The 72,089-nt window shown below is 45.7% G+C and overlaps 1 protein-coding gene across 2 annotated transcripts; it reads left to right on the top strand.

Moving 5' to 3' along the window:
- The first annotated feature begins 20,882 nt into the window (after nt 1–20,882).
- LOC134533257 (charged multivesicular body protein 2b-B) lies at nt 20,883–39,242 on the top strand. 2 transcript variants are annotated; one of them, XM_063370689.1, is made up of 5 exons: nt 20,883–21,010; nt 27,329–27,420; nt 29,276–29,392; nt 35,972–36,152; nt 37,140–39,242. In XM_063370689.1, the coding sequence occupies exons 1-5, from the start codon at nt 20,971–20,973 to the stop codon at nt 37,352–37,354; spliced, it is 645 nt and encodes a 214-aa protein (XP_063226759.1). In that variant the 5' UTR covers nt 20,883–20,970; the 3' UTR covers nt 37,355–39,242. The 2 variants fall into 2 exon arrangements, with proteins under 2 accessions (XP_063226759.1, XP_063226760.1); XM_063370690.1 differs by having other exon boundaries at nt 20,908–21,010; nt 27,334–27,420.
- Nucleotides 39,243–72,089: the final 32,847 nt, after the last annotated feature.

Here is a 72,089-nt window from a genome sequence, read left to right as displayed (position 1 = left end):
TATTGAAGGGTTATGTATTTCGTGTAAGTTTTAATTGTTCACCGGGCGCCAAGGCCGTGGCTTCCGCCTGTGACCAATCAGCGTGTTCCGCGGGCTCGCAGAGAGGGGAGAGGCGTGGGCGCTCGAGCGCGCCAGGGGAGTGGAAGTCAGTCGTGGACCCGGCACGAGAGACAACAGATGTGTTGGTGACGTCGCTCCGGGACAGTGAGGCTGAACGGGCGCGGTATTTGCAGGAGCTCTAGACTTTTCTATGCTGAAGCGTTTTCAGCTTTGCAGTCGAGTTTGTTACTTTGTCATTCAGTCGCATGCTCGCATCTTATCATTTTTGCTCACGTGTGTCCTCATAATTTTTGCGAGTCGCTGTTTATTTTTGCAAACTGGACATTCGCTGTCGTATGTTCTGTGCTTTTACATTTCTTCCCGGTCATTGTGGAGTACAGTCAGACTGACATCCTATTGTGCGCTGGTCTTGAAGAATTCTATTCCTTACAGTGTGAGTAATACTCGTCACGGGCGGGATGTCCCGTATTTTCATTACCATATTAGTGCGCGGAACCGGGCTTCGCCCAATAAAGAAATAGTCACAGGCAGAAACATGGCTGCCCCATGTAAAGTGTTCATCTTCTTGAGGATAAAGAACCAGGATACTTTATTCGAGTTGTTCTCATTTCAATTCTGGAGACTAAGTCCCTCGGCTACGCAGCCCGGAGCCCCCTCTACCGAACCCTGAGTAGCCGGTAGGATGGAAGCAAGTCAGGGACTAGTCGACCAGCCTACGTCAGTACAGGAACCATTTCTAACAATAAATTAATGAAAACATATTGTAATAAACTCACAAACAAACGTAAAGGAAGAATGCTCCGTTGCAAACGTGACCTAATTTCTGAAAGGAAATACCCGACTGCAGCAATCCTAGCGGCATAGCCTGAAGAACGCCCGCAAAATTCAAATTCCTTTTTATTACAATGGGCGGTCTTGGTACAGATTTTCTCTCGTCGTCTGAAATCTTGTTATTGTAGATTTATTAATTTACACTACATATATTTGTATGAAAACGGTTTATTTATAATCGAAACAGGTTTTTGTAATCTACAAAAATATATTGATTTAATGATCATGAAAATGAATTAGGAGCTGTGTTACTTCAAGAGGATGTGAAGGGACTTCAGCCGGTCATGTTCGCCAGTAGGACACTTAATTAACATGATAGTGCTTATAGCAGTAATTAAAAAGAGGACCTAGCCTACATTTTTGCAGTAGAGCACAAAAACAATTTCCAAGAACATGCATCTGTCGAACTATGGACCGATAACCAAGCTCACAGCTGGTTATTCTCGCACCCTCATCAACAAGGGAAGATCAAAAGGTAGTTAGTTGATGCTGCTCATGAGGTTTAAGTTTACTATCGAAAACATCAAAGGTAGTGAATATGTAGTTGCTGATGCCCTATCCCATGTGTTTCAACCAGAAGAGTGTAGTGGGGAGGAAGCCAGCGAGGATGGAGTTTTTAGATCCATGACAGAGGACAAGAAAATGTCAGAATCTGAAATGTGTAATGTTTTAATGGAATTTCCGGAATGGGTTAAAAGTAAACAAGAGTGGCAAGAAAGAACTCTGGTAATGGTGGCATTAAGGGTTAGTTACAGGATTGAGAATTACAAGTTGTTGAGAGGGTTTTTATAAATTTCTTAAAGATGGAGTAAAGAAGGAGAGAAAGATATGCAAATAAGATATTTCATGACTCTTAGGGACTATGGATGGGTGGAAAAATCCATGACAAAGTTGCATACAATTTTTTTTGGCCCCCAATACAGCCAGAAATTATGGTTTATGTAAAACAATGCCATGTAGGTTAATTGGCGAAGTAACCTGAAAACAGCAAACTAGGGATGAAGTTTGTAGAAAAGATTAATCATCCATGGGAACGAATATACTTCGATATTTTTGGTCCCCTGTCCCATTTTAGGAAAGGAAACTATTATTTTTTGTGTAAATTTACCGCCATCTCGTGTTCGAGACCGGGCGTGTATCCTAGCGGAAAACTGGTTCTTATTGAAATTGTGTTCCGGGAGGGTGCCAGGCTAGCTCGGCGTCTAACCAAATTTGGGTTTCGTGGGTGCGTTGCCCCTGCGAAGCCCGCTAGGACCGTCGGCGTAGCTCGTGGTTGGAGATGTCCCTAGCTGGTATCACATCACAGGCCCTGTGCATCATAATACGCTGGTTCCTAGCTGGGATGGGAGACTCAATAATATAACAAACAGGAACTCAAGATTTATACTGTCGATGAAACATCGCGCATGGAGTGTGCGGAGTGGACGTTTAATCAGGTGGACAGTTACAGTCGCAATTACACTTACATTACACTTGCACGGTGCACAAGGAATTACCCTACAAAAATACATTTTGTTAAAAAATAGTGCTCTGACGCACTGTCCCTAGTTTAAGCCCTCACGCCAGTCGTGGTGAAGTGGTCGGTGCGCTGCGTTTGAACTTCGCGCCGCGCAGCAGGCACTGGCACTCCTTCCCTTCCTCCTTTTCCCCCTCCCTGCGTCTAGTGCTGTTCTTGACTTCCCCTCCTGAGGTGTCCGCGCATGCGCATTGCGCCTTCTGTTTTACTTAAAACTGCGTGTATTGCCTTGTTGGCCCTTCATGTTGGTTAGCAAATCATGTAGTTAGGTTGTTATAGCCAGTCGGTGCTGGTTTTTACTGAATTCAGTATGTAGGTCAGTTAGTTTGCAATGTACTGAGTAATCTGCCAGTACGCCACAGACTTTACTGCTGACACACACACATGTGAAACAGCAGTTTATCAAAAAATTCGTAAATGGCCTGTGCTTTAACAGGCTCGGAGCCTGGCTTATTGTGTTGTCAACAGAAACAAAATTTATATCACATTTATTTATTAACATAAATAGCTCTCTTATTTTCTGGAAAATTATATAGGTTGAACAATATAAGAACACACTGAAAATATAACTGTTACAAGAATAGTACTGTTAGGTTTACAATTATGCGCCCGACTATACGAGAAATACGAAAAGAATAAATATGAAACAGTGTCACGTGCTAAGTAGCACCAATGGTTATAAAGTGCTACACTAAATAATTAATGTTACCTTGATGGAGCAATGTCAAAGACAATCAAAATAAATAGATAACATTAGCATACAAAATCGAAAAATTCTCTCTCGAATACGTGAACTTATCTACATGTGTTTATCGGGCGGAATACGCCGGGACTGGCCAATGTCCCATGTAAGAGACATAGTGAACACACAAAAATGTTAAATACATTACAAAAATTACAATTAGCAAGGAAGATATATGAGTACAATAACTTCTCTCAAGAGGTTATTAATAAACAGTAATTTACAAGGATGCTCAAAGTTTACTTACATTACTACTTTCAACAAATACAAATTACGTGCATGCCATGCCTTTCAATACTAGCATTACACAAACTATGTGTGACATGCAAGCCCTTAATCTTTACCAAGCGCCTCCTCGACAAAATGCTGAATTAACGAGCCCAATTCTCACGCAGTGAAGCGGGACAAAAATCAGTAGCGGTGTGCGAATTTGCACACGCACGTTTCCTTAAGATTTGAGTGAACACATAAAACAATGTCAAACCATGCGAATCTGGCCCAGGTGGACGAAACATGGCAACGTCAATGGAGCTACGCTCCCAAAGGCGGATTCACCACAGCGAGCTAACTGCACAAAAATAACAAGTCAACCCGAAACTTAAATTTTCATAAGGTGGCAGCCGAAAGATGAATTTAGAAGTACTTTAGATTTATATTCTAATGCATGGTTACGCAGAGCCACCGTCTGCCACAAACACCAGAATAATTAAATACTTGCCATGTTCGTTTCCTATCGCCACGCCGCTCTTTGCCTATGTCTCATGGACTCCTACACGCTAGTTTCAGTTTTACTCAATCTCAAAGGTATTGAACTTCCAAAAAAATTACGACGAATAAGGATGAGTCTGAGCTCTCCTGGGCTTAAATAGTATAGCGTCAGGCCTAGCGCGACTGCGCAGAGCTCAGCCGGGAGGGGATGCGTGAAAGGAGAGAGAGACGACGAGGCCCTGAAAGAAAGAGAGAGAGTAGACGGAGGGATGGAGCCGGTGGCCGCGCCAAGACGTCATCGGCGATGTGGCTGAAGTACCCTTCAACTTAAATGTAGTGAGTGTGACAGCGGGGAGACTTCATGTAAGTGCTTGTAAGGTGGGTGACCCTTACATTTGTGTGACTTGTAACAGCTAAACTCTAAGGTATTCTAATTTGTTTATTCGACCGTCACCTTTGAAATTACATTTGGCATTATTTCTCTTTACGTTTATTTATTAATAGTTGCCATTGCTACTCGTGTTTTGTCTCACGTTTCTCCCCGTCATGTCGTTACTTGTGTTTAGGGCAATTTGTGTGCAAATTGTCAGTTCGCTTTTGCGTAATGCATGTAATCATGTATTGTTAAATTTTTATATCTTATGCATTTGCCGTCCGCCGCGGTCTCGTGTTCGAGATCGGGCGCAGGTCCTAGCGGGGTGGCTGGCTTTCTTAGAGATTTCTGTTCCGGGAGGGCGCCAGGCCAGCTCGGTGTCTAACCGTGTGATGGTTGTGGGTTCGTTGCCCCAGCGTGGTCCGCTAGAACCATCGGCGGTGATGGAATTTGTTTCCTGATTAGGTTGGGTTGTTTAGGTTAAGTTACATACACTGTTCTGGTTGTTCTACGGGTCGCACGTCGCGCACGGGGGGTGCGGGTTGGACTTTTTATTGTTCACGATTGACACTGGTTCATTACATTGGGCGCGAGGTTTACTCGGCGGTACATGACTGCCAATGAGGCGTCGGAACACGTAGAAGTTCTGATTACACTATTATTATAATTACACTTGATAAAACGGCACTCGGTGGTGCTTTTACATACACGATTACACTGCACACGTTATCTGAGAGGGACACCTGCGTGCCTCTACGTGCGTTTACTTAAGTCCTCACGCCAGTTGCAGTCGAGGGAGAGCGTTCGATTAGCATCGGCTAATCTCGTAATCTGTAACTTGCGACGCGCGGGCCCACCTGTGCGGACCGCGGCTCGCTACTAAATTAAAAACATGTTTGAGTTTGAATGTAGCCTGTGCCTGTGCACTGGGCGATTAAATAAAGTTCTGGGGTGGCGGGAGACGGCCCGTACCGTATACTGCACGGCCCCACGTAATGCTTTGTGTGGGGCGTGTTAAATTGATGCGGCTGGGTTAGGCCCTACACCGGAAAAGGACCGGGCGCACACGGGGAGTATTAAAGAAAAGGTTTTGGTTGTGACTATAATTACCAGATGGACGTTCGGTGAAACAAAGAGATGCTGGCTCCCCGTGGGACGTGCGTCCGTCCCGGTCCGCGAGTCGCGCTGTACTGGCGTGCAGCCCTGGCGCGAGGGGAGGGGTGAGCTCCCTGTCGCGCCAGAGTTTCTAAAGTTCCGTTATTCGTAAAAATCTATATAATTAACTAAATTTAAGTGGCTCTAAATTCACATAATAAAACATAATGATTAATTTAATATCTATATATGTTATAGAATTAACATTTAATAAGTTTGTCTAAAATAAGTTTGAATATTAGAGTTTAGCTGGAGACTGTCTGTTTCTTGATAACTACTCCAGTGGCGAATGATAATGCTAATTTGGGGCGGTTTGCGTTACGTCACACGTTTCACTACTGAATTTAGGCTGAAGGCAGCAAGGGTTGCACATACTGCTGTTTTAGTAGAAAACTACACGTGAGTGACCCGGTCACTCCTACGTCGCACTTTATTATTTAGGGGCTTTTGTTTGTTTTTGATAACATTATTATTGTGTGGGGAATTTTGTAGGCACGGGGAGTGCATTGCATGCGTAATTAAAATGGTCCGCTATTCTCTACCTTGGGCTGCGGTCCGCTCACTTGACTCGGGTGGGCCATGGCTAGGGGTGCTTTCCGTTAGCGGAGCCGAGTACTGGCGGGTGCAGGTCGTGCTTTGGGGTGGCCTTCGGCCGTACGATGTCAAACGCCCCCCCCCTCGAGAAGCCCGACCTTGCGCCGCAAGTGGCTCCGCCACGTGAGGGTGCCCCTAGCTTCAGCAGCAGCACTGCTTCAGCGGTGTCCGTGATGGCCGCAGCTGGTAGGCTCTGCGTCCTGGGTGCTGGCCTGTTGACGTTGTCCCTCAGCATCTGGTACGGCATGGATGGGTACAGCCTCCTCTCCCGTTCCGGTGTACCGGGCGGGTTTGGAGTAGAGGCCTCCTCGTCCTCGTCGTCCAGTTCCGTCACCATGGGGTGGTGTCGGCGTGGTCGTTCTGCGGTTGTGCCCTAAGCACCTCCCCGGACTCGTTCTCGGGGGGTGACAGTTGTTCCGAGTGTGGCTGCGGTGTCTCGCAGCGTGCGGCGGTGCGGTGGTGGCCAGGGTGCCGTTCGGCAGGGGCGGCGGCGACCAAGGTCAGGTGGCTCTCGGCAGGCGGGCAGCAAGCTCGGGCGGCGCTCGGCACGGCCCGGCTCAGCCTTGCCGACATGCGGGCGTTTCGCGGCCCGTCGTGCCAGCCGGATGACAGGTGTCATCGTCTGAGTGACGGTCACGTGCTGTGGTGGGGCGGTTGGGCGTCCAGGTACCGTGGCGTCGACCTGCATTGTGCCAGGCAGATGCAGGGAGCTCAGGCGACCCGGTAATCGCGGTGACGTCACGGTGTTGTGGCGCGGTGGCTTTGGGCTCCAGAGTGCTCGTCGCCTCGGCGGCGGCTGTGGCAGGCCGGCCGAGGGGTGGCGTCGTGGTGCCTGTGGCAGCTTGAGTGCGCATCGCCTCGGCAGCTGCTGTGGCAGGCTGGCCGAGGGGTGGCGTTGTGGCGCCTGTGGCGGCTTGAGTGCGCGTCGCCTCGGCGTCTGCTGTGGCAGGCTGTCCGAGGGGTGGCGTCGTGGCGCCTGTGGCGGCTTGAGTGCGCATCGCCTCGGCGGCTGTTGTGGCAGGCTGGCCGAGGGGTGGCGTCGTGGCGCCTGTGGCGTTCCTGATGTCGCCTCAGGTGGTGACGAAGACGGCGTCAGCGTCGTGCACGTCTGTTTCGTTCTGGCGGGTTGTTTCGACTGAGCCTCGAAGCCAGGCAGGCACCGCGGGGCGAATCCAGGCGGCGGGGCCTCGCACAGGCGTCTCGGCGTCGTGGCCCTGGGCGTTGCGTTGTCCAGCGTCCCTTTTGAGACCACGTACTTGTGTGGCAGTGAGGACGGCTGCATGACGTTGAAGCTAGGCGGTGGCGATGGTGTGGCGCGACGTGTCGGTGTCGAGTCTGGTGGCGTCCCGGATGAGGCGTGTGTCGGAGACGATGCGGGTTGCGTCGGAATGGTCCTTCGCGGCACGGTGACGGTGGTCAGGTGCGGTGGCGAGGCCATCCCGGCGTCGTGAGGTGTCTCCGACACGAGGCGGGTTCGGGACGTCGTGACAGACTGCGGTGGGACGGTCGGCGTCGTGCGTCGTTCTGTCGGCTTCGGTGGGTCAAGCGTCGTCACAGTTATGTTGCGTAGCATCTGGTCTGCGGGGGGTGTTGAGGCTGGTGGCTTTGGGCCCGGAGGTGGAGGGAGCAGGATTGGTGGCGAGAGGTTGACAAGCGTCGGCGTCGGGACGGAAGGCGTCCTTGGTGAGGCGTAGTGCGTCGGCGTGAGTGGCGTCAGGTTGATGATACGTGGTCTCGCTGGTGACGGTGTTTCCGGAGTTGGGTCGGGAGGCGTCAGGTCTACGAGGGATGCCGAAGTTGGTGGCTCCGGGACAGGAAGCGACGGGAGCGGGAATTGTTGGCGGCAGGAATAAGGTCGTCGGCGTTGGGACGGTTGTACGTGACAGTGCGGATGTCGTCGGGGCGTGCGTTCGTGATACGTCATGCGTCTGCGTGAGTGGCGTCTCGATGTCGTGAATCGTCGCGGCGTATCATAGGGGAGGAATTATTAGCGTTTCTTCCGAATACTGCACTTGGGTGGCTCGTTCTGTGGTACATCGCGCGCACGTGTATGTGAAGGACTCGTGCCTCAAAGTCCCTTCACGCTCGTTGGTGCAGCTACGATGCCATAGGCCGGCACACTCGTCGCAGTGGTAGCCCATGCTACTTCCTCCAGGACACGACAGGTTTCCACACATCGTCACCCCATATAGGCGGTATTCTTGACAATAGCCACACTCGTACTCCGCGGCGGTCCTGCCATATGGGTACCAACTCGGGCAGGGATGGTAACACCCGATGCATTCGTCTGCATACATCTCTTGTTCTCGTGCGTGTTCAGCTTTGTCGATTCGTGTTTTTCACTCGTGTCTCTGTGCGCGCCGTGCACGTCTGCGCGCGGGGTCGCGCTCGCCGGCTGGGTAGGTGCCCGGACAGCGGCACAAAACGGAGGCCGAGAATGTCCGCGGCGCAGGCGGGGGTGCGAATGGGCGTGCGAGGCGATGGCCGCGAGCGCCCGGACAGCCGCACAAAGCGGAGGTCGACACTGTCTGCGGCGGAGGAGGGGGTGCGAATGGGTATGTGAGGCGACGGCCGAGAGCGCCCGGACAGCCGCACCAAGCGGACGGGGGGAGGATTGAAGGGGGGGGGGAAGGGTGTTCGGCCCTTCACGCGAAAGAGAAAGCGGGATGGTGCGGAAGTGAAGAGGGGTTGGGGGTGGCCGCTGGGCTGTGACGTCGCTCGCCTGCGTCGCGCGTTCTGCTGGAATGTCGTGCGCTGGGGAAGGGGGAGAGGGATCCTTTGTCCGCTGCTCCTGGCGCGTCAGCCTGTCTGACCCTCGTGCGTCCAAAATGGCCGTTTTCTTGCAGTTTGTTCGGTTTTCACGTATTTTGTTCAAAATTTAGCCACACGCAGGGGCGCCATTTGCCGTCCGCCGCGGTCTCGTGTTCGAGATCGGGCGCAGGTCCTAGCGGGGTGGCTGGCTTTCTTAGAGATTTCTGTTCCGGGAGGGCGCCAGGCCTGCTCGGTGTCTAACCGTGTGATGGTCATGGGTTCGTTGCCCCAGCGTGGTCCGCTAGAACCGTCGGCGGTGATGGAATTTGTTTCCTGATTAGGTTGGGTTGTTTAGGTTAATTTACATACACTGTTCTGGTTGTTCTACGGGTCGCACGTCGCTCACGGGGGGTGCGGGGTGGACTTTTTATTGTTCACGATTGACATTGGTTCATTACATTGGGCGCGAGGTTTACTCGGCGGTACATGACTGCCAATGAGGCGTCGGAACACGTAGAAGTTTTGTTTACACTATTATTATAATTACACTTGATAAAACGGCACTCGGTGGTGATTTTACGTACACGATTACACTGCACACGTTATCTGAGAGGGACACCTGCGTGCCTCTATGTGCCTTTACTTAAGTCCTCACGCCAGTTGCAGTCGAGGGAGAGCGTTCGATTAGCATCGGCTAATCTCATAATCTGTAACTTGCGATGCGCGGGCCCACCTGTGCGGTCCGCGGCTCGCTACTAAATTAAAAACATGTTTGAGTTTGAAGAAAAGGTTTTGGTTGTGACTATAATTACCAGATGGACGTTCGGTGAAACAAAGAGATGCTGGCTCCCCGTGGGACGTGCGTCCGTCCCGGTCCGCGAGTCGCGCTGTACTGGCGTGCAGCCCTGGCGCGAGGGGAGGGGTGAGCTCCCTGTCGCGCCAGAGTTTCTAAAGTTCCGTTATTCGTAAAAATCTATATAATTAACTAAATTTAAGTGGCTCTAAATTCACATAATAAAACATAATGATTAATTTAATATCTATATATGTTATAGAATTAACATTTAATAAGTTTGTCTAAAATAAGTTTGAATATTAGAGTTTAGCTGGAGACTGTCTGTTTCTTGATAACTACTCCAGTGGCGAATGATAATGCTAATTTGGGGCGGTTTGCGTTACGTCACACGTTTCACTACTGAATTTAGGCTGAAGGCAGCAAGGGTTGCACTCACAGCTGTTTTAGTAGAAAACTACACGTGAGTGACCCGGTCACTCCTACGTCGCACTTTATTATTTAGGGGCTTTTGTTTGTTTTTGATAACATTATTATTGTGTGGGGAATTTTGTAGGCACGGGGAGTGCATTGCATGCGTAATTAAAATGGTCCGCTATTCTCTACCTTGGGCTGCGGTCCGCTCACTTGACTCGGGTGGGCCATGGCTAGGGGTGCTTTCCGTTAGCGGAGCCGAGTACTGGCGGGTGCAGGTCGTGCTTTGGGGTGGCCTTCGGCCGTACGATATCACATTTGAATCTAGTTCTATTTTGCCTAGTGTAGGTTAGGCCGGGGACCCCCGCGTTAACATTTACGGGTCTTGTAATGTCTAGTGAGGGATTTCTCTGTATTAACGTAATTCTCGGTCGCTGCGATGATTGAGGGTTGTCTCTCTTTTGCACTTGTTGACGTTTATTTAACGAGAGATTATTCTTTACTATCCAGTTTATATCGTGGTGTCAATATTGTATTTGTCATATTGAAAATATGTTCACGTATTTACCTTCACATTAATTGTCACACACCGTGATAATTGTACTAGTTTTATTGTTCTATGGGATACTTACTTAATTTTATATAATTGTCTCTGTATCCCTTTGGTAATTAATCTGCATTAATTTCAATGTAAAAGGTTTGTGTAATTGTATGAGGATCTAACAGGAGGCTTTTGCCCACGATTAAAAAACGAAATGTGTTAATTTAAATACTTGCTGATTTAACCTTTGTATCTTGACTATCCTTGGCTATTATTAGTTGGATCACAACTTTGAACTCTGTTTACTCAGCTCATAGTGTTATATTATTTTTTAAGGATTGTGTTACACGCGGTTGAAGGTTATCGTGAAATTACTTCACCTGCTGACACTTTCCTATGAAACTCATGGAAGCCTTCATTGGTTAGGGGGGGAGTTGATTGGATACGGCCAATCCCGAAAGTTGCTAATTTGGCGGCATCCGTGCTCACCTGTGTGAGCCACGGCCCGCAGTTGAATTAGATAAAAAGTTTTTTACATGTTGCTGTCGTCAGCGCCTGTGAACTCGACATTAAGTAAAAGTTCGTTGGTAGCGGTAGTCGGCCCGTGCCGTAAGGTGAACTACCCCGCGTGATGGCTCGTGCGGGGAGTTTAAAGTTGACGCCACTCCCGCTGCCTGGTTTTAGCTTTTTAATTAATTATTAGTATTGTAAAAGATCTCAGGGTTTTAACGGGGGTTCGGCCTCGTGGCTGCAGGCAGGAGTGCGTCTCGGAGTTTGAAGATTACGTGCAGAAATTACCTGGGCTGTTTAGGCCACCCAGGACGCCTTGAAAATAATTAATAAACAGATTATCAGAACACTGCACTTTATTCAACGTCGATACACTGGATGGTCCTTTTACTGGCCGCGTCCGTTGTCGTACCGCTGTGACACACGTAAACGCCGGCGAATAATACGCGCGACCAGGATAGATTGCAAAGTGGATCAACGGGTTGAAGCTGTGGCTACGTGTCTCTGAGCCAGGTTTAGCATACAGTCACGGAGTTGTGGACGCGACAAATTATACAGAAAAGTTAACTAATAGCGGAGTCCCCGTGATTAGGGTGGTTTGCAGTCTAGCTTGCGACAAAATTACAGACTCGAAAAGTTATGCAATTACGTCAGTGAGCGACGTACGCGTAAAGTCTCAATGCGTGGCAAGATGGTCACTTAAAACACATGTTACTAATTACACTAAAACATGATGAAAGTTACAATATGAAAGTTATTCAGTCTTTCACAAGATTCTCGACGATAACAATTAATTGGCTACTGGAGCCGAAAACTGCGTGCCAATATTACGCGGTCCTTAAACTGGACATGGCCTTACGTATTACGTTAAAAATCCCTAAAGGGAATTAAATATTAAGTTAAGTGTCGCACGAAGTATCGTGCGACTTAAGTGGGGTCGGCGCCGAGCTAATTGAAAGGTTTGTAGAAACTTACACTATTGCTGAAATGTTGATGAGAAACTAGAAGTGCTGGCCCGACGTTCGCGAAGCGTCCGACCCCTATGAGCCCCCGATCCAGACTGAGCGCGAGACCGCCCGGCGGCCTCGCGCCTAAACGCGTGGAACGCGGGAAAACCGACCCGACCAGTTTTGGACTTAGAAACAAATTACACAACATATGCTTATAAGACAATTAGACATAATTACCCTTACATGAACCCTTCTTTTAAATTGTTATTAATTTGGTTGTTCTAATTAACAAAATAATCAAGAGTTTAATTAGGCGCATTGCCACACCCGGCCAGGCGCTGTCGTCGTCGCGGCGTTCGTTGCGGTGCACTTTCTTACACTTTGTGAAGATCACGCTCGGGCGTGTTCATCGCACTTCGGAGCCAGTGTTGTTGTGGCATCACGACCTTTGCGGACCAGAGGGAGCACCGGCGGTTGTGGTTGTGAGCAGCACGTGCGGGTCATCAAATGCCGCCGCCTCTGCGGATACCGTCTCTGCACAGTCTCACCCTCCCCCTCTGACGTAGGCTCCTCAATGGACATATTAAACGCGGACTCGCTCAAGCTGACGTCCAGCGGCCACCAGGGTTCGTCGACCTCGCCCTCCACCTCGGGCGCGTCTACATCGTCCGGCTGCCAGACCAGGGGAGTCGTCTCCTCCCCCTCCAGAGAGATCGGGTTGAGGTTGGTATTGTCTGTCGCAAGAGGAAGGAGGCTGGGTGGGAGGCCGTTGGGGACCGTGGAGTCCATGATGTTGATGGACTCGGCTGGAATCCTTGGTATGGAACTTCCTGCAAGAGGAAGGAGGTTGGGTGCAGTGGAGGTTGTATGGCCGTCGTGGTGTCGGTGTGGGTTAGTTACGTCCGGTTCGGGCGAGCCCGGAATCGGGCCCGGAGGTGTGCCTGGTGGCCTATCATCCGGGGTTCCCGCCCCTGTTGGGGCCGGGTGGAGTGCTGCGAGACGCAGGTCGTCTCGGTGCACTTTGGCCGGTCGTCCGCTGGGGGTGCGCACGGTGTATGTTGACGGCCCGGTTCGCCACAGAATTTGACGGGGTTCTGACCACTTGGGGGCCAGCCCCGCGCAGAAGTTATTTTTTCCGGAAGACAAATGGTGTTGCCGCACGTACACCCACTGACCGGGCTCAAGCTGAGTCGGAGGGCGGGTGGACTGCGGTGTCTTTTGGGCCAGGAACTGTGTTTGTTTTACGCGTGCCTGCTCCCTCATGGCTGCGATCTCCTCCCCCCATAGATCTTCAGTGGCCGCCGCGGCTACCCGACACTCCCCAGGTAGGGCCAGGTTCTGCCCCAGGAGGAGTTCGGCTGGAGAGTGGCCCGTGACCACGTTGGTACGTCGGCGCAGACAATACAGAAGTTTTGGTAGGTGTATGTCCCACTTTGAATGATCCTCCCCGAGGCGGAGGCGGAGCTGAACCTTTATTTCCTGGTTCCTCCGCTCGGTGGGATTCGCCTGAGGGTGGTACGTAGGAGTGGTATGGTGAAGAATTCCCCACTGGCGGCATCCGGATCGCCAGCGCCCCCCAGTGAACTGGCACCCATTGTCTGTCAGAAGTACTTTCGGGATGCCGAATCGTGGGTAAATTTCCGTTTCAAGGAGGGACAGAATAGTGCACGACCTGACGTTGGAGACCGAGAAGGCTTCCACCCAGCGGGTGAAAAGATCGGTAATGACGACCAAGAACCTTTTCCCGCGTGATGTGCGGGGGTATGGTCCCATGATGTCTAAGGCAAGTGTGTGAAAGGGTTCCGTTGGTCTGCGGGGCTGCTGCTGCTCTACTCCGTCGGCTCGCCGCGACTTGCGCTGCTGACACAGCTGGCACCTCCGCACGTAGTCGCGGACATCCCCGGTGACACCAGACCAGTGAAACTCCCGACTTAGCGCCTCTCGTGTCTGCTCCGCGCCCGGATGGCCGGCCAGGTCATGATCGTGGTAGAAGTTGATGACAGCTGCACGGGCCGCTACAGGCACGTATGTTCTCCAGGCCCCCCTGTCCCCTGGTACCCGGGTCAGCAGCGTCCCGTCCACGCATCTGTGGTGCGGCTGCACCTGCTCCCCGCACCTGGCCACCCACCCCCTTGTTGACTCGTCGTCGTGCTGAGCCTCCAGCACGACACGATGTAGGGCCGTGAGCGTGTCCGGGGAAGACGTGTCTGGATCTGGGTTGGAGTTGGTGGCGTACAGAACTGCGGGTTCGCCTGTCCCAGGGGTGAGCGCGGGGTGTCCTACGGGCGGTAGCAGCTCCTCCCAGCTGCCCTCGTCGTGATACTCCATGTTAGGGTCGGGATGTCGTGAAAGTTCGTCCGCCAATTGGTTTTCGCGCCCTGGAACGTGCTCGACGTGGAAGTCGAAGTTCTGGAGTGTCAGGGCCCACCGCGTGAACTTCGACTTCCGGCCCTGTGCCGAGTCGAGCCATTTGAGACACTGGCTATAAGTACGTAGGGTAAATGGCCTACCCTCCAGGTGATGTCGGTAGCGCCCCACTGCCCACACGACCGCGAGGCACTCTTGCTCGTTGACGTGGTAGCGGCGCGCCGCTGGGCTGAACTTGGCGCTCGCGTATTCCACTACGCGCCGTTCCCCCTACGGACCTACTTGGTACAGCACCGCCCCCATCCCTTCCTGACTAGCGTCCGTTTGCAGGAACACGTGCTCCTCGGGGCGGAGGCGGGCGAGGGTGTGACACTCCCGGAACAAACGCTTCACGTCAGCCAGCGCGCGGTCCGCTTCGTCTGTCCACCTGAACCTGTTCTTGGGAGAGAGAAGGGCTGTCATCGGCGCCGTGACAGTGGCGAAGTGGGGAATGAAGCCCCTCAGCCAATTGAGTAGGCCTATGAGTTGCTGCAATTGTTTGCGGGTATGTGGTGCGGTCTTGGACTCAATTAGGTCAAGTTGCGCTGGCAGGGGTCGGCATCCGTCCGCGCTCACGATGTGACCTAGGTACTCAAGTTCCGTGGCGCCTACGTGGCATTTGTGCGGCGCGCAGGTCAGCCCATGTCTGGCCAGCCGCTCGAGGACCATGGCAAGATGCTGCGCATGCTCCTCCCACGTACGTGACCAGATGATCACGTCGTCCAGGTAGGCCGCGGCAAACTTGCCCACGAACCCATCCAGGACGCGGACCATCATGGTCTGGAACGTCGCGGGGGCGTCCATCAGCCCGAACGGCATGGCGCAGAACTGGAACCTGCGGCCATCGGGGCCAGTGAAGGCTGTCTTGGGTCTGTCCTCCGGGCACACTGGGACTTGCCAATACCCTGACTTCAGGTCTAATGAGGTGAAGACGCGGGCGTCCCCCAGCCCCGCCAGAGCGTCGGTTATGTTGATGAGAGGTGGAGGTGCTGGTATGGTGACGGAATTGATGGGCTTAAAGTTAACGCAAAATCTGAGTGAGCCATCTTTTTTCTTCGCCATCACTACTAGACAGTTGTAAGGCGACTCGCTTGGCTCAATCACCCCGTCCCGCAGCATCTCTGCTATCTGCACCTGTATGGCCTCACGTTCTTTAGGTCCGAAACTATAAGGTTTTACGAATTTAGGTTCGTGAGGACGGGTCGGGATCGTGTGCTGCGTTACCGTGGTGCGGCGAAGCATGTCCGCGGCCGCGAACACCTGTGGTTGCTGCGCTAGGACCTCATTGAACCGACCTACGTGTTCCTTCAGTACCTCATTACGCAACTCCCCTATGGTAATGGCTGGTGCGGCCGCGAGGGGCCTGTCCCCGCCGACGCTGTACATCGTCCTGCAGCTCGTACGTCCCACGTGTACCTTACCGTCACTTACGTCGATGGATGCGTCCTCCTGGACGAGCCACGGGAGGCCCAGGATGAGGTCGTCCCTCAACTCCCGCAACACCAGGGCAGTGGTCTGACTAGTCATATCTCTGATGGTGATCGTTACCTGGGCGCGCCCAGACGTGAGCGCGCGGGTCCCACGAGTGGCCAGGAGGACGTCCTTCTCCCCCGGCTCCAGCTCTGCCTCAGGTACCAGGTGGGCGGCGATGTAGGAATGGGTCGCCGCGGTGTCCACCAGTGCGTGGACAGGTCGCCCGTTGACCAGGACCGGCACACGGATCAGCGCCTCCGCGTTACCCCCGGCATGCCCCAGTCAGTTTGGTGTTGCCGTCTGCGCTACCTGAGTCGTTGGGTGCGCCGACGAGTCGGCGTGGCGCGGCGGCGACCCGGGGCGGGGCGGTGACACGTGGTGCGAGGCACCACCGCCTGACGTGACAGGTGGCGGTGGTGCGTGGTCGCGCCCCGCAGGTGGTGCCGGAGTCGCCGGGTGCGCCGGCGAGTCGGCGTGGCGCGGCGGCGACCCGGGGCGGGGCGGCGACACGTGGTGCGAGGCACCACCGCCTGACGTGACAGGTGGCGGTGGTGCGTGGTCGCGCCCCGCAGGTGGTGCCGGAGTCGCCTGGTGCGCCGACGAGTCGGCGTGGCGCGGCGGCGACCCGGGGCGGGGCGGCGACACGTGGTGCGAGGCACCACCGCCAGACGTGACAGGTGGCGGTGGTGCGTGGTCGCGCCCCGCAGGTGGTGCCAGAGTCGCCTGGTGCGCCGACGAGTCGGCGTGGCGCGGCGGCGACCCGGGGCGAGGCGGCGACACGTGGTGCGAGGCACCACCGCCTTACGTGACAGGTGGCGGTGGTGCGTGGTCGCGCCCCGCAGGTGGTGCCGGAGTCGCCTGGTGCGCCGACGAGTCGGCGTGGCGCGGCGGCGACCCGGGGCGGGGCGGCGACACGTGGTGCGAGGCACCACCGCCTGACGTGACAGGTGGCGGTGGTGCGTGGTCGCGCCCCGCAGGTGGTGCCGGAGTCGCCTGGTGCGCCGACGAGTCGGCGTGGCGCGGCGGCGACCCGGGGCGGGGCGGCGACACGTGGTGCGAGGCACCACCGCCTGACGTGACAGGTGGCGGTGGTGCGTGGTCGCGCCCCGCAGGTGGTGCCGGAGTCGCCTGGTGCGCCGACGAGTCGGTGTGGCGCGGCGGCGACTCGGGGCGGGGCGGCGACACGTGGTGCGAGGCACCACCGCCTGACGTGGCGGTTGGCGAGTCGGTGCGGGCGGGCCTGGTCTCTGGTGACAAGGCCGTGAGCTGGGGGCAGTAGCCCGCTGGTACGCTGCCCCCTACTTGGCATTTCCTGCCGGCGACGTTCCTGAGCGCTGAACCTGCTGCAGCGCGGCGAGGGTGGGGCAGACTTCGTGCCAGTGATACACCACCCCTTGGCAGTACCGGCACTTAGGTGGCCGTGTATGTTGCTCACCTGTTCGTCGGGTCTGCTGGGCTGCCTGGTCGGGACGGCGTGCGGCCGTCGGAGGAGTGCGGTCCCGTCTTTCGCCCGTCGGTGTAGCGTCTGAAGGCGCAGGGGCCCTGTAGGGCACTACCGCCAGTCGATCCTCCGGCGCCACCTGCCGCGGCAATGCTTGTACGTCCCGCTCGATCTTCCTGGCCAGCTGTACGAAGTCCTCCAGGTCCCGACCAGTGGCCCCCCTCAGGTGAGGGCGCAGCTCCCGCCGCATCAGCTCGACCACTATCCCTAGTGCCTCACTTAGATAACCGCCCGTGGCTAGGCGGCGATGAAGTCGTACCTTGGCCCGAATGAACGCCTCCATGTCCTCTCCGTCGCCTTTTGGGGTGCAAAACAGGGAACGTCGACACTGCGCGCGTGCCCGCGCGTCGTCGAAACGACTTTCCAGTCGGGACATGAAATCGTCCCAGGGCATCTCTCCTTCTCCGACCATGGTCCACCAGTCCCGTGCGGCTCCCCTCAGCTGTTCACTCACCCGCTCTGTCCATTCATCGAGCGGGACGCTGTAACGGGCCAAACGGTCTCGGCAGGTGCGGCCGAATGCCCCCGGGTCTTCATGTGCTTGCCCGGCGAATTCGGGGAGTCTTATTCCGGCGCCTGCGCGGACTGGGCCTGGCATGACTGCTACTGGCGCCGGCGCGATCGCCCTGATCTCGCACGCTTGGCACATGAATAGTCCGTCCCGAAACGTCAGAAACTCCCGCGCGACTGTACATGTCCGGTGACGCAGCGTGCCGCACTGGTAACACGTGGCTAGCTCGTCGTCCCGTCCGCGGCACTGCGCGGACTCGCACTCGCCTACTCGCGACTCCAGTTTCTGTGGTTCCTGTTTCGCGGCTTGGTCCCTCTCGTCCCCGGGACGTCTTGCGGTGCCCGTCTCCGCGGCGTGCTTTCCCGCCCGTAAGCACATCTCCCACGGGTCGTCCCCGTTCATATTGGCTTGTGACCTGTTACGCGTTCGCGGCTGACTGTCCGGTCGACGGATCAGGACGCCGATGACAGGGCGCGAGCAGGTAGGGAGGACCTCCTCCCCTCACCCCCGAGGCGGTGTCCCGTGCTCGCACGCCTCCTGTCCCGTGGAAGCCCAGTTATGCGTGCGCGGCTGTGTGCGGCTGTGTCTCTGTGACGTCACTCTGCGCCGCACAGGTGTCCCGCGGTCGTGGCGCACTGTTCCCGCGGTTCCGAGACGTAACCGATCGCGGTGAGACGCCGAGCAACCGATCCCGGCCGTATCCCGCGGTGTTGGCGTTATCGCGTCGCGGCGAAACCGATCTCCTTGTCTCCCGTTACTATCTCGCCGCGCCGTCTCCCGTCGCTATCTCGCGGCGTCGTCTCCCGTGTCCTGGCGCGCCGGCTTCCGCTGTCGCCCTGGCGTGAGACCGTCGCGTCGGGGAAATGAAATTAAATTTAAAATGCTTTAAATATAAATGTTCCTTATTGAATAGTCCCGGAATGATAAAATGTCACGAAAACTGAATGCCACTTGCTGGCCTTAGACTCACTTGTGCTGAATTAATTTTGATGTTCTTTACAAAGTTTGAAAAACGTTCAAAAGTTCGTTTTTCGAAAGCCACACTAGTTGTGCGCCAAATGACGCCACTCCCGCTGCCTGGTTTTAGCTTTTTAATTAATTATTAGTATTGTAAAAGATCTCAGGGTTTTAACAGGGGTTCGGCCTCGTGGCTGCAGGCAGGAAGGAGTGCGTCTCGGAGTTTGAAGATTATGTGCAGAAATTACCTGGGCTGTTTAGGCCACCCAGGACGCCTTGAAAATAATTAATAAACAGATTATCAGAACACTGCACTTTATTCAACGTCGATACACTGGATGGTCCTTTTACTGGCCGCGTCCGTTGTCGTACCGCTGTGACACACGTAAACGCCGGCGAATAATACGCGCGACCAGGATAGATTGCAAAGTGGATCGACGGGTTGAAGCTGTGGCTACGTGTCTCTGAGCCAGGTTTAGCATACAGTCACGGAGTTGTGGACGCGACAAATTATACAGAAAAGTTAACTAATAGCGGAGTCCCCGTGATTAGGGTGGTTTGCAGTCTAGCTTGCGACAAAATTACAGACTCGAAAAGTTATGCAATCACGTCAGTGAGCGACGTACGCGTAAAGTCTCAATGCGTGGCAAGATGGTCACTTAAAACACATGTTACTAATTACACTAAAACATGATGAAAGTTACAATATGAAAGTTATTCAGTCTTTCACAAGATTCTCGACGATAACAATTAATTGGCTACTGGAGCCGAAAACTGCGTGCCAATATTACGCGGTCCTTAAACTGGACATGGCCTTACGTATTACGTTAAAAATCCCTAAAGGGAATTAAATATTAAGTTAAGTGTCGCACGAAGTATCGTGCGACTTAAGTGGGGTCGGCGCCGAGCTAATTGAAAGGTTTGTAGAAACTTACACTATTGCTGAAATGTTGATGAGAAACTAGAAGTGCTGGCCCGACGTTCGCGAAGCGTCCGACCCCTATGAGCCCCCGATCCAGACTGAGCGCGAGACCGCCCGGCGGCCTCGCGCCTAAACGCGTGGAACGCGGGAAAACCGACCCGACCAGTTTTGGACTTAGAAACAAATTACACAACATATGCTTATAAGACAATTAGACATAATTACCCTTACATGAACCCTTCTTTTAAATTGTTATTAATTTGGTTGTTCTAATTAACAAAATAATCAAGAGTTTAATTAGGCGCATTGCCACACCCGGCCGGGCGCTGTCGTCGTCGCGGCGTTCGTTGCGGTGCACTTTCTTACACTTTGTGAAGATCATGCTCGGGCGTGTTCGTCGCACTTCGGAGCCAGTGTTGTTGTGGCATCACGACCTTTGCGGACCAGAGGGAGCACCGGCGGTTGGCGTCAAAGTTAAGCGGCTGGGTTAGGCCGTACTCCTTAAAAGAACCATTAACTTGACGTCGTCCGGCCGAAGGCCATCTAAAGCCCGACCTGCACCCGCCAGTATCCGACCCTGCTAACGGAACGCACCCCTAGCCATGGCCCACCCGAGTCTGCAGTGGTTTTGGCAAAGACGGTCTTATTCATGTTCTTAAGCAAGGACCTTGGTTCTTAAGCAAGTGTCTTAGTGACTATGAAACAAGCTTATGCGATGGTGTTCTCAAGAAACGACTATGATAAAAGAGAATGCCCTCTCGGAAATAAGAAATATGGGTCTATGATAAGATGGTCTTCATCAAGATTGTATTGCTTGCGATCTCTTGAGACAATCCCAAGCAACGTCTGTGACACATAATTATTTTAATAAGAATGCATATAAGAATTTCTTGACGAAGTACTTGCTTAAGACATACGTATGTTTACCATCATATGTATACCTGTTATAAGAGTTTACATTAATTTTTTTGACCAAACGAAAGAATACAAGTTTACATTTATTCATCGTAATTTTTTGTAATTTTCTGATTATACTATTATACCTAATGCATATTTAATTTAATTTTTCCTTCCGGTTTCTTTCTTACAATAAAATCTTTATTCCAGAATTATATATCGTTCTTTCTTTCTATTGATATAATGTAGACATTGACAAATCCTCATGTTAACCACGTTGGTTACACTTGCTGTGGCATTGAGTTTTGTTTTCTCAGTTCGTCGGGAAATTAATCTTGTAAATTTTTGGTAAAAATTGCAATGGAATGATGTTTAATTTTTTTGGGAAAACACCTACACCTGAAGGTACGTCGCTTTTCATTTTAGTAACGATGTTTTAGACATTACATTGTTATTAATTTCTTTATGTTTTTGAAGCATTTGGTTATACATTATTTAATATAAAATCTTTTCCTTGAATTAATTAAATTTATGTTGTAGTAAATTACACACTTTCACCGCTATTAGGTAAATATGTAGTTGAGCGGTATTTGCGAAAACAAAAAGTTAAAAATCCGAAAATACCTTTATTAGACGCTCTTCAACTTCCTCTTTTCATTAAAAGCGGCGGAGGTAAGAAATTCCAAATACTTTAGGAGATATCGAATTTTTAAATTTCATCAAATGTAGTTGAGCGGTATTTGCGAAAAAAAATGTTAAAAGTCAGAAAATATCTTTATTAGATGCTCTTCAACTTCCTCTTTTCATTAAAAGCGGCGGAGATAAGAAATGAAGATGCAAAGGTGACAGAAGAACGTAAAGAGATTAACACACAGGCTTGCTGAGGATCATGGGAGTGAATGAGGGAAAATGTGAGAGGGACAAGGGAACTTAAGTTGAAGCTGAAAGGTTTGGAAGTGTAACCCCCTCTTTTGCCTGGCCGGGTCAGTAAGCACTAATAGGGACCAAGCAGAAGGCTGGATTGATTACAGTAATAAAACCTAGGCTGATGGTATTAGTTTATAATATTCAGTTAAACAAGAAAAATATACACAGTAAATATTCCACATCAGAAAAAGGCATTAATTCATTTACAGACTCCAACAGTCTTAAGATCATATAAAGACACATAATAAAATAGAATAATCAATGGGGGTCAAGGTCTCAAGCAAAGAGGGCATACAGGCCGTTCCCCTCCAATACAAAACCTCCTGCCTCACAAATTCTGGAACCACCTGCCCCCGTCGTCCGGTGCACCGGTTACACCACACCACTTAACCCCATTAAAAATCTCATAAAAATATTTAAATTACTCTGTTCAGGTACTATTAAACACATTAATATCATACACATTAGGTCACTGGTATATTCACATTAATAAATATATTTTTAGCACCAAAAGATAGAGAGTTACTGAGCATTTAAGAATGTACCTGCATTTGTTCTAAAACAAATTATAATAAAACACCAATTTTGGTAAAATCCTTCAAGCTGGACTGGCAATATAGTCTATACCTACTATGTACTTTGTAATCACAATATAATGCCACAGAACATTTATAAAATTAATAATCACCTTACAAGTATTATAGTTATACCTAACCAAGAAAACAAATGTTTCCTTAGTTCACTATTTCCTTTTACGAATTTACTTTATAAAGTTCAACAAGGGTGAGCACCAATAAATATAATAAATATAATTTAAATGCCAACAGAATATAATTAACTTTACTTCAGCAGGAAAGGGGAATTTTTACAAACTACTCATCCTATTTGTGTGGCAAACCTGTCTAAGCCTCAGCATTACCTAATCACCAGATTCACAGCCGAATTGTTAGTCAGCAGCAAAAAATGCAACAACAAAAAAAGGCGACTCCACGTAGTGGTAATTCAGAGCACAACTCCACGAGACAAAAAAAAGAATATTAATTCTGAGGAAAACGTACACATACCTAGACTCCCAATTAAGAGAGAAATAAATCTTCGATAGATCCACAGAAATAAAAATGCCAACACTTACAGTTTGAAGGAACACTGATCTATGAAGAAAAATCAAATTTCCCCCAGCAATTCACAGAAGTCTTGGAGAAGAGGCCCCATTCTCTCCAGCCGCTGACATGCCTTGAAATTGCCGCGCTGACGTCATCACAGCTGCACTGATTTCACAAAACTTCTATTCGTAGACTCCGCCTTCTACTTGAATATCCAAGCTGGTAGAAAATGGTATCCTCGTAGCAGGACTCTTCATATCTTCATTCGCCATGAAAAACTCTCTCTGCAGTAGACTTCCCTCTTGTCCTCTGCAAATAATATTATTACAACTTCTCGTACCCCGACGTGTAGATTTATAGGAGCAAAACGTTTTATTCTCATGATCAGTGCAATACTCCGACGCAGTTCGGCTTCATTTTTTTCTCCACTTGCTTACTCATAATCACAATCCCTCGTGAAACTAATGCTGATTGAATTAATAACTCTCGTTAGCTAATCAATGAAAGGTGAACCTCTATTCTGTTGTACCGTTGTCTCGGGCGCTAAGCTGAATTTTCATTTTAAAACGGCCAGTCATTTGTTGCGTAGGCTTCTTACAGTTAACCCTCTTTTACTCCTACTCCAACTCTTCTCTCCAGTAGGTACGACATTACTCCTTGAGGCAACTCGCATCAACTTTCTCGACCAGCTGTCTCATACCAACAGCCTAACACATGGCCACTACTACCAATTCCTTCTCCCCAGCGCTAAATTCCCTCGCGTACCAACTGCACAAATACTAGCGCTCGCGCGTCATAAACACACCAGATCGCAACGCCGCACGACAAAACCAGCAACTAACCAGACCGCCGTGCGCGCTTGCACACAGATAGTGTGCACGACTGCGCCCGTGCCTCGATCACACACAAAACCTAAGCAAACAAAACGTGGCACTCAAAAGAGTGTCACAGAAGGATAAAGTAGGTGAGGTGATAAACTCCTTGCCTCTGAATAGAAAAAATATGGGTATTTTTTACAACAGTCCATTTTATGTGGAAAATAACATTTAAATATCATAATTTTTGAGCACTATTATCTGGAAGTTTGAAGTACTTACGTTATTTAGACAAGCTTCCAAGGCCTTCGGGCACTATCAGAACCCCTCGCGTGGGGGGGGGGGGGGGGGGGGGATTTATTAAAAAAGTAAATTAAATATTAACTAAAAAGTAGAAAATGAAATTATATATTAAAACCTAAAAAAAAAAAAAAACTTTCATTGTTTCATGAACTCAAATCTTTAATTTACAAGTTATTTGTTCAACACCGACAGAATGAACTTCAACTCTGTGTAATGTAATTTTTTAATAAGCTTAAAATAAGAATTAAGTAATAAACAAAACCAATTATTTTAATGAAATAAAAGCGTGGGATGCTCTCTTCTCTCATTTGCATAATGACTCTGTTCTAAAGAATTGCCATTAGTGGTCGAAAATTTAAACTACTGATATAAAGCGTATGTTGCTCTCTTCTTTCATTTTCATAATGACTATCCTAACAAATAGATATTAGTGATAGAAAATTTAAGACAACTGATATCAAGCACCTCAGAGTTTTGTTTCATTAAAATTAATTGTTTTGTTTATTACTTGATTCTTGATTTTCATTTAGAGCTTATTAAAAAAATTACGCTATATAAGATTCATAGTTCATTCTGTCGCTGTTGAACAAATTACTTAAACTTAAAGAATTTTTTTTACATTTTAGTGCATAAAACAATGAAAGTCTATTTTTTAGTGTTTTAAAATAAAATTTTATTCTATTTTTCAAATTAAAAGTTGCACTTCAATATATAGATGTTTAGTTTTTCACTAAGTTATAATAGTAGCAGTGGTTTTTATGGCATATATTACCTAGAACTTTGCAAAAAATTACTACAAGATTTATTGAATGTCACCATTGGCTCTTGATTGCTTTCATTTCGGCTGGCTATAATTGGGTAGTGGTTAATATGGTAAATATGTAGTGTAGCTGTATTTGCGAAAAAAAAATATTAAAAATCCGAAAATACTTTTATTATATGCTGTTTCACTTCCTCTTTTCATTAAACCCGGCGGAGATAAGAAATTCCAAATACTTTAGGAGATATAGCCGTTTTTATTTTGCAATACAAGACCTGTGCTATCATTTAACCGTAGCAATTTTTTTTATTTTGCAGTGTGTTTGTGAATGCCTAATTAATTAAAATGGTCGATTATGTCAGGTTAGTTACATTATAAATACTTTCAAACTAAGCGGACATTAAAAATAATATGAATTAATTTTAATGGTTGTTTAGTTTTAAAGTATTTATAATGTAACTGACCTGACCTAACAAACCGGGACAAAGGATGAACAGTAGGAACTCATGTAATTTTTTTTTTTTACTTATTGCTTGCGCAACAATATCCAAATAACAAATAAAACATTAAAATTTGAAACGTTTAAACTCACCTAAGTTAGAGGCGGGTAAACAATGGTGAATGCCGCAAGAAAAAAAATTTCATATTGTAAACAAGAAACAATGATGGATGCCGCATGAATGCACAGGTATTGTGATGAAAATTAAAAAAATTTGATATCTCCTAAAGTGTTTGGAATTTCTTATCTCAGCCGGGTGTAATGAAAAGAGGAAGTTAAAGAGCATAGAATAAAAGTATTTTCAGAATGTTTTAATTTTTTTAACAAATATCGCCCAACTATGAAAAGTAAAAAAATCAATATCTCCTAAAGTATTTGGAATTTCTTATCTCCGCTGGGTTTAATGAAAAGAGGAAGTAAAAGAGCATATACTTAATAAAAGTATTTTCGGATTTTTAACATTTTTTGTTCGCAAATACCGCTACTCTACATATTTACCAAAATACAATTATGTGAGTGAGTGCTTTTCAGTACTGGCCAGGGATGTGTAATCATCTAATCTCAGTAAAATAAACCAAGGGTGAATAATTTAGAACTGAGAAAGAATAACCTCCAAAATAGGGAGAAAAGTTAGTGAGATTTGGTTTGTAAAATAAAATCTTATAGGTAAACAAAACTAATCAAGTGGAAGGGTGAATTTTTTTCAGAAATTTATTTAATAGTACTAAGCATAACTATTAATCTACTCACATATATAATAAGAAAATTGATACCTGTATTATAAATTTCAAATTAAGATGTGATTGTTTCAAAAATCTACCAAATAATTTAGCTCTCTGTAAATAAGTGTAAAGGGGAGAAGTTTCAATTTAATCATTCTGGTCATATTATCCAATTAAATGGAAGTGGAAATGTCAGAAATGACAAAATATTTAAATTAAAGTTATGCTGTCGCAAAGGGGATTCAGATTTTCGGATATTCGTACTTGGCTTTATACCTAGGGCGCCACCACATGTGTTACGGGCATGTGGACCTGGCGATACTGTTCTCAGGGCCGTGATGTCGCCCGTGTGCAACGAGGCCCGTTCCCCCCCAGTATAAATAAAAACCACGTAATTACATCTCCTCTCAGCGGGGGTCACGCTATTTATTAGAACACTTATAAGGTAGGCTCTTGAAGGCGGCCCACACGCCTCAGTCCTCTCCCCGCGTGGCCACGTGCACTAAAGACACTGATATTTTAATTAAATAAAACTTAAATAAAAAATTCTACTGCCCGAGGTAAGTCCTGAAGTTAAAGAAAATAATTTATATAAATTAAACAGCCAAATGGACGTGGATCAGTACTAGTGGAGAGCAGCAGACGACGGGCAGGTGAAGCTCCTTGCCTCGGGCAGCGACGGCGACCGACTCTTCTGGTGCGCCCTCGAGGCGGGTCCACCACTCACGTCCGCCCAACGGCTGTTAACATGTATTTAATTAAAGCATGCCACCAGAAAAGGAATGATCCTACATAAGCCCTTAATTAAATTAGCCTACCGGCTGAAAACAATAAATGTTCGTCCTCGCTCGGCATCGCTTGGGAGCGGAGCACTGACGTCACACCGGTGGGCGCGGGCCGACACGCACACACACGCACACACACGTACACCACGGCTGGTGGTTTGAAGCGCCAGGGTCATAGAGGGTGGTGGTGGGAGGAGGGGGCCTGCAAGGGCGACACGTGAGGCATATCAGGCCTAGGGAGCGCGTAGCCCCGGTCGACGTCAGTTAAATGCAAACGTATGTGTTAAAATCACAAATTTTCAAATAACCTATCTCAGAAAATGAAAAAAAAAATAAAAGAGTGATTTCGTCAAGGTAATAGGTATATCTCCGAACACACTAAAATGAGAGTTACATAATGGGCGTATTTCAATTATATTTAAAATTAATCATTATTACTTTTTAAATAGTAAGAGGCGCAGTGGTCGAGTGGTTAGAACATTCAACCCCATTGGAATTATTTCCAAATATGTCTTACAGTGGTGCAATATCGGCAATATCGTGAAGTTGCTACGAGTGAAGCCGCGAGTTGTAAGCTAATTAATGTGATTTAAAATGATGAAGGGATACTATTTAAATTTACATCATAAAATAAATATTTACTCTTGCTTTATATATCAGCTATCCAGATGTGTGAACATTTTGCAAATTTGATTGTGTATCAGTGCTTCATGCTTCATGTGCTTCATGTTTGTTTTGAGTGGACAGTGTCGGACGCCCTGCGTGGGCGTGGGCGTGTGGAAGGGTGTGACGGGGCCTGTGGCTTGCAGAGCAGCAGCGGGACAATGACCGGGCGCTCAGGAAGGTGGGCCGCGACATGGAGCGCGAGCAGCGCTCCCTCGAGCGGGAGGAGAAGAAGCTGGTGAGGGGCCGACCCCAGCTGCTTGTCTGTCTTCCTTTCCACTCACAGCATGCCACATCTAGAGGAGCAGTTCCCAAACCCACTAGTGGGTCGCGACTCGATCATAAAACTATCAGAAACCATTGAATAAACCATCTGAAAAGATAAGAAAAATTGAAGCAAACTGAATTGTGTGCAAACACATATCTAATGTTAAATAAATAACAGTTTTTCTACAAAGTGCTTATATTTTGTCAACCATTTTAAAATCAGAACACATATTGTTTATCAATAATCAATTGGTATCTTAAAAAAAGTATATATATGTGCAATATTTGATGGTAAATTATATTTATACATAAGGAAGGGATACGATACAAATAAGGTTTTTTTACTCCACCATGGACCGATAGACCATGGAGGTATTCCTATAAGGAAAGGTGGGTTGCCAGCTGAAAAAGTTTGGGAACCACTGATCCAGAGGATTAATAACTGTCTCATTAATTGTTAGAGCTGTAAAAGGTCTTTAATGTGTCCATGTCGGATTATTGAAGTTAAACTTCTTTGGGCGCGATGGGAGTAATATTTCAAGGCGGAATCTTGATGCAACGTTTTCGTGAAACATTGTTGTGAAACGTTTTTGATGCGAAAAAGGATAGAGAATGGGTACTTGGCCAAAGAGATCTAAAGAGATCAGTATGCTATATACATTGCTGGGTTCATTTTTGTTCTCCTCTTTGTGCAATGATTTGTCTCCCGCCTAAAAAAAATAGAACCAGGAGAATTGTTTTAAATTAAATGCTATTGTACTGTACATTTATTTTTCTCTGGTATTCCAGTTAAAACTACATTTACATTTAAAAAAAAAGAGCACATGTAACTCAGTAGGCTACATGTGGTACAAGTGAAACTGCATCAGGACAGCCCTGAACACTTTGCCTGTGGGGCATGAGATAGTTTTGGAGGGGAGGGAGCGCAGCATTATGGCTGCACACATTTTCAGATACACGTGAATATTTACTCATCCAGCTACTCTTAACTTCACCTCTTTTATTTGATGGTCCCATTGGTGTGGTACGAATGTGGCCGGGAGCCCAAGTGGAACGCACACTCCAACATGACTCGTACTGTACATCGATGACTGATTGTTCTAATTACGTAATACCAGCTGCAGATATGGAAGCAGAGATCCCTTCACTGTCGTCTAAAGCTTTCAATGTATTGCCATACGACATGAATCCATTCATTGCTCATATAATTTAAATTTTCTGCTGTGTAAAATTTTGGGTAGCCTATAGTTTTGAACAAGTTGGCCATCGGTATGATTGTTTTGGAACGCATATCCTTACTGTATTGTATCTGAGGTAACCACTTTTTTTTATGAAATAAATGCTTACGCCATAATGATCTGAAAAGGTATTAAGGGCTAAAATTTGTGTTTAATTTATGCAGATTCTGGTATTGTATTTATATTGCCACAGTTTCTTAATGTTGTACAGTAAAACTCTTTTAAGAAAATCCCACTTAAGGAAATGTCCAGTAAAATAAGTATAAAAAATTTAGAACTAGATGTGTAAACACATACAACTTTACCCTTTTAATAAAACTTCTCTGTTAATAAGTCTAATTTTCTTAGTACCTTGAGAAACTTCTTAACAGGTATTCACAGGAACTATTTAACTTAAAACTGAACAGTGTAGTCAGTCACTTGTTATGGATCTTGGTGATATAAAATGTGCCCTGGGTCCAGCTAGTACATCACCTGGTAGAAGTGTGAAACACAGTGCTCACATTGAGGTATGGGGTAAGTTGTTCTGCTCAAAGGCAAGGGGGAGAATGGGAAGTGCTCTGGCAAGGGTCGCTGTGTGATGTGCAGGAAATGGAGATAAAGAAGATGGCAAAGGAAGGCAACAGGGAAGGCTGCACCATCCTGGCCAAGCAGTTGGTACAACTGCGCAAGCAGAAGGCACGCTCGCTCGCCGCAGGCAGCAAAGTGAGTTCTTGCGATCCTTTAGGGACCTGTAGCACACCTATTACAACTGATAATGTCTCGTCGTATTTGCTGAGAGAACACTTTTAGTGAGGAAAATTTAATGCTTTCAGAGTAATTGGGTTGAACTATATATAGGTAGTTTGCCTTTACAGTACAACTTCAATAATATGTACTGTAGGTCTGTGTATATTGATTTTCTTCACACTAAACATTACACCACACTGATAAGTTTTGGAATTTTTTTTCAAAGTTTTTGTGGTTAGTTAATTTATGTTTTGAAATAAACCATTCATTTTAAAAATGGTTTTAAATGGAGCGATTGACCGTGCATAATCATGCTTTGAATCAATAGAAATGACAGTTAATTGGTACAATCTAGGCTGAGAAATGAATGTGCTAGTATTGGAATTACAATTTATATTATTTATATGCATGTGTACGATACATTTAGAATCGTTAGGTGATAGTATGTGTTTGTCAGACATTTCAAATAGTAACCTATTTTTACTTTGATATAAATACTGCTTATGATCTTATGAGGCATATTGAAAGTGATTGGTATGCCCTCAAAAAGCAAGCTCATGGGTCTAAATTGTCTGGCATCGTTGTTTGTAAATGAATGGCTCTATAAATAGACAGTGGTAATGAAATTTGTAATTTTAATTTGTACTATGTGATAAAATTATTTGTAATTATAAAATGGCATTGAAACTAAGAATATTGCTACATTAATTAATTTGGATTTAATTTCACCATGAAAATACACTACTGGACTAAGGCTTGCATATTTATTTCTCCGTAAGTTTATGTAAAATAAATATTTTGACTAATGTTTAACTTGATGTAAGTTTTTGGACATACGCCATTGCTAAGAACTTTTTCTGTTGAAGAAAAACTAATAAATAAAATAAATAAATAAAAATAAAAATAAAAAATACTCAAAAAAAGATACAAAAAACACACAAAATTAAGCAAACAATTGCTGTTGTCAACAAGGATATGAACACCACAAAATATTCCGAAACAGGAATATGGTCAGCAAACAAAGAAAAAACAAAGAAAAATGTACTAAGAGAACGAAAAAATCCCCACAAATGATGACAACACAAAAATATTGAAACCCAAAATAATTCAGCACAACAGTTGAAGCGAGACAAAAAAACATGACAAAACGAAAAAACAAACAAATACAATAGTTTTACCTAAACAGAAACAAGCGACGTTTCGGGAACTGCTATCTGCTCCCGTCCTCAACGTTTATATGGTGTGCTCCCGTTTAACGTTTATATGGGTCCATGCAGTTAGGCATATAACCAGAAAAATGTTTTACCTACTTACTGTTTACTTGGAAGGATGTGCAAAAATATTTTTGTAAAACAAAATCTTGAATTAACAAACATATTTTGCGCAGCATTCAAATCAATAAATAGCAGTTCTCAATACAATGATATTTTCAACAAACATGAAAAACTACAAGTTCAAACCTAATTAAAGAATTTAATTTTTAATAAAATGCTAGAAATGAAGGGCTGACCAAGGTATTAGGCACTAAAATTATTTAAAAATACTTTATTATCTGTCCAATATACTGCAATAATGTTATTAAAACAAATAATATATAATTTGTGAAGAATATGTTTGTTGCCAAAATTTTGTCATTAGCATTATAATATTGTTACGAACATTGACAGAACCACAACGGGCCCCAGGTTCAGAGCTGGCTGGCAGCCCCGCACGGCCACTGATGTCACGCGCCGTCCATTGACGTAGGGGCATGCCATGCGTGCATGGTCAGATTATAAGGGTCCTCCCTATCTCCCTTCCTCCTTTCGCTCCCCGCGCACCGTTTGGCCTCAGGCCATTGTTAATTACCCTTTTAGTGGGTTTCCTGAGGCAGTTGCGCATAGTGGAGCAAATAAGCACAGCCTTTCTGGACTTATTGTGTGTTGGGTCAGCATAAAGTGACGCGACACTTCCAACTTAACCAGTCGGTTCCATAGAGGCTACCAAGAGTATAAAAGCAGCGACATCGGCCACCGCGAGAATTCTGGGTGAATTCCGAGCAAAGAGAGGAGCAGCGGAGAGTGTCTCCCCCTCGGGGAGTGATTATAGCGATATCCATGCGAACAGCGAGAGGTGAAGAGGGCAAGTGGCCCTTGCTGAGCGAACTGGATCTGTCGGGAGGCGATACCTGCGAGTGAAGGCCTGGCGAGCCAGTCGGGTGTGAAGAATGATAGTTGGGAACTGTACTGCGGCATGGTGTGGGTTGAGTGAGTGAAGGAAGCGGACAGAAGAGCGAGCCACTGTCGAACCAAGCTCCAGTGTAAAGTGTTAATGTTTCAATGAACAGTGTAAGATTAATTGTTTTGGACAGAGATCTTGAGTGTATTAATTCAATTTATGGTGTAGACATTAGTAATAAATAAAACTGAACCACAAACCTAGTTTTCTCCACACGCTATACTAATAAAATTTTGTTATCAGAAGTGGAATACCCCTAATTAGTATATTTAGTATAGTTTTTTTACTAAAATGAAATAAGTAAAACATTATTACAACTTTATTTATTTGAGAATTGAGTTATTTTAGTAACTGTAATTAGTTTTGAGTGTTGTAGTTGTAGTGGTAGTAAAGTTAGTGTTAGATTTTAGTAGGGAAAATTAGTGTAGTAGGACAGTAGTTAGTGATAGGCTGGTAGTGTATGTGGACATGAAAGATGGCGGCCGAAGAACTTAAAAACATAATGGTTTTCTTGGCTGAAATGAATAATAAAATAGAGGAAATGAAGAAGGCTCAGGAGGAGATGAATAAAATTGATAATAGCCAAGAAGGAATGAAGAAAGAAATGAAGAACTGCCAAGAAGAGGTGAAGAATGCTATGAAGAATGAGATAGAGGACTTCAAGAACCAAGATAAAATAAAGAAGAAAATCAATGAAACCAGCATCCAGTTGGCAGGCAAAGTGCAGAGTTTGGAGCAGAATCTTGCACAACAAGAACAGCAACTTGCCCGACAGGAAAAACAGTTAATTAAACTTGAACAGGCAATCGAACGGCGTGTAGAAGCTGTGACTGAGGAGTTCCATCGGATGATTAAGGAAACTAAAGCTGCTGCAAACCGGAATTGTAACTCTGAGGATGTTAAGGTGGAGGGCTCTTTCAGTGGCCACACAAAATTCAATCCACCACCTTCGATGGTCAGACTTCTGGAAAGTGTACAGAAGACAGTTTGAAGCAGCTGCAGAAGTAAATGGCTGAGGCGAGCAAGAAAAGGCTACGGCACTCGTCTTGGTCCTGCGAGGATTTCCTCTAGAGCTGCTGCAGAAAATACCAGTTCCAGATCAGAAAGAATATGGAATATTAGTAGAGGCCCTTGAGCTGATGTATGGCGATCGACACATGGGCGAGGTGTATAGAACAGCACTGAAGACACGTCAACAGAGATCTTCAGAAACCCTCCAAGAATTCGAAGCTGATATTGAGAGACTCGTGCACATCGCCTACCCAGAAGCACCAACAGAGTTCCGCCAGCAGCTAGCAACTAGTACTCAGAGATGCGGAGGTTCAGCAAACTCTTCATTTGGCCCGGCACAAGAAGAGCTGCGAGGCCTTGGTTCATGCTCTGGAAATGGAGGCAGCATGCAGTGCCTCAAGAAACACAAGCTTCAGGACAAAGAGAGCTGGGCTGGAGCCCTACAATGGAGAAAATGCCAGAAGCACCACTAATGAAGGAGATATTCTCAGGGCATTGAAGAAGCTGCTGAATAATACTCCAGTAAACTATATCAGAAGAATAGGACGATGCCCGCGGTGCTTCGTCTGTAATGAACCAGGATACATTCAGTGGAACTGTCCGACATGCAGGAAGACATCGTAGCAGTATGATTGTTGGATAGAACACAGGAGAGCCAAATTCACAGCAATGCAGATGCCCTCTCCCAAAGACCTTGCAAGGTAGACTGTAACAATTGCAAAGGGTGGAGAAAAATGAGGGAATTGCAGATGTTCGGTGTATGATAACTAATGGGAAAGGTAAATGGGATAATTCCAGCTTGAAAGCGGAGCAGTGGCAAGATCCTGACTTGGCAACCATTATAAGCTGGCTAGAGAGTGGTACTGGATGTCCAGTATGGCATGAGATCTCCAGTGACTGACGGGCTGTGAAAGCTTACTGGGCACAGTGGGATTGCCTGAGGATGGTGAATGGGCTGCTATGATGGCGTGGGAGAGTCCAAATGGAAAGATAGTTACCATGCAAATACTTCCAAAGAGTCTAATGGTAGAAGTGTTTAAAGAAATCCATGATGGTACCTCTGGTGGTCATCTAGGGGTGAACAAAACTCTAACCAAGATCCGTCAACGCTACTATTGGTTGAGGTGTCGCCAGGATGTGGAGACTTGGTGTAGACAATACAAAGCATTCTTAGCTAAAAAAGGCCACAACACCAGAGTCGTGGGAAAATGAGGGCCTACCATATAAGATATATCTTTGAAAGGATAGCCATTGACATCGCAGGACCTTTTTCGAAGACTAAAGATGATAACCGGTGTATTCTGGCAGCAATGGATTACTTCAGTAAGGGGGCAGAGGCTTATAAACTTCCTAACCAAGAAGCCACTACCATTGCGAATGCAGTAGTCAGCAACTTAATTTGTAGATTTGGGGTACCAGTCGAGCTCCACTCAGACTAAGGCTGCAATTTCGAGTCGACAATACTTCAGGAGGTGTGTCGGTTACTGGGAATAAATAAAACCAGGACTACAGCCGTACATCCTCAGTCCGATGGCATGGTGGAGAGGTTCAACAAAACTCTCAAGGAACACCTTGCCAAAGTTGTGGCAGAGCATCAACAGGATTGGGATCAACAGATCGAGTTTTTCCTGAAGGCATATAGGGCTGCCATCCATGACTCCACTGGGCTGACCCCTCCGAGTATTCTTTTTGGACAGGAGTTGGGGCTGCCCTGTGATTGTGATGTCAAGTTCAGTCGTCCTCGCAGGGAGCCGACCAGCACCACTGATACGTGATTCGTCTAGAGGAGTGAATGATGCTGATACATGAAGAAGCCCGCAAAAATCTTTGATTCGTGATGAATGGAATGAAGACGAGTTATGACCTGAAGTCTAACCGGATTTCAGGAGGGTGATTTGGTGTGGCTGTACAACCCGCCACGAAGGAAGGCAAGGTGCCCTAAGCTTTCAGCAGCGTGGGAAGACCTGTATGGTGTTAAAGCAGCTAAGTAATGTGGTCTACCACATCCAGAGAGGAAAGAAGGGACGGATGAAAATGGTATATTTGGACCGATTAAGGGATTATGCCGAAACAGATGCATTACCTGTTCAGGACAAACAGGTTTAAGGAGGGGGCAGTGTTATGAATGCAGGCAGGTCTGCGACGCACGCCAGGTTCGGAGCTGGCTGGCGGCCCTGCACGGCCACTGATGTAAGGCATGCCACGCGTGCCTGGCCGGATTACAAGGGTCCTCGCTACCCTCTGCCCCTACCCCAAATACTAAATTTACTACAGTAGTCAAAAATTAACCAAAACAAGTCAGAAGTAAATATATAATAAAAAATAAAATATTTGAATATTCATTGTTTCATTATTATAAAAGTGTTTCTCGTACCTAAATTGTGTCATAAAAGTGAACAATAAAACATTTAGTCAATTAAATAAGAGTTTTTAAATGATTAACTTTTGTATTATGATATAATGAACAATCCTCAGACATTTAAAATGTATATGATTTTCAGTAAATTCGTATTTTAAGATGCATTTTTTACACACACAATAATAGTTAGTCTACCTATGATTGATGTGTGTTCATTCATTGTATAAGGGTATTCAGTGTGACCTACATACTTTACTAGTCATCGTTATCTAGTTTCATTTCCAAAGATACCAGTTTATCTTTAACAAATCTCGGTAGTGAACTTATTCAATTTCATTCTAATGTGTCGTAAACATCATGTACGTGTATTCTCTGCAATAAACTGTTGCCCAGTTACAGTACTAAAGCACGTGGTAGGTTTTTATTTTATTTTAAATATTGATATACAGTTGCTTGGTTTCTGGGTTGAAGCCGCGGTGGAGGTGAAGATATCACCGACTTTCGGTCGACCTTGCATTCGCCATCAACAGAGGTTCTTGGAAATTCTCCTGCCTTAAAATACTTTTGCCTGAGTGGGGAGTGTTTCCTGATTGGCTGCAGCTGTGGGTCAAACAGAGCCATCCTTCTTGTGGTTGGTTGGTTGGTTGTTTTGACCCACAGCTTCATCCAGACAAGAAACTTTACTCTTTCAAACAAGAGTATTTATAAGCAGGAGAATTTTCAAGAACCTGAGTAGGTAACTGCTCCCTGATAATGGCTACTGCTAGGTCGACCGAAACATCTGTGAAATCTTCACCTCAGATTCTGCTACAACCCAGAAACCAAGCAGCTCAGACAATGGCCGCGAAATCCTGTATTTGCAATAGCCCTGCATGTTGTAATTCAGGTAACACATATCTTGTTAGTGAAACGGGGAGTCACCTTGTATGCAGTGCTCGCTAGAGTGACCCAGCGTGGCCCCTGCACAGGTCCGCAGCATCGGCTTCCAGAACAAGGCCATGGGCGCGAACGCAAAGCTGGCTGGCGCGATGGGCACCACGTCCAAGACCATGGCAGACATGAACACCATCATGAAGCCAGAGAAGATCGCTGCTGACATGAGGGCGTTCGGGCAGGCCGCCATGAAGATGGAGATGACGGAGGAGATGAGTGCGTCCTGCTTCTTCCTGTTCGCTGTTCCATACACTACCTACTCAATTGAAGAGTGGTTCATAGCAGATCCTGCAAAATACCACTTAATACCCTGTCCGGATCAAATGGAATTTGCCTTAAAATGCATTAGTACAAGTTGATATGGGTAAAACTATAAAATAGATGTTTTTCTTTATGAATAATTTTTTCTCCTACAGTTTAATCTTAGTTATATTAATTTATACATAGACTAAGTTTTTAACCTATGAACTAACGTAGGATTAGCAAATCAAAGTTTTTTTTTATCCCATCCGGATTAACCAGATGTCTTGACGAGAAGGGTCTGGATTAGTTAATCTTACCTTAAATTGCAGTTTGCATTTTAATGGTCTCTTTCCAAAGCATAATATCTGCTATTCGCACTGTCCTTGTGTCTCTGTGCTTTCTGTTGCCAGACACACCCAGAGAGTACTAAAACTTTATAATTTAATGAAAAATTTTGTAATTGATGCAAAATATGAGTAATTATAAGGAAAATTTGGAATGAGAATATTGGAAACACATTTTCTTGGTGGATTACATCAAGAGCATTATCTGATAATATTGCATTCGTAATTTTAAGAAAACCTAACTGAGAGACACCATCTTTATTTAAACCATTTTTGCCATCAAGATCTTTTATTAAATTTAATATAAAAATTTGGATGTTTGACTATAGTACATGATCAATGAAATGACCTATTATTGATAGGGACCGACTGCTCCAAGTACGTAGTTTCTCCTGTGAAATAATAATTTTGCTTTATAATTGATACTTTTTCTTTCAGAATTTATAAATATGTAGCAATACTGTCAAAAGACATTATTTTAAGGGCTTAGATAAAACAGGAAACAGTAAAATTCAAAGAAATATTAAAACTTATCAGTGGCACGCAGACTAAGAATGTGAATGCTTGCAAGCCGGCAGTGGGGGTCACGGTGGACGGTGGAATGTGCGTTGCGCAGTGAACGACGTGCTGGACGACGTGTTCGACGAGTCCGGGGACGAGGAGGAGGGCGACCGGATCATGAACCAGGTGCTGGACGAGATCGGCATCGAGGTGTCGGGCAAGATGGCGGCGGCGCCGGCTGCTCACCGCGGCCGGCTGGGCGAGGACGCCGCCTCGCGCCTGCCCACGGACGCTGAGCTGGAGGCGCAGCTGGCCAAGCTGCGGGCGTAGGCGGCACGGCACGTCCGGCTGATACTCTTCCCACAGTTGTCTGAGTGCAGTACGCCCCCGATTATCCGCGAAGTTAAGTGCCAGGGCCACCGCGGATCGTGAAAATCGTGGATGATCCGCAAAAGAGCCGAAAATGGGAAACAAAAAAAGGAAACATTAATTTCAACTTAAAAATCTAAACATTTATGTACAGTAAAAGTTACTATTAACTGTAAAAAAAATTTTAATGATGCTAAAATTTTAGTATTTTACTGAATAATTAACATACAATACATTTCAGTAATGTAAACATTAAAGTGCTCAACCATACGACTAGAAACAAAGTGCGACAGAGACAAAAATAGCAGCGCATGTCAGCCTACTGCGTGAGTTCCGAGAAGGCCTGTGGCGTTTTACTGTATACTGCACACAATACACTCGTCAGTAGAGGTCAAATTTGCTCAATTGTAATAAAATACAGATTTACACATGTGCTTTATTTTTTCATAGCATGCGGCTATGCGCGGATAATAGGGAGTTTACTGTACTCCACGGCACACCATTCATTAAACCATCTCAATTCTGGCTACGTAACTGCTTTTTAATTATACGAAGCATTTTATAGTTTATTTCTGATGGTAGCTTTAACAAATTGTATTATATATATATTTTTTGCGCTATGGCAAGCTACACACTTGACATCTTTCTTAGGTAAGCTCTTGCTAGTGTAAAAATGTACTATATGAATAATCATACTAGTAAATCCAGTTATTTTTTCTGTAATCTCATTAAAATGTTTCTCATCAGTTGTCTTTTGTATCAAGAATAAAGGACTTAGCTTGTGGCCTTCATAACATTGTCAGTCTGTTTGCGTCCAGTTTTGCTTTTCCAGTCATCATGATTGATAATATTTATTACCATCCATTTCCATCATGTTTATTATTGTTTTTGGAACATTTTAGTGTGTTTGAAAAAATTTCATTATTGTTAATTATTGTTGATGTGTTATATACATATATTTTTAAATACATATATATATTTTTTAATGTAATATATTTGTATTATTATTTTTCTCTGAATGCTAAAATAAATTAGTCTGTCATTATTGTGCTAAAAATATCAAATAATAGTTTTCATGTTTTTGTCTTAACAGTAGAATTCTATATATGTTTTTTGCAGGAAAAATTTTAAAAATAATTTTATATATTTAATGTGTACAATTTGATGAGATAGTTTGTAAATGCTGCAATGAGGTTGTTGGTTTGTGTGTAGTACACAAGAGAATTAATATTTTGATGTGACATCATGTGATTTGGAACAGTATTTCATCATACACATATAAAAAGATCTTGAGATATGAACTGTATTTTGTAAGATATGCATTTGCACACACATTTTTATTTATTACACCCTCAGTCAAAGTAAACTATAAGCCATTTATATGAGACTTAAAATATTTTTGGTAAAACCCATAGAAAGGTTTTAATATTTAAACTGTAATTTTGTACATGTGTATATAGAGGTTTGCTCTTCCAACAATGATTGGTGAGTAGTATTTGTCATCCATATATCATTGCTTGTTTAAAAAGTTTCGTGTTTGGAAAAAATGAAATATGTCTGTGGCGGTACATCTATCGCGCTACGCCCACCACCTGGCTATCAGCACCGTCTGTCCCGTCGGTGTTTGTACACCCCTGGGCCAGAAGGCAGCGCACCCTCCAGGAGTCCCGTTAGCCGGGATGCCAAGTGGATTATCACCCCTCCTCCGTGCGGGCTAGCAGGCTGGCGAGGAGGAAAGAAGACAGAGTTCCATTCTGTCTCTCGCCGCGACCAGGTTGTTGTGCACTGTAGAAACATGCAAATTTGTTAGCGCACTCGACGGCGCAAATAAATAATGTGCAACAGTAAACCTATTGATTATTTAAGCATGGCCTACCTGCCCCTCCCAAATAATCAGTAGCTTCTCGGCTACAGTGGTGACCCCGATGTGATTGGGGCAAGGCTAGTATGCGTTCCGAAATAAGTGTCACGCGATATTCGTGTTTTGCGTAATATAAGCAACCTGTTGCACAGCACGTTACGTGCGTCGCACGTCGCCCGAAAGGCACATCGCCCGCGCCGTACGTCATCTGCGTCGCACGTCATCCGCATCGCACATCATCCGCGTCGCAAGTCATCTGCACTATGAGATTGCAACCATGGCCGTGGAAGTAGAGGAAATAAATGAGTTCTGGGACACTACCAGGGGGTTTATTCTAAGTTTCCAGCGTTTTCTATCGGAACATTTCGATATCGATTCAGACATATAGCTCTTTGGCCGATCGGCAACACACGGTTCCGAACGATCGTAATCGAAAGGTACTGAAATATCTATTCTAAGTAGAGGTGGGTCGAAAAGTATCATCCTGATACTTTGTCACTGATACACGCCTGTATCAGGACCGGCAAACGAGTACACTTGAAAAGTATCAGGTACTTTAGTATCAGTTCAGAATTCGCCTGGAACAACACCACGGCCACGGCCAATGTGCGCAGAACCCGATCGCAGATGACGGTCACTTGGGCGGAGCTTGTGAAAGGGGAGGGAGCAGGAACGACGAATAAGGGATAAAGAAGGGAAATAATGTAGGGGAGGAAGCGCAGGGGAAGGCGTTGAAGGAGAGGCGCAAAGCAAAATTGTTACGAGTTGTTTGGTTATTGTCCCACATCAAAGTACGCTCAACGCGCATTGCGTGCACAGACTCGTTCAATAATAAAACTAATGAAATTATAATATTAAAAAGTACATTAATACAAGATATAATATTTATATTTGTGCACCTAACAGATATGAAAATGCAAATAAATTCTCAGTTGACACTAATAACAGATGTAATCAACATTAGGACTTTTTTTCCGAAAACAATTAGAACTAGTGTTTTCATACATTAAAAGATTACGATTTTATAAAAAATTAAAAAAAAACAGATACGTACATTAGTGAGCATACTATATCAATGTTTACGTTTCAAATGTTTCTTCAGATTAGTCGATGATGATTTATAACTCAGTTTTTGTTTACACAAATTACAATTAGCAAACTCATTATTTTCCGTAAAAAAATTCAACACAAATGAAGTCTTTTTCGTGCACTTATCCATTCCTTATTTCACTATAAAGATACCACTATCTACAAAGCATGACAGCCCGCAACAATGTACATGGTGATACACGGCCAGGACGAACTGCAGTGAATGTTGAACTGATTGATACTGGCTGTATCAGGCGGGCATGAGAGTAACAGAGGTAGAGAATTACCGGGCGTGATAAATAATGTATAAGATTCTCCTTCCGGTCGCACGGTCTGCGTACGCGGAGCTTTGTTGCTTCCTGGGACCGTCTGATACAGAAGTATCAGAGATTTGTAACTAGGTACATTACTGTATCAGTATCAGGTTGGAACAGATACCGAAAATTGCTGTAACAACCCACCTCTAATTCTAAGTGCGGTATCGTTACGAGGCCTAACTATCTCAGCAAAGTTTGGGTTACGATTTCCTCTACAATTTTTCTAGCAGCGAAGATGAGATTTGAAAACTGCAACTTAACAAAAAATACTTCATATTTTTAACAAATTTATAAAAAAAACACAGTTTATAAAACAATATACTTTCCAGATGTTTCAATGTTGATAAAAGTGTTTATAATAATATTAAGTAATTTTAAAATTGCTCGAGCAAGCGAAAACATGTTTATTTCTTAAATTATTTTTACTGGATATTTGGTGTGAAATGTTAAGAGGAGTTTGCACGTGGTCAGTCATTGTATTATTGAAATAATGGCTGCTCGGCGATCTCGTGTGAGAGGCAAATTAAAATGTTGCTTTATTTTATGGAGGAGCACCCCGAATTCTGGCGGAGAAAATTTTCATCGAATTTCACGACTGCAACAAATACACACGCTGAGTTATTATTGAATATATTGGTATCTGAAACAGGCGAATAATTTATGAATATGTATTTTGAAAGTTGGGTTATTTTTCAATTAACTTGCATAAAATCTTCGTTATAATATTGTTGTTATAGAAAGAACGTATTTACATTCCCACTTAGTTATTATGTATCTGGAGCACTACTTTATGTAATTTTTCAATTTCTTTTATTGTTACTTAAAGCGATAACCATGGTAAGGACTCATCCGAAAGAAGGCAAAAAAAAACAAACGTGGAATGTATTTTTTTACTTATATACATCATATGAAATCATTCTATAAAACGGCATTGTGATATGTATATGGATAGAAGTCTCTTCCTTTTTCCATATTAAGAAATACTTTAGTTTTTTTTGGGGTGCTATTCAAGTAGTTGGCCTAACCAGTACGAGATGGCAGGGCTTGCGGAAGCGCGAGTCAGTAGCGCGCAGCGGCCGGTAGGACTACTACAACACTTAATCGGAATTAAGTTTTGCGTCCATTACCGTTTCCTGAGTGGTAACAGTAATTACTGAAGATATTTGTACATGTATTATGGATCAATATTTTTTACATTCTATGCTACTGGGAAAACATTTCCTTTTACAAAATATTAAACACAATTGACACCTACGTAAAATATCGTAAAATAGATCACGCCCAAAAATGTACTATGTTCGACAATGTTTAACTATTTGTGTACACATAAATCGTGCATCCGCCATGATTTCAACTGGCTGCTAATTCCCGATCGGCAAAGGTTTATCGACAGCAATTGTATACTCGAAACATACCGATCGTTGGCTTCCGAGAATCGAAAGGTTCCGAGTTGATGAAAGTAACTTAGAATACCATATTGTAGAAAGCTTCCGATAATCGTGGCATCACGATCGGGAACTCTTTTCCGAGAAACTTAGAATAAACCCCCAGGACATACTTCCGACTTCCGCGAATCGTTGTGACACGCAGATAGGGGTTATGATGATGTTGGGCGACACAGTCCAGGCAGTTGCATCGTACTCCAGCATATCATCGCACCTCGTTTTTTAGTTTGTCATTTTCACTTTATAACACTTCCGCAGTTATGGCTGAACCCCCATCATCAACCGTCTCCATTGAGCGCGTTGCAGTTCGCATTCCACCCTTCTGGGCTCCAGACCCGGAAATGTGGTTCGTTCAAGTGGAAAACCAGTTTGCCCTAGTAGGTGTCAAATCCGACGAAACCAAGTTCAGATTTGTGGCAGGTAATTGGACTAAATATGCGACCGAAGTGCGCGATATACTTGTCCATCCCCCGACTGAGGTCAAGTATGGCCGACTCAAATCAGAACTTATAAAGAGATTAAGTGCTTCACAGGAACGGATGACGAAACAATTACTGGAAAACGAGGAAGTCGGTGACCGAAGGCCTTCCCAGTTTGTACGGCACCTCCGCAGTTTGGCAGGAACAGTCGTTCCAGATGACCTCAAGTCATTGTGGCTGGGTCGTTTACCACCACCAATGCAAGTGATCTTGGCGACACGGACAAATTCTTCGTTAGACTCATTATCCGAGCTTGCAGACGCCATCGTGGATACAAATCTGAGACCACAGATGGCAGAAGCGGCCTCATTGGAATCTATGTTCGAGAAAATGTCAATCCGCATGACAAATAGGAGAGATGGCCACAACACAGCGACAAGAGATCGCAGCTGTAGCGTCCCCTACTTGTATTGGCCAGCATGGCAGTCGCCGCGACCGCTCCCCGTCTACATCATGGCGGCAACGCTCCCGCAGCAGGAGTTTGCAGGGGATCTGCTGGTACCATCGTTGCTTTGGCGATGGGGCGCGAAAGTGTGTTCAGCGATATACAGCTCGGGAAACATGCCGGGGACTCGCCGATGGGGTGGCCAAAGATCCAACCACGACTTCAGGCAGCCACCTCTTCATCTCGGGCACAAAGGTACAGTTTTTGGTTGACACGAGTGCTGACATTTGTGTGTTTCCTTGAGCTAGACTGCCTGGAAGGCGGCCCAAGTCTAATTATGTCTTGTTCGCAGCCAATGGCTCAAATATTTCGACTTATGGCTTCCTTACCCTTACTTTAAACTTAGGACTCAGGCGTGATTTTGTCTGGCGTTTTGTGGTGGCCGGTGTTACCAAACCAATCAGAGGTGCTGATTTCCTCCACCATTATGGCCTGTTGGTAGACATTCTGAATCAATGCTTAGTAGACAGTACCACATCTCTTGCCTCTGTCTGCCACAAGGCTACAAGTGACATCAGTAGTGTCAGGAGACTGCCTCAATCATCTCACTATCTCGAGCGCCTCCAAAAGTATGTCTTACCTGGCCATCTGGTACCCCACATCTTGTCCAACATTCTGCAGTACACCATATCCGCACTACAGCTGGGTAGCCTGTGTTTAGTAAACCAAATCGTTTGGCACCAGACAAACTCACAATTGCAAAGAGGGAGTTTGAGTCCATGCTCAAACTTGGCACTGCTTGCCCTTCTGACAGCTCCTGGTCTTCTCTGCACATGGTACCCAAAAAAGGGGAGGAATGGAGGCTATGTGGGGACTATCGGCTGCTCAATGCACGAACAATTCCAGACAGATATCCAATTCCCCACATACAAGACTTCTCTCACACTCTTTACGAAAAAACAATCTTCTCAACTATTGACCTTTGTGAGGGTCTACAGCCAAATCCCAGTTGCGCCAGGTGATATTCCAAAAAGTGTCATTACAACTCCCTTTGACTTTATGAATTCCCGTTCATGTCTTTCGGCCTTCGTAATGCTGCTCAGATTTTTCACAGATTCATCGACAAAGTTCTCAGAGGACTTGACGTTTGTGTGTCTTATCTTGATATCTTGGTAGCTTCCATCAATGAGGTAGAACTAGACAGCACCTCGAGGAACTCTTCCGATGCCTTGCACAGTACGGGCTACTTATTAACCCATCCAAGTGCATATTTGGCAAACTAGAAGTGACATTCCTAGGACATAACCGTTGCAGATACCCTGTCTAGAGTGGATGCTGTCGCTGCAACCCTAGATTACCAAGCCCTTGCGGCCTCACAGGCTGAGGATGAAGAACTACAAAGATTGCTACAACTAGATTCTGGCCTGCAGCAGCAGAAGATATGCTTGCCAGATTCCCCAACAGAGATCTACTGCAATGTCTCCACACCAACAGCGCGACCCTTTGTCACAGCCCCATTTTGCCAGGATGCATTCAACTTGGTACACCAGCTGGCTCACCCAGGCTTTAATGCATCTGTACAGTCTGTCTCTCGCCATGACCAGGTTGTTGTGCATTGTAGAAACATGCAAATTTGTTAGCGCACTCGATGGCGCGAATGAATAGTGTGCAACAGTAAACCTATTGATTATTTAAGCATGGCCTACCTGCCCCTCCTAAATAATCAGTAGCCTCTCTGCTACATGTCTAAAGAATAAAGTTAATGGAATTACAGACTATTATTTTGAAAAGTTTGTAAACAGAAAGTAATGTGTCACAGTTATGCAGTTACATTTCTTGTCTGAAATCTGTGGCTACAATCCAGAAGTAAAGCAAGTGGAAAAGTTGGTGGATGTGTTGAATTTTGTCAAGGTTCTTCTATCTCCACAATTCTCCATTATTACGTTCTGTCGTTGCTACAGTGTTTCATCGCATAATCATCGGACCATTATTTTAGGGCATTGAAATTTGGGGGAAATAAAAATCGGGCTTAAAAGTTGCATGATTTTTTTGGTACCATTTTTAGATTCCGAGAGTACTTATTGTGTAGGTAGTAAACATGACAGGATAATTATTACAGTGCAACAGCAATTGATTTTCAAGTTGCTGTCAAGCAGTTTGTTAGTTATAATGAGAAAATACAGTAAAACTCGATTATGATGTTCCTGCACAATACAATTTCCTGTACAAAATGGGAAACCTAAGATGTACATCAAGCTCTGTCCCTGCCCGAACACGCCCGAATATTCACCTTCGGCCAACCTCGGGATTTGTTTTAATTTTGCGCAGGTTCGAGCCCTGCTCCACCAAACCCTGCCCCTCAGGCAAAGAAAATGCAGGTGAAACCCCTGTATGTATTCGTGGATTCTGGCCACAGCTACCCGACCATTAAAACAGTGCTGGATGCAGCACTGCAGGAGCGCTGGTCGTGCGTCAGTCGCGGCCATGACCAGCTCATGATTCACACTGCCACTGTGGAGGAGTACCACAGGGCAGTGTGTACACTGGAGCAGGCCGGAGTGCAACACTCTGTGCTGCTGCAACGGGACGAGATCCCGAACAAGGTTGTGTTTTGTCGAGTGCATAGCAGCACCGACAAACAATTCATTCAGGCTGAGTTCGCCACAATGGGGCTTCCAGTGCAGAACTTCTGGTTTCTGTACAACAGACAGACAAGGAAACCTATAAATAAGTTAGTCGTAGAGCTCCCGAAGGCCGTAAATCCAGAAAGGATTTAAGACCTGAAGTCATTCGGAGGCCTCAGCATTCGTGTTGAGGACTATCGACACCCCAAAGGCCCCCTCCAATGTGGCAACTGTCAGAGGTTTGGCCACCCCGCAAAAGGCTGCAGAGCCTCCCCTGTGTGCCGATGGTGCAGCCAAGGGCACAAAACCGAGGTTTTCCCCCAGGGAGGTGACAGGACGAAGGCAAAGTGCGCGCGATGTGAAGGCCCGCATTGCACCAATTACAGAGGCTGCATGGCCTACAAGAGGGAGAACTGGCGCCACCTCCCGCAACAGGGGCGGAAAGACAGAGAGCTGCAGTCCAAACGCGCAGTGCGTGAAAACAAGCGAGCAGCAGCCGAAGCTCAAGTCCGCCCGCCCCCACAGCAAGCCGGCCCCTCAGGCTACTGCCCCCAGCCCCCAAGGCAGCCGTGGCGAGCCCCGAGCTGCCCCGCCCCCCCGCAATGGCAGAGCCCTAACCAATATTCGGTGTTGAGCGATGGGCATGAGCTGGAGAACCCTGTCTTGGCAAACCCACTCAGGCCTAGAGGCCAGCCCCTGCCCCAGAGGCCCCCAAAGAAACACCATTCGGGGCACAAAAACGGTAAAGGCCGGGCGCAAGGTCAGGTGACAGATCAGCCAGGTACTAAGGCGCCACCCAACTCCACCCCTCCCCACAGTGATTCCAAGAAAGTCGCGCCTGAGAAACAACAAGCCAGCCCGTTGCAGACTGACTCACCAACAGTATTGCCAACTGCTTCACCGCAGCTAAAACCCGCGGAGAATCCAGCGATGGGCGCGAGTGACTTTCTGAAGCTTGTAGGCCAATCGGATGCCATTGAACAGGACCCTAACCTGGCACACGTCCTGGAACCAATGTGCATTTTAATGGCTATTTGGTGTAATCCGTCCAAGTCAATAGAGGACAAAATAAAAGCCACCACGGGCTTTGTGACAGCATTAGCGGCCAGCTTTAATGCCGCACACCCTTAATTTAGGTTCTGCCATTAATACTACCCCCGTAGACAGTAGATTAAGTACCATCCTTCACTGGAATGCACGAGGAATTAGAAATAAAATAATCCAATTTACCGATCATTTAATTAAACATAATATTAGAATCGCGGCGATAAACGAAACACACTTAATTCCAACAGATCGTCTATCTTAAATTACACTATTTATAGGCACGACCGCGATACCAGAAGTGGAGGGGTTGCCCTACTAATCCACAGAAGTATACAACATAGTGAATTCCATTTACCTGAATTAAATAAATTAGAAGCTGTTGCAATTACTTTTAAAGTCAATAAACAACAAATAGTGCTTATTTCGATGTATGCACCACCGGGGAGGTCACTAACTGAAAACGAGCTGGACATCTTATATGGCTCAGCTCCCACATTCCTAGCAGTCGGCGATATTAATGCCAAGCATAAAGACTGGAACTGTCGGAGCAATACAGCCAATGGCCTACTGCTGCAAAGACACGAGTCTAACAAAAATTATCAAGTACATGCTCCCTCAGAGCCCACTCACGATAGCGGAGTACTAAGACACAACCCCGATATTTTAGATATTGCATTAAATAAGAGAGTTCAAACGGGATTCGAACTCAGAGTCTTTCACGAAATGTCGTCTGACCACTTTCCAGTACATCTACTATTCGATGACGTGAACACTGACATTAGTCCTCCGAGAAAAATTAAAGACTACAAGAAAGCCGACTGGAGAGGCTTTCAGACGTATTTAGTCGATAGTTTGCCTGCAGCTGATGCTGCCAACATCGAAACGAAAGATAACATCGAATCAGCAGTCACTGAACTTACAGTTAAAATTCAAATTGCAATTAACTCGTGCATCCCAGAAAAGGTGGTTAGATTTAAGCAAGATGAACTGCCGGTGTATATTAGGGATTTAATTTCTCAGAAAAATAGATTAAGGCGCGAATATACTCGACGTAGGCAGCGCGACATTAAAGCGAGAATTAATGAATTACAGAAAATAATTTCCGATGAAATAACTCTATGGAGGAGCAGCCAATGGGAGACGAAAGTCTCTCAGCTACAGGTGCAAGATGGTAGCACCTGGATTATGACAAAGCGATTCCTTCATAAGATAGATAAAATACCTCCGCTACAAACTCGCACTGGGTTCGCTTTTACACCGACAGACAAGGCACAAGCCTTCGCGAATACCCTTGAATTAGCCTTTCAACCTAATATCGAACCCTGTGACCCGCAATTTAATGCCGGAATATACAGAGACCTTACAATTAAACTTAATCAGCCTTTAACTTCAAAACCTTTCTTAACTTAATATCAGGAAGTTAAACAGGCTATCAGGCGTATGAAACCACGTAAGGCACCGGGAAACGATGGCATTCAGGCAGTAGTCCTTAAGAAACTGCCCGACGAAATTTTGGAATACCTAGCTCAATTAATAAATGGAATACCTAAACTACAGTCAGGGACGAAACTAAGGGGGGGCAGACGGGGCTGGTGCCCCGGGCGCCGCATTTCGAGGGGCGCTGAACTGGCAGAGTAATTTATACTATATATTTACTTCAATATCGTAGTGTTAGAACAAAAAAAAGTCAAGGGCAGTTTAACGGAATTATTCATATTGGAAGATATATAATATATACGCTAATAAAAATGATATTATTCGCGTACATTCTAACTTGTATGGTACGGTGGTAACTGGTAGGTACATACCACTGAATTTTGGTAGGTACAAATACCTTCTAGATTGTACGTCTGGCAACTCTGCCGTGACCCTGTGGGAACCATGGAGGGAAATCCCCACCCGACCTCGGAAAGTCGCGACATTTCTCACCCCCACCGCCCCACCCAGGCCAGGTCAGGCATCGGGTATCTGAAATAGCTTCAGTTGATCACAACCACAACCCACTAGGGTCATTCGCCCGGGAGTATCTTTTCATGTGTGTAGCATTTCTGTTCTCTCAGTTACGTCACTTTTGCTATTTGTGAATACACAATTTCGTAAACTGTTTCAATTGTGTTTGACAATCGTGTTTAATCTCAAAACATGTAAAAAACCGTCTGGTGCAGAATTCAAAAGAAGAACTAAAGAACGAGAAAAAGAAGCTCGCCAGTATTCGTCCTTTTTATCATCTTGGCTTAATGTCAAAGACGTTAATGAAAAAGGTACGTTATTAACTTACTTGAAAAAAAAATAAGGTAACAATATTTTTTTTTAAATGTTACCTACTTTCTTATTTTAGTTTTTGTAATAGAAAAGTATTGCATTATAACTTAAATAGGGCAACCGTTAGATCTAATACTTAATTTTTAACAACATTTTATAAGTCCGTACGCAAACAAAGGACATTAGTACTTTGCTGCGCATGTCTGTCTATCTGCCTATTTGGATATAAAAATATTTTTATGGAAATTGGATCAAATGGATGTTTGAAATAAAAATTTAAAAGAAAATCCCTTTCGGCACAGCCTACAGGCGTATGTAGATTACGAAGTAATGCATATTTACTCTGGAAGTATTTTTAAGACTCCTATAAACTTACGGAACATTTTAATTGCTTAATGTACATAATTATTTATTTTCTCCAATATTACAAAATGATGGATTGAATATTTGTTTATTTCTAACTCAATGTATCCGGCATTAAAGAGCATATGACGATATTCATATTATGTGTCAGATAAGGTAGGTAATTATTTAATTTTTTTTCACCTTCTTACACTTTTTTTTTTTTTTTTCATTTCTTGCACTAAAAACGTGGTCATATAAAAATTTTCTTTGCACCAAGGATTATGATAATATTAAGACGGTTTGAAATAAATTCGTAAACAAATTTGATACTTACTAAGGATGTTTTGAATTTTTTAAAATTTCAAAACTTGTGTATTTGGTAGTAATTCGTTTCATCAAAAATTGTTTCAGCCAGAGTTTTCGATGAAGTTAAGAATTTGTAAATAAATTATTACAGTTTCAATAGTATATAGGTATATTTAAAAAATATAATGCCTCTTTTTTAATTGCAAACCATGTTACTTGCAGTAATACTTGGTATGATAAAAAAATTATTTTAATAATAGTTTTAGACAATATTTAGAAATTTTTTTAAAAAAAGGAATGGATTTGTAGTGTACATGTGACGTCGTCTGGCCGACGACCACCCCAGAGCCCGACCTGCACCCGCCAGTATATGCTCCCGCTAACGGAACACACCCCTGGCCATGGCCCACCCGAGTCAGGCGACCCGAACAGCAATTAAAGACAAAGCCGCGGAAACCTGAGTAGACAAGAGAAGAACCGTACCCATTCCTCCTGAAACATTAAATTAGGATTTTAGCGACAGTAAAATCTCTTCCAGACACACCCGTTTGGAGTCTAGCGTAATGAGGTCACGCCTGGCGCGAGAGAGGCCGAGCCTCCCTCGGACGCCATGCCAGTTCGGCAGTTCAACGCAGCTCACGGGCCGGGGCGGACCTACGTCCCACGGAGAGGCAACATCCTTTGTCTACATTGAAAGTAACGTCCGGTAAATATAGTCACTAATTAACAAAACCCCTTTTATTACTTAACCTCTCCGTGAGTACCCGGTCCCTTTTTTCGGTCCAGGACCTAATCCGGCCGCATCAACTTAAGGACACCCCGCACCACACTTGGTCAACGGGGCTGCTCTTCAGCATACGGCACGGGCCGTCTCCCGCAACGTACAGAACTTTATTTAAGGTCACGCGCACGGCGCTGACCACAAACCCGCAAGGGAACTTGGACAAACTTAATTGCGGTGCGTGTTTCACCACAGTGGGCACAACACCCGCGCCGAGACATTTGCATACGGGATTGGCCGTCTCCAATCGCCCGCCCCCTTAATCCAGTGTATTTTTGTATCCCGTGTTTTGTATTGCTAACTTACGTTACCCGAGTAACGAGTGCCACGTAACTTGTGCGCACCCCCTTAATTCAGTGTATTTTTGTATCCCGTATTTTGTATTGCTAACTTACGTTACCCGAGTAACGAGTGCCACGTAACCTGTACGCGCCCCCTTAATTCAGCGTATTTTGTGTCCCGCCTTTGTGTTACGAAATTACGTTACCTGCGTACCCAGTGAGACGTCTGAGACATAACAGCATCCGAGGCCACGTAACGCGGAACAAAAACAATACGGCGCCACGGAATAACAAGTAAAAAACCCCCGGGGACCTCTGTAGAGTGTTGTATTGTGTACGACTCGCTCCTCTGAATAAAAGGTACGACACCGCCACCTCAACTCCACGTCTCTTATTTAAAATCATCTCACGCAACACCGCCGCCGGCCCTAGTGGGCCACGCAGGGGCACATACATCCACGACCCCAAATTCACGACTAGAAACGAGCTAGTCTGGCGCCCACCCGGACAACACAGATCAAGAACCGCCTTTTCCCACTAGAAGCCACACCGGGACTCGAGCCCGAGACCCCGGACGACGGCACATGGTTGAAAAATATTATTTATTTTCTTACTCCAACCCCAAGTTTTTTCAACTCCTTGCAATAAAGGTTTGAATCATCAAAACAATTTTAATACAAATGTTTTAGATAAAAATTATGATTTTCAAACAATTTGTACCGATTTAATAGTGTGCCTACTAAGAGAGTAATGATTTTTTTTTTGTCTTTCAACCCCTATTATTTTCCGCCCCTTGCAGTAATGGCTGGGCATATAAAAAATAAATTTAGACGAAACTTGTAGATAATATTTTTAGGTTTTACAATAAAAAGTATTGAATTTAATAGTGTTAATGGTCCGAATTTTATTCTTTTTTATTTCACCCCTCTTTTTTCAACCCTTTGCAGCAATGGTTAGTCTTATAAAAATTGTTTCAGACAAAGATTATAAGATTTACCATCTCAAATTAGAATTTGAAAATAGTATAGCAATAGCTTACACAGAAATCACATATCTAGACTTACTCATCATTGATCAAACAAGTCTAATTTCTTTGGTTTTGTTTTGTAGGTGGTTGCAGTAGCATTAAGGATCCTGAAGAACATTCAATTAAAGAGGTATGTGTAACTGGAACAGAGAGTGAGTGGGCAAGAAAGAAGCCACCAAGAAGAACTTCAAATTCCAGTAATACAAGTCATCAATGAAGATGAGTTCCAACCATGCACTGTATCTGAGCAGCATCTTACGACTGCCGTTGGAACATCAAAGGATTTTTTTTCTTCGGATTCTACAATTCCGACAAAGAACCTCGTCCAGGGTTAGCCTGCTATTCATTTTGTTTTCAGAGACCCCGGGAAGTGGCCTGCAGCCTTTTCGGATCCAGAAAGATGCTTTATAGTATCAGGATTATTGAACGAGGGGAAGGTAGAGCCTGATATAAGTAACACCTCAAGAGATGGAAGAAATATAACCAAAGACTGGTTCACCAAAACATTGGCTGGTGGTCTAAAGGTACGCCGAACATGGCTAACATACAGTCAATCAAAAAATCCTTGTTTTGTGTACCATGCAAACCCTTTTCCTACATGTTATCTGAACAAAAAGTATCTGTTTTGGCCAAGGACGAAGGTTTCACTCAGTGGAAAATTTAAATGAAAGGATTCCTGAGAATGAAAATTCACTTAACCACAAAAAGTGTTTTTGCTCGTGGAAAACATTGGAATTATCCTTAAATAAGTGCTCTGGTATTGATAAAGCGCTGCAGGATCAAATAGCACTGGAGGAAACACACTGGAGAGGAGTTTCGTATGTAATAATAATAATAATAATTATTATTATACATTTAGCAAAACAAGGTAGTCCATTAAGAGGTTCTGATGAATCCCTATACTTTGGTGACCCTAGATGTGGCAAGTTTTTAAACACAACTGACTTGTCCCAGGCAGAGGGGAGGAGCGGGAGCGGTCCCCGAACAGGGGTCGCTGCCCAAGAGCAGGGAGAGATGGGGCAGAGGGGGGGCGGGGAGAGCGGGAGCGGTCCCCGAGCAGGGGTCGCTGCCCAAGAGCAGGGAGAGGTAGGAAGGAGGAGCAGTCCTCCAGAGAGGTCGCTGCCTAAATAATACTGCTCAAGTATTCTGTCACTTTTATTAACCCAGAAATTACTGGGAAGAGCTTTCCTGCCTGGCTTAGCTCAGCCAGAGTAAATATACAATGTATGTACATATTCATCAGGGAGGGCACATCTGTACCCTTCCTGTGCATACATATTCGAATTACAATGCTCTTTACATTAACTTGTATAATTTAAAGGCTTCTTGATACCACACTGGGTATTTACATATTCGTCCTGAATTAGGCTGGGCAGGTAGACAAAGTTTCCTTAATTTACATTCCCCTTTGTCTGCCATATAGGGGTGGGTGGCGAACTAACTTTCCTTCCCATAGATTATGTAGGATGGGTGGCGCACTTGGGGCTTGTGCTATCATACCAGCCGAGGCCAAACTGGTGGACATGACAATTCGCCCCCCTCCCTCTGTGGCCTTGGCTGGGATCGTTGCACATGCCAGGAGTCAGCACGCTGGGCTTCAGTCCCAGGGCTGGCTCCTCTACACTGGCCACTACACTTCGCGGAGGTTAGTCGGTAGCGGGCTGGTCTGCCCAGCCGTTCCCATGGTCGTAGGGTCCTGGAGGTAGTTGTCCTGGTGGAGAGGGGCTAGTAGGTTCCTGGGGTTCGGGGTTTTTGGACAGATCTGTTTTCCATCTCCATGGCTGCAGGTGAATCCTGTTCTGGGGAAACCATATTCCTCGGTCTGGAAATGGCTCTTTCTTCCAGTGGCATCTTGCCTTTGAGAGGGCGCCGCTCAGCGGCTGTCTCCATGACTGCATGGTCGATTTCCCCTTTGGGGTTCCTCCTTCCTGGCACCACTGAAAACCACTGCCCGAGTTATTTTGGCTTAGCTTGGTTGTGGCAGAGCGAAGGGAAGGAGTTTCTTGAGGTCTCTGGTCCCCTTGTGTCAACACAACCATAGGTTGGTCTCTGTGTTGTTCAGTGCAGATTCCAGGATTAGGGTTAACACCACTTTGATTAGGGGCATTCAGGTCACCCATTCCTTTGGTGCCCCAGTAAAGAGTCCGGCGGGACGTTCGTCCGAAGTGTATAGTTTGATCTTCAAAGTCCAATATCGCCTGCTGCTGCGTGAGCCAATCTTGGCCCAGCACAAGTTCTTCTCGAAGGTCCTTTGCGACTAGACATGGGATCTCCATCTCCACATCGGCTATGCAGCATTGTACCACAGCATTGCCCAGTAAGGTCATGGTGGATCCCTGGGTGGCAAGCTGTGCCATTTGGGGTTGGGAATTAATAGGGGTCCCTATTATCTGCACAACACTCTCGCGCACATAATTAGTGGTGGTGGCTGAGTCGATAAGAACCTGAATAAGCTGTGAGTCCAGTTGCACCTTGACTCTTGGCAGTTCTTGTTGTGGGTGGTGCTGTACACACATAAGGCTCGGGGTCGGTCTACCTTCGAGCCGAGCTTGGGAGTTGAGGTCTTCTACCTTCGGTGTAGGGGTAGGGCTCGTTGGCACCACTCTTTCCCTCCAGGGGTCTACTGTGTTGAGGCTGTTCCTTTCAGACTGTTTGCAGCGGAGCACTGGGCAGTCTTGGTGAAAGTGTTGTTCAAGGCAGTGCCAACACTTCGGCAACCTTTTGTTGGGGGTAGCATATTCTTGTACCAGGGTTGGTGGTGAACAAGGTTTACTTGTTACAGTGCCCCTAGTTTCGAGACAGTCTCGCTGCACGGCAGTGGCTCGAACCATAAGTTCGGATAAATTCTCGGGAGGCGGATGCCGTAGAAATGGCCGTAGGTTGGGCCACACCAGCTCCAACAAGGTAGGAAGAAATTCATTTGGGTCTCTCCCTGGGTGTAGCCTCTTATAAAGTTTCCTTTTCTGTAGTAAGAAACTTTCGACATCCTCTCCTTCCTTTTATTTGGTACCATATAATTGGGCAGTAAGCTTTGCCAGTCTTGATTGGTTTCCAAAATGGTTCAGGAAGCCCCCTGTGAACTCTTCCCAGGTGTCATACAGCCCTTCATGGTTATTCCACCATCTAGAGGCTTCCCCAAGTAGTAATGGACCTATCTGGTCCACCCATTCGGTGGGGTGGATTGCATGTGCCCGTAGGGCTTGCTCCCATTGGTGGACAGATTTTACAGGGTCCTCATGATCCTGCCCTCTAAAGGGCCGAGGTACACTTGCAGATCCTGTACTTGAAGGTAAAGTGGGATTCACTCTACACTGGGCGCAGGTAAACGACATCCCAGCAAGGTCCAGTGGTGTCTCTTCCCAGCCTAGACAGGCGAGATGGTAGTCGCGATGGCAGGCCTGGCAGGTGACGAAGACTAGGGCTGTCCGTGGGCAGTCTCGGGCGAAGCATCGGCGTGGTACAACTGACGTTAGCTTCTGGTCCCGCAATTGTTCTCGGCAGGTTTGGCATATGTGGATGAAGTCTTGGGGATCGATGTCTCGATTATTGTGTCCCAGACACTGCAAGTGGAATAATGTCCTGCAACACACGCAGGGGGTTTGGGGTCCATCCTGGGTATGGCAATCTGGGGCGGCACACGGTGTAGACTCCATTGCGGCATTTCTGTTGGGCGCCACCAGGTGTTGTCTTCACTCCTGGAAGTGGATGTTTGCTCCGACTGTGCTGATAGCTCTCGTACAGGCAGGGTGTGGTCCTCAGGTTATCCAAGCTGACTGGCCCCACGTTGGGCGCCAAATTGACTTGTCCCAGGCAGGGGGGAGGAGCGGGAGCAGTCCCCGAACAGGGGTCGCTGCCCAAGAGCAGGGAGAGATGGGGCAGAGGGGGGGCGGGGAGAGCGGGAGCGGTCCCCGAGCAGGGGTTGCTGCCCAAGAGCAGGGAGAGGTATAAAGGAGGAACAGTCCTCCAGAGAGGTCGCTGCCTAAATAATACTGCTCAAGTTTTTTTTTTTTTTTTTTTTTTTTTTTTTTTAACAAAGGGGACTCCCACTGAAGGGAGTCACCCACCAAAAAATCCATCATTTAATAAAAAAGGGCACAAGGTACAATAAAAGATTGGTACATGGGCACAAGGCCTGCAAGGTGACAATAGTCTTTATTCAACAACAAAGCAGAGCTTCCCCGACGAGGTCGTCCTTGATGCCCAGCTACTTATTGATGGGCGAGTTCTTCACGGCTGCTGGGGGGTCCTCAGGGCTCGGATGGTGCCGCGCCGGTGATGGGCCGGCGCGGAACAGCGGAGAGAAGATCATCATGGCGGCGCCGAGGAGGATGGGGTTCCCACAGTGCTACCAGTCGGCGTGGAGGCCCCAGGGTCATCTGTCTGGTCCACCGGCCGCGCCTACGTCGTCCGGCTGTCCTTCGTCAAGTAAGTGATCGTAACTGAAAAGCGGACGTCGTGGGTGCGGTGCGTCGGGCGGCGGCTCCGCCAGCTGCCGAATGTACGGATTGTCGCTACGTCGGCAACGACGGAGGAAAGTGTCGGTCGTCTGACAGAGCAGGTGGTGGAGGTGCGGAAGTCCCGTCCTGTCCAACAGTGTCTGGCGGAGCGTGGCGCGAGGGAGGCCGAGGAGAAGGCGGGCACCAAGAAAATATGAGCACGTGACAGGTCGAAGGTTGGAACGAGATGAGTGAACCCAGACCGGGCAGGCGTAGATGAAATGTGAGATGACATATGAGCGATATGCGGTGAGGCGAACTGGGAGCGGAACGGCAGAGGACGGCCTGAGTACGGTGGCCAGCTGGGCCAAGATGGCGCGGGACTTGGTGCGGACGGATTCCAGGTGCGGAAGAAAAGTGAACGAACGATCGAGGGTGACCCCGAGATAGCGGAGGGTGGGCGACCAAGGGACGACTACGGTGGAGATGCGGGGGGGGCGGTCCTGGTGAGGATGAAGACGGGAGAAAATGATAGAGCGTGATTTGGAGTGATTCAAGCCAATGCCGTGCGCAAGGAACTGGGCGTTGAGTGAGGTGAGTCCGCGGGCAAGGCGGTCGCCAAGCAGCCGCTCGGAGACGGAGGAGGCGAGGAGACAGGTATCGTCGGCGTACTGCACCAGGTAGGTCCCAGGCGGGGGCTGCAAGTCGGAAATGTGGAGGGCGAACAGGAGAGGCGAGAGAATGGCGCCCTGGGGGACGCCGGCGAGAATGGGCCGGGGTGCGGAAAGCGTCCCCTCTACTCGAACCCGGAAGGAGCGACCCCCCAGGAACGAGCAGAGGAGACGGACCAGGTGCGGCGGAAGACCGATGGCGGAGAGGCGAGAGATGAGTTGGGAATGCGGAACGGAGTCGAATGCACGGGCCAGGTCCAAGAGCACCATGCCCGTGTGTTGCCGCCTGGCGAACCCCTGCACCACCAGGAGTTCCACACGAGCAATGGCGTGGGTGGTGGAATGACGGGGGCGGAAACCGAACTGGTGATGGGGGAGCAGGTGAAGGGTGTTGACTTGAAGAAGAAGGCGCCGGTGGATGACTCTCTCTGCGATCTTGGAGAGGATGGGGAGAAGAGAGATAGGACGGTAGGAGGAAGGTAAGGATGAAGGCTTGCCGGGCTTGGGGATGGGCGAGACGATGGCGAGTTTCCAAGGAGACGGAAAATGGCAGAGGATGAACATGGCGTTAATGATGCGAGTGAGAAAAACAGTGGCTTTACGGGGAAGATGGCGCAGAACGGGGGCGGGAATGGAGTCGGAGCCAGGGGCCGAACGAAACTTGAGATGGGAGAGCAGAGAGGTGACTTCAGAAGGCGTGGCAAGCGGGAAGGGCAGGACATCAGGGAGGAGGGGGAGAGTGACGTGACGGGACAAGGGGGAAGGAGCATCATCATCGTCCGAGGACTCCGACGACAAGGTGGGGTGGGGGGCGGAGGCGAAGGTGGTGGCGAGGTAGGCGGCGACCGCCTCGGTCCGCTCCGAAGCCGTCTCCGCCACCCCGACAGGAAGAGTGAGGGGAGGGATGGAGGTGGGGACGGAACGAAGGCGACGGACGTAAGACCACAGAGAGCCAGAGGTAGCGGTGAGGGAGCCGAGGCGCCGCGCCTCCAGTCGGGCCCTCCACCCCGCGATCAACCGGCGGCACCACCCCCGGAGCACCAGGTAAACCCGGCGATGCAGCGGGGAGCGGCTCGCCTGCCAGCGACCACGGAAGCGGTTGCGCAAGGACACGGCGTCACGGAGATACGGCGGGAAGGGGACGATGAGAGGGCGCGGAGGCGCGAGCGGAATGTGAGAAGAAGCGGCCGTAGAGATGGCGTCGGAAAAGTAGAGGACTCGGTCGTCGAGTTGAGCAGGAGTGGCGAAGGGAAGCGTGAGGTCCAGAGCAGCGGAGAGTGAATCCTGGAAGCCATACCAGTCGGCGTGGATGAAGTCGTACCGGGGGAGGTGAGGGTTGGTGTGAGGAAAGAAGTGGAGCGAGCCGAGGACAGGCAAGTGGTCGGAAGTACCGGCGGTGATGGTGCGAAGGTGAGAAATGACGGGAAGGGGTGATGAGAGAGCGAGGTCGATGACACTGGGGCGGCGATGGCGCTGGGCCGGATAGAAGGTCGGTGTGGGTGGTGCGTGAAGAGAAAGGTGAGTACGCCGGAGGAATTGACGGAGGGAGCTGCCCCGCCGGTTCGCGGCAGCGCAGCCCCAAAAAGGATGGGTCGCATTGTAGTCCCCGGCCAGCACGACGTGGGCGTCGAGCTGCCCGAGGGCCACAATGTCGTCGGTAGGGAAGGGGAATTGGGGCGGGAGATAGAGGGAGACCAAAGTCAGGGAGTACGGAAAACCGTGCAAACGCACGGCGACAGCCTCGGCCGCGGGGGAAGACGGAACGAGACGACGATGGTGGGACAAGGTAGCGCGGACGAGTAACGCCACCCCTCCGCCCCGACCATCACGATCGGCGCGGTGAACGGCGTACCCCGGAATATGGAGGGGTGTGGGGGGGTCGAGCCAGGTTTCTGCGAGGAACACGACATCGGGAGAATGCACCCGGAGAAGGTGGAGAAGATCGTGGAGTTTGGGAGGAAGGGAGAAGGTGTTCCAGATAAGGATACTAAGGGGTGGGGCGTGATTCATCAAAGAAATTGAGGAGGGCTTGGAGGAGCACCTCAAATTTCTCCGATGGGGTCTGGGCACGGGAAAGCGCTGTCAGGACCTGGCGGATGAGTGGCAGGTAGTGGCGGATGAGCGTGATGAGTTCCCTCAACATGGATGTCAGCGAAGTGTCGTCTGAGTCGGCATCGGCGGGGCGAGTGGAAGTGGATGACGTGGCGGGTGGCCTCTGTGAAGAGGATGAGGGGAGGTGAGCAAGAGGTGGTGCCCGGGAAGAGGAGGAAGGCGGGTCGTGGCCCTGCCAAGCAGGAGTCCGCAGGGCCGGGAAAGTCCGAACGTCAGAAGGGAGCGGAGCAGACGGGCGCGGAGCGTCGGTCGTCATCGTCGGGTCAGCAGGTCGCGGCGGGTGTCGTCGGATGTATGCCTGTATGACACGGCAGTCCGTCGAGGTAGCAAAGTGCGGCCCGTCGCAATTGACACACTTTTTAGTCGTAGAGGTGCAGTCTCGCGACCAGTGGTGCCCAGCGCATTTGAAACACCTGGGGTCCCGCTCGCAGCGTGTCGATGGATGTCCGGTGGACTGGCACCGATAGCACTGGGGTACCCTCCCAGAGCCCCGGTAGCGCTCTACGGTCACCACCCAGCAGCCTAGCGTCTTCAGTTTGAGGAACCGCGTCGCCTCCCCTAGACCGTTGGTGCAGACGAGGAAGGGCCGGGTTGTTGAGTCGGCGGAGGTGCGGAGCGGCAAGACGGTGCCCACCGGGAGGCCGAGGTCCAGGAGAGCCTCCTTGACCTCGTCCGCGGTGGTGGAGGAGGGCAGGCGCTTGACCACAACACGGTCGGTGCGCTCGTCGGGACGCAGGTGGGTGTAGGGCTGGTAGCCATGTCTCTTGAGGTGGTCGTAGAGGAACTGATGGTCGTGAGGATTAGCAGTGTAGAAAGACGTACGGTCGTTAATGGAGGTGGCGGTGAGTGGTCCGGTGAGCAAGGACTGCAAGTGTTTGATGTGGAGGAAGGGTTGAGCGGTCGGCGAGGAGCGAATGCCAATGGGTGGCATGCGAGGCGGCTTAGGTGCAGGAGGAGCAGAGGTGGCCGGCCGCTGAGACGTGGATGGCTGAGGTTGCGGAGGGGAGACAGATGTAGAAGGTTGAGGCTGGGGCGGCGCGGCAACAGTCTTATGTCTCTTCGGGTGCTGGGTACGACGAGGCTTGGCGGTGAGAGGAGGAGCAGATGATGCGGCGTCGTCGATGTCAGAGTCAGGCAAGGAGGATAAGGATCCGTAGCGGTTTTCCACTGGGACGGCGTCATCCGAAGAGAGCACGTCGCGGAGAGGCCGCTTGGTGGTCTTCCGAGGCTTCACGAACCCAAAGTCGTCGTCTGAAGTAGCTGGAGCGGCGGTGTCCATGGGGTCCACAGGCGCGTCAACGACGAGAACGGGTAAGGAGGGAGCGGCAGTCACGATGGGTGAGGTGATAGAGGCAGTGGTGGTGGTAGTGGTGTAGACAGACAGAGTAGGAGACGAGGTAGCAGTCGGAATAGTGGACAGGTCGATGCCGGCGAGGTGTTTCGAGTCGCTGACCTTGATGTTGGCGCTCTGGGGGCGGACCCCCGCCGGTGCCGAGGGCGAAGGCAGAGCCCCCCCCCCCGACGCGGAAGAGGCCGCCACACCAGGCGCGGTCAGCTTCGTCGTCGATGGTTGCGAAGATGCAGTTGCTTTCGCTGGTCGTCCATAAGGTTTCGTCGGCGTTGGTCGGTCGGTCAACATGGTGGCTTCGGCCGAAGGCCTCGGACCGAGATCGCCTCCGCCCAGGTTCGGCGTCGTCGGGTGGGGATCCATTCCAGATCCCCCCCTCGACCTCCCCTATAGGCTACGATTCGGTAGCACACAGCACTCACAAGAAGAGCATCGAGGTGCTAAGAGCTAGATCTACGACAAGAGCACCCCTGGTGGTCGACTCAGGAATATGCAGCAGCAAGTCTCGGCAGCTCGCTAAAATCGCTGAAAGGAAATCAGTTAGTATAAAGCCGAAAGTGCACTGATTTACTTCAAATAGCTTGCAAAAATTCCCCTGAACAATTCTATGCCTTTGAAGGGAAACCAGCGCACTCCATCCACCCAGAATTTACTGGGAAGAGCTTTCCTGCCTAGCTTAGCTCAGCCAGAGTAAATATACAATGTATGTACATATTCATCAGGGAGGGCACATCTGTACCCTTCCTGTGCATACATATTCGAATTACAATGCTCTTTACATTAACTTGTATAATTTAAAGGCTTCTTGATACCACACTGGGTATTTACATATTTGTCCTGAATTAGGCTGGGCAGGTAGACAAAGTTTTCTTAATTTACATTCCCCTTTGTCTGCCATCTAGGGGCGGGTGGCGAACTAACTTTCCTCCCCATAGATTATGTAGGGTGGGTGGCGCACTTGGGGCTTGTGCTATCATACCAGCCGAGGCCAAACTGGTGGACATGACACAATATAGCTGGTGTATCATTATCATCCCCAACTGAGAGAGCACATTTTCCGCCATGAAAAGGGCCAGGTCAGCTACTTTTCTCCTTATATCCTAAATAAATTTTTAGAAATTATCGCTGGAAAAATAAGAGAACTTATAGTTTATGACATGAAAGCTTCTAAATACTTTTCCATTAGGTTTGACTGCACGCCCGATCTAAGCCATATTGAACAAATGTCTGAAGTTCTTCGTTACGTAAAGATCACCGAAAATGGCCCTGAGATAGTGGAAAGTTTTCTTGATGTCATAATAGATTGTGAAAAAACTGGATTGGCTCTTTCAGAAGAGATTTTATAAGAACTCAGAAATGATAGATTAGATATTAAGAACTGCAGAGGGCAGTCATATGATAATGGATCAAACATGACTGGTGTGTACAAAGGAGTTCAATCTCGAATCAAAGAAGTAAATAGTTTGGCATATTTTGTGCCATGTGCAGCACATTCGCTAAATTTAGTTGGGGTGAATGCTGCTTGCTTATCACCAGAGACAGAGTCCTACTTTGGCCAACTTAATTGTCTCTACAATTTATTTGCTTCCTCCACCAATAGATGGGAGGTTCTAGTGCAACATGTTCCCTTTTCTCTCAAACTGCAAAGCAATACCAGATGGTCGACTAAGAGAGAAGCTGTAGCTGTAATATATAAGCATCTAGACAAGATTATAGATGCTTTGAATGATCTCGTGACCAGCCCAATAACAACTGAAACAAAAACAGAAGCAACTTCTTTTCTAAGAAATATCAGAAAGTTTGAATTCATTGTATTCTCCTTTTTTGGTATAGGGAACCAAGCCGTATTGATATCGTCAACAAATTATTACAAAGAGATGACATCAGTATCGATCTATCAGAAAAACATATTAACCGTCTGATATCAGAATTAGGATCAGAAAGGTTAAATAGTTCCACAAACGCAATCAGAGAAGCGAAAGGAATAGCAGAAACAAGTAAGGGGAAGAAAGAAAAGGCAGATGGTTGATGAAAAGGGTGAAGATGAAAGCTATGAATTCTCAGAAGAAAAAAAGTTCAGACTGTTGATTATACAAATAATAGATCTGATTCTGAGTGAACTGAGCCTATGGTTTTAAGCTATTCAAAACATGAATAGTTTATTTAGTTTCCTCAATCGAGCTCTGTTTGAAACACTAAATGGTGAATAATTGAAGAAACAGGCACTTGATTTAGCTACCACATATAAAGAAGACTTAAACAGGGACGATCTGGCGATAGAAGTGGAAAGTTTTATGTATAATGCCTTGGATTTAAGCCCTAATATGAAAACAGTTTCACCAGCAGATCTTCTGCCATTAATATATAAGAATGTGCTTGAAGACGCATACCCCAACATTACGACAGCTTTGAGAATTTTTTGCACAATACCAGTCTTAACCACCTCTAATGAAAGGAATTTTAGCAAACTAAAAATCATAAAAAATTACCTTAGAAATTTAACAGGTCAGCAAAGACTAACCAACCTGAGCATCATATCAATAGAGCACAAGTTAGTTTCATAGCTGTCTTTTGAGGGCATTGTAAAAACATTTGCAGCCAAAAGAGCCCGTAAAGTTAAGTTTTGGTTCAAGTTTTCTGTATGTGAATTAATTTTTTTATCACAATTAGCCAGTAGATTAAGATATTGTGTCAGATGTATAATTATTATTCTCAAGATAACAAGTTGAGTGAAATCTTTTATTCATAATATTAACTCTATCAATCAAAATCAAAAATCCTGTTCTTTTTGTCGATTCAGTCCACACATATGGTTCTGTTATTTGATGATAAACTTTTCATTTCATTTGCAGCATTTATGAAAATATTGTGAAAGTTTATATCAAACATGCTACTCTTAGATTATATGTCAATTAAGTAGCTTAGACATAAGTGGGTATTTTACTTGTAGTAAAAATGAAATTGCTGTAAATAAATACATTTGTTTATTTAATTAATAAAACATATTTGTAATTGTGGAATTCATATGTAGTGGTAATATGAGGACGTGTTGTCGTTAAATGGTTTGGGAAAAATTAAAAAAAGGGGGGGGGGGGGCCAAGATGAGATGTTGCCCCGGGTGGAAAAATGTCTAGTTACGTCCCTGACTACAGTATTGTCCATTGCAGTGGAAAGAAGCGAATGTGATAGTTTTTCATAAATCCGGAAAAGATAAGACACTGCCCCAAAATTGTAGGCCCATTAGTCTGCTGAGTACATTGTCAAAAGTAGCTGAATGCATAATTCTGCAGAGACTAAATGCTCACATTAAAGAAAATAACGTACTGCCGGACGAACAATTTGGTTTTCGCAGCGCGCATTCAACAACGCATCAACTGGTCCGTATGACAGAACAAATAATAACTGCGTTCAATCAGAATTGCTATAATCTCGCAGCGTTTTTGGAAATAGAAAAAGCCTTTTATAGAGTACTTCACGAAGGCTTAATTTATAAATTATATAAAACTGGCTTCCCCGATTGTTATATTAAATTACTGGCCTTGTATTTGGAAAAATCGATCGTTTAGAGTCACGACAGAAGGAGCACAGTCCGATTTAAAAATAATTAAAGCAGGAGTCCCACAAGGCAGCATTTTGGGGCCGGTTTTTATTCAATATTTATATCCATGATATGCCTAAGCCCGCACACCGATCAGTTCAGTTTGGCTGCTACGCGGACGATACGGTATTGTTTAGCAGATCTAGTATTCTAGAACTCGCAGCAGACAGATTGCAAACCGCGTTAAATTCAATAGAACAGTGGTGCACAAAATGGCGAATTAAGGTCAACCCTACTAAATCAGAAGCTATAGTTTTTACGCGTAAACATCTCTCGCCACTCGAAGATAGACCACGACTAACACTTTTCAATGAGCAAATTCCTCACAAAAATGTTGTTAAATATTTAGGCGTACACATGGATAGTAAACTACTATGGCGCGATCACATAGAGGCGAAAAGAAAAAACAGCTTTCACTAGGCTTATGGCCCTCTACCCCGTCATGAGCAGACGTTTAGGTAGCTCTGTTAAAAACGGAATAATAATTAATAACGCACTAATAAAACCAATAATCACGTATGCAGCATTGGTGTGGGCAACAGCAGCGGAATCTCACTTAATCAAGCTACAGAGAATTCAGAATAAGAGTATTCGTATTGCGACAGATGCGCCTGTGTATTGCCCCGTAAGGGCTATGCACAGAGAGCTCAAACTCGAACTTTTAAAACATTATTATATCCGAACTGCGCAAAAATTCTATGATAAATGTGCCATAAGCAGAAACCCATATATTTCATCACTGGGCGAACAAGATCCAGAGTTGCATGGAAAATATAAAATGCCAAATTCAATCTTGGCTCACAGACCTCCGTAGTGTGCTGTGGCTGGCTGAGCGATCGGCCAATCAGTCTCCCGCGAGTTGAAACTTAAATTATAGACATTAATGAAATAATTTGCTAATTAAAAATGGTCCGAAGCACGCAGGTGTAGGTTTGGTTCCCGGGAGTTCCACTGCCTGTGCTGTTAGGGCTGACTCCCTATGTACGATGGGCATGGCCCGCCTGGCAGGCTTCACCTCCAGTGCCGGTTGTGTTTCTGAAAGACATGGGATTTTGAATTGCAAGCTTGCAACAAATACCAAAATGCGAATAGGTCTTGACTTAATTCACCTGTAACTTTATACACCGACAGTTCCTCTATATTTAACTAGTAGTATAGTAGTAGATATTAGAGATTTGTAAATTAGTAATAAGTCCTAGATACATAATAATAGTCATAAAAATATATATTTCTAAAATAATAATTTAAAAAAGAACTAAAAAAAATAAAAATAATATTTATAGTTATTATTTTAGTTTTATCTTAAGCACTGCACGTCCATCCCAGAGTTGGGTGTTTGCATATTTCGTAACGAAATGCCTAGTTTGTAAGTCATTTATCTGTTTTCTATCTTAGTTTCTTAGTTTTTTAGGTGCTGACTGGCGGTGGAGTGAGTGGTCAGTGCAACCACTCACCACCAGGGGCGCTTGCGTCCCTAGTCACTAAATCCAGTACTGGAAAATTAGCAAAGCGGACCACGAGTCCAAGTGCCCAACCCCCGCATGGTAGACTGTTTTCTACTCTGTCCAACACTTCATCCAGACCATCCTCTGTCTCCTGTAAATTCCTACACGTAATGCATGCCAATTTGCATCGCGCATGAATGTGCCTAGGGTTTTCCCTGTGTCTATGCAGGTTTTACCTGGGCCCAACCTATCTCTAGTTATAGTCTAGATTTAAGAGTGAGGGGAGTTAGTCATGGCCCCAATCGCTGCCATGGCTGGCCAATCCCCTCCTAGCACATGATGCATGCGACCCTCTCCCTGCATGGCTAATCCCAGCATGACTAGGCGTATAGGCTTCGGCCTGAGACGCACCTAGGTCCCTCCCTAACCCGGACCCCTCCAAAATACTATTAATTTTAGTTAGGTTAGAAAATTTTTTTTTAAATTAATCGCGCAGGAAAAATGAATTCAAATATTAAAAGTGGTCGGTTAGGTTAGCTACATTAAAACACTTTAAAACACTATGGACGGTTAGTTAGGTTAGTAGGTATAGCTACATTAAAATAAACAGAGAAATATAAATATATAAAAATAAACCCGAGGTTGGCCTAAGGTGAATATTCGGGCGTGTTCGGGCAGGGACAGAACTTGATGTACATCTTAGGCTTCCCTCCAATATGGTCAAATGTTTCGGTCCCGCCATTTTCTCAATAAGATATATATTTTTTCCAAGTAAGATTTTGTCTATAAACTTATTCTTTTCCCATACAAAAGATGTATTTTAAAGTTTAAATCTATTATTCCTTCTGATATTACAGCTTATTTATTTAATTAACAGAAATACGTCGTTGTACGATGTGTAAATTTTCTTTTAATGTTTTAATTTTATAACCTTTATCTGTTCGCCTTCGTCACAGCTGTGTACTGTGTTTAAAAATGGAGCAAGCTCTAGTTGGCATCATTCATGTTTAGATACGTTGATGCCTGTATAGAGTGCACGCATGTAGTCGAATATCAATATCGATAGTTTGCTGATTTCATGTAACGCGCACACACTGTCTAGTGCCGAGTAAACTATATTTGATAGCCGCAGTGTCATGGTTTTCGTTTTATATTTAAAGTTAAACAAAATATGTTTTTGCTGCACGACTCATTAATTTAAATTGCTTGGCGCACTTTTGTAAACTCTACTTTCTTACTTAAACATATTTTCAATGAATAGATATTGTGTTTATGAATAACTTTTTCTCAACAAAAATGCTTTTTTTCACATTTAAATCACATTTCTACTTTTTAGACTTGATTTCTGTATAAAATGTGCAGCGATTATGCTATAAAACATGATATCTTTGTATGCTGCTCAGCTGGTTCCTAATGCATATCAGCCTGCTCGAGACTGTGAAAGAAGTGTCCGTGGTGATTGATGTATAGTTTAAAAGAGGCCTCATATCTATCAGTAGTGGAGTGATTGTATCACTCACCTCCCAACAAAGAGATATGGGTTCGATGTCCAGCCGGGTCAAGCACAGATTTTTCGCTGGTGGCAGGGAAACACGACGGACATTGCAGTGAGCAGTGGGTCTTATTGAGGCACACACGTTAATTTTGTCCACCCATGCAATGTCCTGTGTCAAAATTGTCCTAGAAAAACTGTTTACTAATTATTGAATGACACACTTGCGTGAATTAACTATAGCTACTTTACCATTGGGCTTAGAGCCCTTCATTTTAACAATAACAAGAACAAATAATTGATCAATATTTCGAATTAATGAGTCCAGTTGTTGACTTCTTCTCCCATTATGGGGATAGTTGAGTTCACTTGTCTCGGCATGGGGTGTTCACAGATTTGATGAAATTCTGGTAAATAAAGTATTCATAAGACATAAGCAAACAATTAACCCTCAAGGACTCAACTTGACTAGTGTGGGTGTCAAGCTGGTGCATTTCGCCGGCGGGGGCGGCAAAAATGATGGGGTGGGGACTGGGCTTTCAGACCTCTCAGGAGGTATGAAATCAACCTTATCATATCAAAAAACATGTGAATTTTCACCCACATAACCAACAAATTCATTTGACATCTAACAGACTACTGTACTTGCTACCAAAATTTTAACTTACATAAAAAAATCCTTGAATGTCACTTAAGGAGGCCAATCAGCCACTAAATTTCTTTACTAAAACATTTAAGTTTTCATGTTATTACTGTTACGAGACGGGCAGAGATGGCTGGAGCGGCGTGCTACCCATGAATATCTGTGCAAAAAAAAAAACTCACCGCGACACAGGTAACACTTGTACTTCTCCCTTCCATTATCAGTTCATGGGAAACCCATGAGTAGGTCTTTTACTGTCTCGCGAAGCCCAGGTGCCTCTGTCTCTCTCTTTCTTTCTCTCCTCTATTTCCTCTCTTTCTCCTTTTCTTTCCCTCTTACTCTTTCTCATTCTCTCTCTCTCTCTCTCTCTCTCTCTCTCAGGTGTGGTATTTTCCCAGAGCCTCTTTGCTTGAAGTGGCGTAACAGGGACAGCTTGGAATGCTAAATTGGGGGCGTTGAGGACAAGACTTTCCGAAGGGCTAAGAGACTTTTCCATGGGTAACACATGGTGAGTATGCCCTGCGGCGTGGGTGAGTGAGGCTGGTGGTGATACCTGCGAATCCTTGGAGAGTGAAGTTGGGTAAAGTGAGTGACCCCTTGGTGAGTTGGTGAACAATAGTGGATGACTAGCGATGGGCTTCTTGTATGAACATCGGAGCATTGGAGACGGTATTTTTACGTGGTGGACTAGTGAGTAGTGTGAAGCAGTGTGTTGGGACTGAGGCGTATGATTAGATATGAAAAGTAGAAAGAGCCACTGTTGGGCTAAGCTCCAGTGGGAGAATATTACTGGACATATGAAAGAGTTATTAATTTGTGGGTAGTCATTAGAGTGTTGCAATTTAGGAAACAAGTGTCCATAGGAGTTAATAAATTAAACTCTAATCAATTTGGGCTCTTCTTTTCGGACTGGTTTTCCCACTCGTAACATTAGGAATAATTAAAAACCATTTCTGTAAATTTAAAACAATAGCTTCCTTACATTTTTGTGTCACAAATATTTTGTACAGATATTTACTAAGTGTAACATAATGAGTGTAAACAGGCACGGAAGTGTTGGTAATTATCATCACTTGTGCACGGCTCGCAGATAAAGTTTTGTAACATAATTGGTGAAACAAGTTACCTCAAACAACAAATGCAAGAGAGATATTGCGATAATTTTGAAAAATATTTAAAAATTGTGCCATTAAAATGAAGTTATAAACTTTTATTGTAAATAAGCCTTAACATCATTAAACACACCATATCATAAAATAAGATTATAACAAATTTCTTCTTGTCTTTCCATTTCAAATTGTAGATGACACTAGTTAACTATGCATACGGTTGTAGTGTGAAAGCATTAACACCTGCCTCGGAAAGCAAGTGTTTTTGTTCTCTGTGTTCTCCTTGGTATTTTTTTTGAAGCCCAAATTTTTATCCTAAGTCTTGAGACAGAAATACAGGTGACTTTTTCCTTCCATTCCACCCCATAATTTTTATTTTCCTGACCTTTCTCTTTGTAGTCTACTCGGCGGGTGGTATTAAGGGATGGTGGGTCGTCGGGTGAATTGTAATAGCGGCCCAGTGAAGACCTCCCATCTTCAAGGACCTTTGCACTCTCACCTGTGTTCCAGTTTCTCTTTCTCCCCCTGCACCCCCTTCATTGCTAGCCCGATGATCACCAACTAGCATTTCCTTCGCTGAGAGTGGTGTGTAGAGCACCGAAGCTGTGGCATGGGGAGCCAGAGTGTAGTAAGCACAAAGCCCGCCAGAAGGCGCAGGATGTCTGTATCGCGAAATACAGGGCATTTGGGCCAGGAGAGGGGTAAGATTAGCATGGTGCACTAGTGCAAAATTTGCCCAAGATATGTGTCCAGCAGCGTGAAGTCCTCTGCGGGGAGCCACGGGAAGAAGAGTGCGACGCCGGGAGGCCTGTGAAGACATCGGCAAAATGACAGTGCAGAACTGTTGGGAAATACCAAACCGAGTGCGCTGGAAAGCGCGGCGCGCGGTTGGGCGAGCTGAAACTGCACGGGCATAAAGGTGGGGTTGGGCCTGGTTTATAAACTACGCAAGAAACGCAATAAGCAAGACAAGCAACATACAAAAAGTTCAATAATGACGTTTTCAAATACTTGTCTATAAACTATGAACACGAAAAAACAAAATGCAAGTGTCGCCCAACTTTCAACTTGCGTCTCCACCTTCCAAATTGGAAGTGGAGTGTTCAGAAAACTTTTAAAGACGCAGAAGGTATGTACATGAAAGGTCACAATATTGTTTTTTTTTTACACCTATATGATGCTTTCACTTATTTAACTTTCACATAGTGAAGGAAAAATACCATTTGAAATTCAAATTAATATATTTTCATGATAAATTTGAATTTAAAAAAAATAATTTTCTACAGTTTTATAATTTCAAGTTGTCGGGTTGGTGATGTCTTGCAACTTGCCTGCTGTATAAATTGTCGTGATTTCCTTGCATTATTGTGTCGTGTTTCTTGCATAATTTATAAACCCGGCATGATGCGAGAGACAGCAGAGAAGCTGACGAGGTGTGACATGAGGACCAGCAGAGGTGTGACCAGTAACTCAGAGGAGAGAGAGAGAGAGTAGAGGCTGTGCTGCCAAGTGAAGTACCCACATAGCAAAAACTAATAACAATTTAGTATAAAATCATCAGATTTACATTAACAGGAGTACTTCAAAATGCCCTTTATTTGAAACAATAAATTGTGCCTGAAAATTATCAAATGAGCGGCATAGTAGATAACTTAGTTTATGCGCAGTGTATGCCCTTATACATAGATGTCGAAGATAGACAACCTGTTGTAGCAGGTGTTACTTCCGGAAAATGTTTACATAGTTTTTCATTTCATGGACCAAAGTCCCCAAAACTATCGTCATATCAAAAGTTTATCTATGTCTATATATATCACATTTTTATGAACATAACTCCTCTCATTTTGTACAAATCACTTACTAACTGACACGTAAAATAATGGAAAATCCCAGTCGAGTTCATTGATGAATATAATTCGACCAAAGGGGGAGAAATGGGAAATGTATATTGTAAAACAGAATAATTGCTATAAAAAACCTTAATATGACAAATATCAATATGAACTTATAAGTCACTACAGGAACACCAAAACGTTTTAAAAATACTTTTTTGCTTCACCCAGGACAATGAAAACTTGACTGCATCGAGTAGCGAGCTCATACCTAATTAAGCTAGCGCAATTTCCTTCATAACTGCAACTAGACACACGGGCTACATTTAAACAAGAATGTGTTTTTTTAGTCTAGTTGAAATATTTTTTATAGTAAGAAGTTTTAAATTTGCTATAGCCTAAATTTAAGTAATAATATATATGGTTTTAAAATTAATGCGTAACACACACAGTGCTGACACTGTCCAAAATATATTAATGAACGTTAAAATTAACATCATGGATGCCTGCCCACGAAATGAAAAATGTCTGCATGTGCAGTGAAAGCAGCGGTGATCCATCAAAGTCACCTCTGCACAAACATAAGTGGCTAACTATTGGGAGGATACAACTAGCTGCTAAAACCATTATTTTCAAATTTTTTAGCAGTTGTGGAGGCCAGCGAAACATGTAAAGATACACATTTACTTTATTAATTCTTTATTTGATTGTTCACAATATTTTGGAAAATCCTCACACGTACAGAATAAGTCTGAATTGACCGACAAACTTTGGCTGCAGGTTCAACACGACAAAATAAGTCGAAACCTCTGAACGACTTACGTTCTAAACTGCATCCCAAGATTGGTATACGTTTATGGATTTGAGGCTGACCAACAATTTATTGTAAACTACCTGATGTACCTGTCCCTCGCTACAAATGACTGCAGGTAGAACACACTCACATTGTTCATTATTAGAGAAGATTTATTTGTTTTACTTTTAGTCCAATTTCGCTTTTAAAACAGAGGATTTCGGTATTATTGTTTTTGGTTTATTTAAAAACTGTTTTGTAATACTTCACCAAAATAGGGGAAAAATTTAATTGCTAAAATGTAAGGGTACAATAATTTTTAATAAATTGGTCTAAAAAGACAAATACATAATAATAAATTATGAGCAATCATTGTTTAAAAGTGATTCAGTAAAGAGATGCTCAATAAAACAAATTAAATTAATTTTTATGATAGGTGTCATTTTGTGACAATATTTTCTCTTGGATTTCAAACATAAAAAGATTACTTTTTTTTATGATTCAAGTGAAGTTTTGGTTAAATGCTACTTAATTCCATGATATAACTGAATTTCGATGCTATATGGTGTATTACTTGCATTTTGGTGTTATGACTTGATGTAAGCTTTTGGACATACGCCATTGCTAAGCACATGTATGTCTGTAGAAGAAAACTACAAAAAACCCAAAAGACAAAAACACAAATTAAGCAAAAAAATTGCTGTTTTCAACAGGATATAAACACCACATAATATTCCATAACAGGAATATGGTCAACAAAGAAAAAAAAGAAAAATGGACTAACAGAACAAAAAAAAAACCCACAAATGATGACAGCACATGTGCTTAGCAATGGCGTATATCCAAAACCTTACATCAAGTCATGCACTCCCATTGCATAAATCTTTCAAAGATAATTTCAAAGATAATTATTGTGTAATGCTGTGTTTTGAATTGCTTTTCGGTGTTATTTCGGTTTTATTGCAATT

Source organism: Bacillus rossius, chromosome 6 (assembly GCF_032445375.1).
Source record: "Bacillus rossius redtenbacheri isolate Brsri chromosome 6, Brsri_v3, whole genome shotgun sequence".
In the NCBI taxonomy this organism is placed as follows: Eukaryota; Metazoa; Arthropoda; class Insecta; order Phasmatodea; family Bacillidae; genus Bacillus; species Bacillus rossius.
The sequence above is the reverse complement of the archived record's forward strand: the minus strand, read 5'-3'. Positions and strand labels throughout refer to the sequence as shown.

Excerpts from the sequence above, each read along its gene's own strand:
- LOC134533257 (XM_063370689.1), top strand. The coding sequence starts at position 20,971 with ATGATGTTTAATTTTTTTGGGAAAACACCTACACCTGAAG. Across the intron at positions 21,011-27,328 it reads GAAAACACCTACACCTGAAG|AGCAGCAGCGGGACAATGAC; the intron begins GTACGTCGCTTT and ends TGTGGCTTGCAG. Across the intron at positions 27,421-29,275 it reads AGCGGGAGGAGAAGAAGCTG|GAAATGGAGATAAAGAAGAT; the intron begins GTGAGGGGCCGA and ends TGTGATGTGCAG.